Source organism: Apium graveolens, chromosome 1, assembly GCF_009905375.1.
Source record: "Apium graveolens cultivar Ventura chromosome 1, ASM990537v1, whole genome shotgun sequence".
Classification (NCBI taxonomy): domain Eukaryota; kingdom Viridiplantae; phylum Streptophyta; class Magnoliopsida; order Apiales; family Apiaceae; genus Apium; species Apium graveolens.
Genome location: NC_133647.1, coordinates 23,359,024 through 23,431,112, shown reverse-complemented (window position 1 = coordinate 23,431,112; position 72,089 = coordinate 23,359,024). Strand labels below are relative to the sequence as shown.

Genomic DNA, 72,089 nt, shown 5'->3' with positions numbered 1-72,089 from the left:
TTGGAAACCTCCGTTTACTTGGTTTACAACTAACTCGGAGTCACTCCGAGCAATCAAGTTTACAACCCCCACTTCCAGAGCTATTTTCAAACCATTGATCAAGGCTTCATACTTAGCATCATTGTTAGTGACATAAAATTTGAAGTGGATGGCACTCATCAAATGATGCCCTTCCGGGGTGATTAAGACAATCTCGACACCTGCTCCATTATTATTCACAGCCCCATCAACATGTAAGATCCACCAAGGGCGTGGGAACTCTTCTCTCACATAAACAGAATGATTTCCTTGTGAGGAAGGTTCTGTCAATACTATAGCCTTATTTTCTACTTCAGAGTCAAACTCAAGTACGAAATCAGCCAACGCCTGTCCCTTGATTGCTGTACGAGAGCAATATTCCAAATCAAATTGTCCTACATCTAGCGCCCACTTTAACATTATTTCCGATGATTTAGGTTTATGTAGAATATGCCGGAGTGGATAACGGTGTGAATCTCTATTCGGTGAGCTTAGAAATACGGTCTTAACTTTCGTGCCGCAAGGATAAGGGCGTACACCAATTTCTCCATACTGGTATATCTAGTCTCTGCATCTAGAAATCTTTTGATCATATAGTACACGGGCGATTGGTGGCTCGCTTTCTCCTTCACCAACACCGCACTGACGGAGTATTCTAATACTGCCAGGAAAAGCTTCAACGTTTCCCCCTCTTCTGGCTTGGCCAACATAGGAGGATTTCCCAACTACTCTTTGATTTTCAGAAAAGCCTCTTCACAATCTAAGGTCCACATGAAATCCTTCCCCATCCCTTTGATTGCCTTGAAGAATTTTTTGCACCTATCCGACGACTTTGAGACAAATCGATTTAAAGCCGCAATCCTTCCCGTTAGGCTCTACACTTGCTTAACGCTGCGGGGAGATTTCATGTCCAACAAAGCTTTGATTTTCGCCAGGTTCGCCTCAATCCCTCGGTGGTTAACTATGAATCCCAAGAATTTTCCTGATTCCATGCCAAATACACACTTCTGAGAATTTAGCTTCATCCTATATTTTCTCAAAATGTGGAACATATCAGCTAAGTCTGCTATATGGTCTTCCGCCCTCTTAGATTTTACAAGCATATCGTCCATGTATACCTCCATAGTCTTCCCAATCTGCTTCTTAAACATTTTGTTTACCAATCTTTGATAAGTGGCCCCAGCGTTAATCAGACCAAATGGCATTCCAACGTAGCAATAAAACCCTCTATCGGTAATAAAAGAGGTGTGCTCTTGGTCAGGCTTATACATGGGAATTTGATTATACCCGGAGTATGCATCCATGAAAATTAGCAAGGCATGTCCTGCTGTGGCATCGACCAACTCGTCAATTCTTGGAAAAGGGAAGAAATCCTTTGGGCACGCTTTGTTCAGATATGTGAAATCCACACATGTTCCCCACTAGTCGTTAGGTTTTTTCACTAACACCGGATTCGCGAGCTAATCTGGGTAGAAAGATTCCCTGATTAGCCCGAGATCCAAGAGTCTATCCACTTCTTCTGCCAAGGCTACTGCCCTTTATCCACTTACGGCCCTCCGCTTTTGCCTGATCCCCTTATGCTTGGGATCAATGTTCAAACGATGGCACATAACTTTCGGGTCAATTCCTACCATATCAGAATGGTTCCACGCAAATACATCAAGGTTTGCCAAGAGAAATATCGAAAGCCCTTCTCTTAAACTTGGTGATAACTAAGACCGAATTTTCAGAACTTTACATGAATCTTTTTCATCAGCTGGGATTTCAATTGTGTCTTCCGTTGGCCCAATTTTTTCCATTGGCATTGGTTTCGTGGATCTAAGTCGAGCTGATTACGATCCTCATCATTTTACAAAGAAGGCATATCCTCTTGGAGAGGAGCATCAACTTCTTTAGAAGGCACGCCCTGTATCACAGGGGCATCAACTTCCTTCAAATTTTCCGAAGATAAGGGCGAGCCCTCAGGGAGAGGGGCATCAACCTTATGCATATCTTGCACAAGACTCTGTAAAACATCAAATCTTCCTTCGAGCCGTTCCCCGTTGAAGTCTTCTCGGACTATGTCATTTGGGAGATCTTCTTCCTCCAATATTTCAATCTTGGTTGTGTCTTCTAAAAATAACATCACTGGAGGTAATTCAGTGGGGTTCTGGTTTTCTTGCTCGACATAGTAATGGACTCAAATTTCCTCAATTTGCTTTTCGATGCTCTTCTCTCGCTCATCATCCGATGCATCTTCGCTATGGGCATCCTTTCTCCTAAAGCTCCTCATAGCTTTCCTGTAGCAATCCCGAGAGTCATATTAAGAGCCCTTTATACTGCCCACACCATTTGGGGTTGGAAACTTGATGATAAGGTGGTGGATTGAAGTGATGACCCTCATTTCCCTAAGAAAAGGTCATCCTAGCAGCACGTTATGAGATGACTCTTGATTTAGAACCTTGAACTCGAGCATCTTCATGACGGACAGTGGACTTTCCCCTAAGGTACCCAAAAATCGGTTTGATCCCATCACTATAACTCCTACATCAGAGAAACCATAGACCCAAGAATCTTCTCCCGACATGTCCCGATCCGGTAGCCCCATTTTTTTTAAGGGTGTTGTAGTAGAGGATGTTTTCCGAGCTTCCATTATCTACGAAGGCTCAATGAATATTCTTGGTCCTGATCTAGATGGAAATGACTAGTGCATCATTATGGGGGTAATGTACTCACTGGATGTCTGCTTCTCCAAAGGTGATGTCCATAAACTCGCCCTTAAATACTTTGGGTGACCGAGTTTCCACCCTATGGATATTGGTTAGAGGTCTGAACCGGGCTTCCCTTGCGTACCTTGCCAATGCTCTATTACTACATTCCTTCCCAGGATCTCCTCCATAGATTGCTCGGATGCTGCCATCCCCGACGAACTTATTTTCCTCCAGAGCTTCGTTGCTCGACCTCCCTCTTCCTTGGCCCTGACGGCGCCATCCTTATGCCTCCGTACTTCTTTAACTACCGATTCGCCAAGATATCTTTTCTTGAAAAGAGCATTGATCTCTTCCTTTAGTTGTCGACATTCATGTGTGTTGTGTCCAGATGACTCATGATATTCATAATATTTCTTCTTATCTGTGCTTTTCCATGATGACTGAGCCTCAGGCTTTCTAAAAAGCCCTCTATTCTTGTTTACCTCAAAGATATGTTCAATAGACGTGGCCAAAACCGTATACCTGCTTGCTTTGTGGTCATAGCTCGAGGGAGGGCTCCATTCCCTCCCCGTGGTCGTGGCATCTACCCGGTTTGGGCGTTGACTATTCCTTCTATATCTTGGGCTTGGAGACCTGTCTCTCTTCCTTGCTTTGCTTCTCTGACTTGCTTGCGAAGTCGGTTGCACTTCTGCCAGAGACTGCTCTATGGCTTTAAATGATTCTTCCAAAGCAAAGACATCCGCCAGAGTGGCCGGGTCTTTTCCCCGTAAATGCTTCCAAAAATCTGAGCCGACCCTTAGCCCTGCTATCAAAAAGCTTTTCAAAGCTTCGTCTGAAGCCCCTCTTACGCTGGTGGACTCAGCGTTGAATCTTTTAAAGTAGAACGTTAAGCTTTCATTTTCCCTTTGCTTAACGTTGGCAAGAGTTGTAACAGAGGAAGCATACCTCACGGTGACTTGGAACTTGGTCAGGAACAGGGTCTTCATTTGGTCCCAGGAAGTGATCACTCCCGGTCCGAGCTTCTGAAACCATTTTTGGGCGCTCTCTCTAAAATTTGCCTCCAAGAGCCGATATCGAGCCAAGTATGGGACTTGATACATGTTCATCTCTATATTGAATCGGCCCAAGAATTCTACAGGATCTAAGCTTTCATGGAAATGGAGATCGCTAGTAGTGTTGCGATATCCGGCCAGCAACTGCGCCTCTCTTACTGCCATAGAGAATAGAGAAGGAATTTCGGCCGTGGTCGTTAGTCTGCCTTCCAAGTGGTTAAACAGCCTTTTCAGATCATCCACATTGAAGGTTCCCACACCTGGGATAGTTTGCAAGTTTGGCTGTGGACCTTGGGGCTGAGGCGGAGGTACCTGCCTGATTTCCACCTATAGGAGCTTGTTGTTGGTTGATGTTCTAGGCATCTTCAGGTATCACAATCACTTCTGGGTTTCGACCTTGATCTTCCCCAAGATTTTCTCCTTGACCTCGGCCCCAAGCCATCTCATGATCATAATTTTCCACATCCCTGTGATCATTATATTCGGCATAGTTATCACTTTCTGGTCGGTTATACCAGCGACGATGTTCATCTAAGTATCTACCTCGACCTCCGCCTCTTCCCCTCTATTGGGGTCACCTCCAACGGTCACTTTCATATCCTCGACCATACCGGTCCACCGATCCGCGAGGAGGAGCTCTCTCATGATCACGGTACCGCTCCTGGTTCTCATGGGAATTCAGGGGCACACGCGTCGAACCATGGGGTGTCACATCTCCGCGATCAGCCTCTTTTTGCCATTCTAGCAGCAACATCCTTAGATCATCATCACCTAAGCGGATCCTAAAGCGATTCTTTAAAGCCATGAAGCATCGCTGCTCATTGTTCAGCATTGACTCAGCTTGCCAACAGTCCTTAAGACTACGCCCGGATCGGTGCGGGTGAGTAACCCCCCGATTATCTGCCCGCAGTATTGCTCGACGATCAGGGATGCATCGTTGGAACAGTTCAGACATCGCGGGGTTATTGACACATGTCCACCTTCAGTTCTACCATGACCGGCCAAGGCATCTCTATCAGTCATGGGATCCTTCCCAGGTACATGAGCATTATGGTTATGGAGAAGGCCCCTTTTGGTCTTACGTCGCTCCATGGTGCTTAGCCTTTAGTTGAAACCGTTCAGAGCATCTCCCATGCGATACAGTTGTTCCAATAAGTCAGCGTTGCTGATCACCATAGGCTGCTGACCCCCAACATCTGGAAGGGGGCGATCAGTCATGGGTGGAACGTAGGGTTCATGGTGGTCATAGCCATGATCAGATTCTTTTTCAAAGCTTCCATCATAAAAACTTCCATCACTGTATTGAGACATCTTTCCTCCTAGATGCAGATCTTGATTAGCCCCTCCTTTTAGCGACAGTTTGTTGATGGAGGAATTTGGTAGCAACAAAGTTTGAGATTTGTAGTCGGAAACAAGATCTGTGATGGTGGTTCTTCGACAGAAAACGTGAATAGTAACCCGCGGATCCGATGAACAGTGTTTGTCGGGAAGTATGAACAGTGTGTGGTGGTGATGATTATTGGTGGTTGAGATTGCTTAGGGTTAGTGGTGGCTCCTTTACGCTCTCGCTTCTGACCCCTTGCAATTTTCCTACGTATCCCTATTTATAGGGAATTAAGCCAACATAGTTCTTGGGGAACAAGAAACCTAATGGGCTTAGATCTCTTGCCCCGAGGCCCAATGGGAAACCCACCAGAAACCATTTTCTACTAGCTTTAGGAATGTCCGCTGATAAGGCCCAACCACAAAGGCCCAAGGCTCGTCCGCGGCTTCGAGACTTCACAGATAAGGCATCACCCTGACCAAGGATCACCCTCCGCTACCAGCTGTTTCTCTAGTCCGTGGACGCAGGTATAGCCGTGGTTCACCCCAAATGTTTGACGCATCATTGTCCCCCGATAAGGAGCCCCTAACAGATTACAGGACAAGTGATCTCAAGCTTTTGAGTGCAAAGTGCAGGATACTCCGAAGTCTCCCAACAAGGACACCCGTTGACTATAGAGACAGAGCTCCCAAAGTACACACCAGAATTTACATCACATCCCCAATAAGGACACTCATGGACTACAGGAGGAGGCCTTCCGTCCAGGCATACCCCTGGAGGTCTCTGACCACGGACACCGCCTTCCAGTTCATACACTACAGGAAGAAGTTCTTCAATAGGGTACCTGCATTAAATAGGTTAGTAATAATGATCTCCATCTTCCTTGAATCTCCCAAAGAACTCATCCACGTAACCCTGTCAAGACTCTTCTCTAGCCATTATCCAATTTAGGGCGCGCCTTAAGCTTCTCCAAGGGAAGAAGAGTTAATTCCTTAACATCCTTCTTTCAATCAATAAGGTGCGCCTCCCTCATCCTAGTGAGGGATGAGGGCGCGCCCTCTATATCTACAGGGACACTTTTCCATCAGTCATTCAAAATTCAGGGCACATCCTTCACTTCCTATAGGGCGCGCCTACTTTCTTTTCATAAGGAAGGTAGTCTTATCTATTCCTTAATTTTAGGCATTTATACCTCAATTTTGACTATTCTATCTGATTTTCACCTGAATAACGTCTATACCAATTTTTGGGTATAACAGCTTCCACAAAAGATTTCTAGAATGTTGTAATAAATAAAACTGTAATTCTATATTTTAGACACATTATACTAATTAAATTTAAAATTCTTATTTTCATCAAATTTTAATTTATTTTTTCTTTTATTTTAATTATAAATATTATTTTAAAAATTACGGGATATTATAGTTACAATATTTATATATCTTATAAATTATTATTATTTGTTAATTTATTTATGTTTTTCACTTTTTTAAAGATGTATGTTTTGATAGGTTAGGTTTATTTTTTTTGATAGTGTTTTAGTTTTTCATATATGGTTATAAGATTAATTATAATTAAAATTAGGGTTTAAAATATATTACATAGTTTATTATGTTATAAATATAATTATGATGATTTTAATTGTATTCTTTGTATAAATATGTTATATAAAAGTTTAGTCGAAGGTTTGACTATTGCCGAACATTTCTTAATTTGGAAATTCTATATTTTATGATTTTGTGGTATGTATGAATGTTGGTAATGATATATAACTTTGTAGATAGGAATTTTGTTAAAGAATAGTTGGAGTTTGATTATATTATATAAAGTAACTATTTTATCATATTTATTTTATTATTTTAGGATTTTAATTATTAAGGGTTATTTATTTTTTGAGGTACCTGGGTCAAAACCCTTTATCTTCTATTTATTTCTTCTCAAAGAGCCTAGGAAACTTGGCCTTCAATCTTTCAGCAACATCCTTTTTGAACTGACCAATTTCAGTGTTCAGTGTAGTTACCTCTTGATTATGTTGGAGAGATTGGATTTGGTAGAGTTGAAGAGAGTCTAAATGTGCTTGATGAAGTCTCTTGGTGTTGGCATTTGTAGTGGCTTGAAGACCTGTCTGAGTTTATTGAATTATGTGAAAGAGAGTAGTCTTGAAACGATGCTTGTCATATTCTTTGGAAAACACCCAAGATGGAATGTTTGATCTTGAGATGGGGCTTGCTTTTCCCCCTATGTCCATGAACTCTCCTTCATCATCCTCTTCATCCCCAAAAATATCCTCAGAACCACCAGTTCCATAGTCAACATCATCCAAGCTGTGGGTTGCATGGTTGAGATGGCATCTTTGGCCCTTTGCATAGAAGCAGTAGTGTGTACCAAGTTGGGCATTCTTTCAGCAGCCACATTGTCATGTTCAGCTAGAACTTGATAAGCTAAAATAGGGTGAGTAAATGCCTCAGTTTCATAAGAAACAAAATCTAAGATAGCTTGATATTCTTTCCGAATTAGTTATTTCTTTTTAGCCTCATTGACATCCATTAACTCACTTACAATTGGTTCTTTCCATACTTCTATACTTGCTTTTCTCTCATTATCTCTCTTTTCTTGCATCAAGGGCTCCCCTTGGCTTCCTACCCTCACACCCTCACACCCTCACCTTCACCTACTAAGGTGGAACTCCCCTCACTCACTTTTGCCAAGCTGGAAGAAATAGCTTGCATGTGTTCACTCTTTTCCTCTCCTTTTGCCTGAGAGAAACTCAGCCTCTCATTTAATTCACTTACTTCCCTCAGTCTTAAGAGTGATTGTACAACTACTAGATAACCTGTACTTGTAATATTTGTTGAAGTTTGAAGTGGTGCAGTGATATTCACCGGATGAGGAACATCCGTCAAAATAGTAGTTGAGAGTTTCAACGGATGAATGCTGTTAAGCACATCCGTCGAGATATAATCACTAGTCGACGGATGAACAAATCCATCGAGATTGAAGAAATGATAGAGTTTGGAGTAGAGACTACTGTTGAATCTGTGGTGATTGATTTGAGATTTTGCACAGATGTTTCAGTACACTCAGAAAGAAATGGCAAGTGAGCCAACAAATCATCTAAAAGATGATGCTCACTTGCTTGGATTTTTGGCTCCTCCATTATAGTTAAAGATGGAGAATCAGGAATTGATGTATGAATCATCTCTATATCCAGTGAATGTGTGGTTGAGTTTGGTGTGTTTGGTGCTTCTATTGTTAAAGATTTTGGATGTGACTCCATATTTATTGGATCCACATCAAACTGACTTTGAGAAAGTGCAGGTACTGAGTCTTTGACTACAGTAGGAACTGTGTGTACACCTTGTGTATCCCCAATGTGTTTATATTTCTTCTTTCTAGCATAGGTTTGGGGTGAGCGTGTGTCCCTTACCCTTTTTTCCTGTGCTCTTGGCTGAGAGCTTTGTTCAATAGTCACATCCTTTTGGGAGGATGCAACTAGCAATGAGCTTTTGTCCTTATTAATAACTACAGTTTATTGGGAAACTGCAGTGTGGCTACGATGGGATTAAGCTTAAATTGGTGTTTTGGACTCAAGTTATTGGTATTTTGATGTGTTTTAGTGTTATAGCATTTCAGGTATCAATTATATGAAGAAATGAGCTTTTAAAGAAAATATAATGAAAATTAATCATAATTGGAAGCCTAGGCCATTGTCAAGTTGTAGAGAATCTCGTTAACTTCGCGTGGATAGTTGAATCGCCTAATTCTGACGAGTCGAACTCAAGTTATGGGCAAAAAAAGATTCATCAGAATTTTCCAGAAAGGCTGCAGGCGCCCACCTGCTGGTGCCAGGCGACCTCGTGCTAGCAGGCGCCCGCCTGCTGGAGGCGCCCGCGTGCTGATGCGCGGCTGACTTCGCTAATTTCATTGAAAAAGCCTTTTTGAGTGGAATTTGACGATTTTAAGGGTCCAGGTCCAATATGGGCTTATATATTCTTAAAAAAAAGGGTTTCATCATCCGGGAAGATTGGAAGATCAAGGAAAAGACCTAGAAGCACAAAACAACTACGAAAAAGAAGATCTTGTTTTCAACTTGTGATTCTTTGAATTAGTGATAACTTTGGATGCTCATTTTGGTTCTTTTTGAACCTAGATCTCGTTTATTCGTACTTTAATTATTATTCAGTTTATTAAGACCTTGTTTTATACCATGCTTTTATTGGAACCTATGGTGACGATGAGTTCAATTATGGGCTAATCGTTATCATGGGATTCTAGCGGATTTACTTATGGATTTCAATAATTAATTTATTTCGATATCTTAATGTGTGGTGATTGATTGATATCCTAGTATTGGTTGTGCTTATTCGTCTTATGTGTGTAGCTAACATATAAGATAGCGTGTTAATCTCTATTGAAGCGACAGTGAATATAGAGGTTTAGAACTTGCCATGCTAGCATAGGTTCATGTATTTGTTATGCATGATTCGTAGTTAATTTTAACCATCTTACTTACCCTATGTAATCACGATTGAATAACTTGCGCATTAAACCGTTATGTTTTCAATTCTTATAGACATATAAGGACTAAGTGTAATTGGTGTCTATTCAACTTCTATCTCTTTTGTGGATGCTTGGTAGTAGGGTATTCGTACAACGAAAGTTGGCGTTTACTTGTTTCGTGTTATCTGATTAGTGTCATCACCATTACATGCTAAGGTTAAGAACAATAAGGCTATTGAATGAAGTAGTAATGAAGTTAGAATCCCATGTTTGGCATATATAGTAATTCAACCTCAATTCTCTTAGTTAATATTATTTAGTATAATCTCTTAGTTTAATAAAAACCCAATTTGTTATTTGTCTGCATTGAGCGATAACCATACATTGTTACATAGGTGCATAAATTAAACTTTACCTAAACCAGTCTCTGTGGGAACAAATCTGATTTATATCTTATACTACTTGTGAACGCGTATACTTGCGTGAATATTAGCACCTATTTTCGCCCTAACAAGTTTTTGATGCCGCTGTCGGGGACTCGGTGTTAATTTTTAGTTTATGTGCTTGTCATCAGTGGTCGTTAAAGTTCACTGACACGGACTCTTTGACTCTCATGGTTTATTTGTTTGTGTTTCAGGTACTCATTACAATGGGAGATCCAGTAGCACGAATGAAAGCCTTGATGGAATTTTCTCAACCCAAGATCAATGACATTCAATCTAGCATTATCCGGCCAGCTATCACAGCTAATACCTTTGAGATCAAACCTGGCATAATTCTATGGGTACATAATTCAATCTAGTTTGGGGGTTCTCCAACGGAAGATCCCAATATGCACATTAGGGATTTCATTGAGATCTGCGACACCTTCAAGTTCAGCAGTGTTTCTGAAGATGCTATAAAGCTGAGACTATTCCTATTCTCTCTGAGGGACAAGGCTAAGAGCTAGTTACACTCTCTACCAGCTGGTTCGATTACTACTTGGGAAGATCTTGCTCAAAAGTTTCTTACTAAATTCTTCCCTATAGCAAAGACAGCTGCAATCAGGAATGCTATTACTCAATTTGTGCAGCAAATGGGAGAATCGCTTTGTGAAGCTTGGGAGCGCTACAAGGAGATGCTTAGGAAGTGTCCTCATCATGGAATGCCTGATTGGATGATCATCAATTATTTTTACAATGGGTTGGGAGCACAGTCCAGACCCATGCTCGATGCAGCATCAGGTGGAGCATTATGGGCAAAGAGCTATAAGGAAGCCTATGATCTAATTGAATTGATGGCTGCTGATGCATATCAGTATCCAACCCAGAGATGTCCACAGGGCAAGGTAGCAGGAGTTCTTGAAGTGGATAAAGCTACGGCTATCACTGCTCAACTAAAGGCGTTGTCCATGAAGATCGATTCTTTGGCTAACTATGGTGTTAAGCAGATAATTAGTGTTTGTGAGCTGTGTGCAGGTCCGTATGTGATGGAGCAATGCACTATATCTAGTGACTCAGCTCAGTTTGTGAGCAACTTTCAGAGATCGCAGCAACCAGTTCCAAACACTTTTCATCCTAACAACTGGAATCATCCTAACTTCAGCTGGAGCAACAATCAGAATGCGATACAACAGCCATTCCAGCAGTTTGGAAATAAGCTATTCAATCCTCCTGGTTTTCAGCAACAAATTACACCAAAACAACAAATTCATGACGCATGTCTATCTTCGAATGAAAAATCTGAATTGGAGGAGTTGCGGCTTATGTGCAAAAACCAGGCTCTTATATGCCAAGCCAAGTTATTTCTATCAAGACTCTGGAGAACCAAATAGGGAAAATTGCTAATGCCTTATTGAATCGACCACCAGGAATGCTTCCTAGTGATACAGAAACAAATCCAGGCAAGAGAGAAGTTGAAGAACAGGTGATACATGATGCATGTCTATCTTCGAAAATAACAAACTTATGATGCATGTCTATCTTCGAATGAAAAATATGAATTGGAGGAGTTGCGGCTTATGTGCAAAACCCAGGCTCTTATATGCCAAAGCCAAGCTGTTTCTATCAAGACTCTGGAGAACCAAATAGGGCAAATTGCTAATGCCTTATTGAATCGACCACTAGGAACGCTTCTTAGTGATACAAAAACAAATCCAGGCAAGAGGGAAGTTGAAAAACAGGTGAACGTCATCACCTTAAGGTCTGGAAAGGTCGCAAGCCCCCAAATTCAGTAAGACGAAGAGCCTGAAAAATCTTAAGTTTCAGAAAATGCAGTTGTGGCTGAAGAAGAAGTGCAGAAGGAAGCAGAGGTGGAACCAAGGAAGACTACTATGGAACACACTCCTCCTGAGGTTAATACAGGGGAGAAACAGATCTATCCTCCACCTCCTTTTCCTAAGAGGTTATAGAAGAAAAAGTCGGATAAGCAGTTTGAGAAGTTTTTGGAGGTTTTCAAGAAACTTCATATCAACATACCTTTCGCTGAAGCTCTTGAACAGATTCCTAGCTATGCGAGGTTTATGAAAGGTATTCTCTCTCGAAAATTAAAGCTCGATGACTTAGAGGCCGTTGCTCTAACGGAGGAATGCAGTGTTGTACTGCAATAGAAGTTGCCTCCGAAGCTTAAAGATCCTGGAAGCTTCCCTATTCCTTGCACCATCAGAAACTTATCGTTCGACAAGTGTTTATGTGATTTAGGAGCTAGCATCAATCTGATGCCCTTATTTATCTTCAAGAAGCTTGGTTTTCCTGATCCGAAACCAACATACATGTCACTGCAACTAGCTGACTGTTCCATCTCTTATCCACGAGGTATAGTGGATGATATTTTGGTCAATGTGGATAAACTCATCTTTCCTACTGACTTTGTAATTCTTGATTTTGAGGAAGATAAGAAGATTCCCATTATCTTGGGAAGACCATTCTTGGCTACAGGCCGAACTATGATTGATGTGCAAAAAGGAGAGTTTTCGATGAAGGTTTACGATCAAAAGGTCACTTTTAATGTGTTCAAGGCAATAAAGTTACTCACAGCTAAAGAGGAGTGCTTTAAAGTAGAGTGGGTAGACTCTGTCATGAATTCGAAACTTGAGCAATTGCGAAAGTCAGATACCTTAGAGAGATCCTTAATAGGGGAACTAGTTATTGAAGATAAAGAAGGAGCAGAGCAATTACAGGATTTGAATGCACCTCCGTGGATGAGAAAGTTGGATATGCCATTTGATTCTCTTGGGTTAGCAGAGCTAAAAATTTCTCAGGAGTGTTTTGAACCATTTATTCAAGAAGCTCCCACACTTGAGCTCAAACAAATACCAGATCACTTGAGTTATTCATTCTTAGGTGCACCCCATGATAAGGGGTTGGGATATATTTTTGATGATGAAGAGAGTGGCCGGACGGATATTCCCGTGCCTACAGAGGGTTCTTCTCATGTGCAACAAGTAGTTGATAGGACTGGTATTGGTGATGCCCAGTATAGAAGATTGACTAGGCGTATGGAGGCCATGTATGTCATCCACCGATATTTTGCTGAAGATTTGACACACGTTTTCGGTACTGTTGTTCAAGACACTGGTGGCGAGGTTGATTGGCCACCTGATCCTCCACCTGATGAGGGTGACTCTCCCGCTAATTAGGTATGCCTAAAATCCTTATTATTTCCTTCAATGAGGATATTGAAAATTTTAAGTTTGGGGGTGATAATGTAAGGATTAGTAGTGTGTATGTACATATAGATTCGTATAGATTCATATTGCATATTTAGTTGTAGTTCATTCATATTTTTGCATGATTGTTCATTTAGGACATATTTGTTTCTTTTTATGTGATTTCATATAGTTGCATTTGCATGCATATTTAGCTTGATCCCTTAAGATGAACTATGATATTTGATAAGTTGATGTTGATTTGAGTGTGGTGATAACGAATAGAGGGATGTTTAAGTCCTAATAAATTGATTTGCATGCCAGAAACAAATATTTTCACAAAGTCTTATAGGGTTGCTTTTGATCTAGATCATGTTCATACTTATTTGTTGTTGAGATTTAATCACTTGGTTATATTTAGAATTTGTGATATTCTCGTAGTGACGTAAAAATACTGATTTTTTTTATCTGGAAAAAAACTTGGATTTGATTGCTAGTTGTCGTAAGGCTAGGCGTCAAATGGCTAGTAGCCGGCTCATATTTTTATGAGAAGTCTAGGGTTGAATGAGATTGAGCAAAATGCACTCATTCAGAAATTATTGAAAAAAAAGAAAAAAGAGAAAAGAGAAAAAAAAAGAAAAAAAAGTATGTGTTTATGCATAATCGATCAAGAGTGAGCTCTTTAATACTCGAGTTATTAAGTTCTAGGGGACTTTGTGCCTAGTGACTTAAGGCTTTTATAGTCTGGGATCCGCTAACCTAACGCTCACTAAATTGGTATTATTGCATAATTCTTTTGGGACCTCAATCATTGCACGGTCAAATAAGCATCTTTGTTATATGTTCAATAATAGTGTGAATCCTTGTATAACTCTAGTAGAAAGGAGGTGTTGTGAATCATAATGCATTTATTTTCTATTCTTTTTATAAACTTTTGATTGTTTCGATGATAGATAAGTTATGGTTATTGATCTAGTATCGAGAGATATCTGTTAAGCATATTCACACACGCACGTTTCTGGTTTGTGAGTTGGTTTGTGGGATTTATTTGAACTCTGTTTTAAGTCATTGCATTTTTAGAGGCATTGGCTTATTCATTTGGTTATGGTTATTCTGAGGGGATCGATTGCATTATCATTTAGTTGCATTCACGTAGTTGCATTCATGCATTAGGTTTGTTTTGTAGTTTTGAGTCTGTTTATGCTTGAGGACAAGCATCGATTCAAGTTTGGGGGTGTGATAAGTGGATTTTATATCCACTTGGAACGCTTTATTACAAGCTTAAATTGGTGTTTTGGACTCAAGTTGTTGGTATTTTGATGTATTTTTATGTTATTGCATTTCAGGTATTAGTTATATGAAGAAATGAGCTTGTAAAGGAACTTTGATGAAAAGTGATCAGAATTGGAAGCCTAGGCCATTGTCAAGTTGTAGATAATCTCGTTAGCTTCGCGTGGACAGTTGAATCGCCTAATTCTGACGAGTAGAACTCAAGTTATGGGCAAAATAAGATTCATCAGAATTTTCCAAAAAGGCTGCAGGCGCCCGGCTGCTAGTGCCAGGCGACCGCGTGCTAGCAGGAGCCCGCCTGCTGGTGTCAGGCGCCCGCGTGCTGATGCCCGGATGACTTCGCTGATTTCGCTGAAAAAGCCTTTTTTGAGTGAAATTTGAAGATTTTAACGGTCCAGGTCCAATATGGCTTATATATATTTAAAAAAAGGGTTTTCATCATCCAAGAAGATTGGGAGATCAAGGAGAAGACCTAGAAGCACAAAACAACTCTGAAAAAGAAGATCTTCTTTTCAACTTGTGTTCTTTGAATTAGTTATAACTTTGTATGCTCGTTTTCATTCTTGTTGAACCTAGATCTGGTTTTTTGTACTTTAATTATTATTCAGTTTATTAAGACCTTGTCTTATACCATGCTTTCATTGGAACCCATGGCGACGATGAGTTCAATTATGGGCTAATCGTTATCATGGGATTCTAGCGAATTTACTTATTGATTTCAATAATTAATTTATTTCGATATCTTGTCGTGTGGTGATTGATTGATATCCTAGTATTGGTTGTGCTTATTCGTCTTATGACCGTAGCTAACATATAAGATAGCATGTTAATCTCTATTGAAGCGACAGTGAATATAGAGGTTTAGAACTTGCCATGCTAGCATAGGTTCATGTATTTGTTATGCATGATTCGTAGGTAATTTTAACCATCTTACTTTCCCTATATAATCACGATAGATAACTTGCGCATTAAACCATTATGTTTTCAATTCTTATAGACATATAATGACTAAGCATAATTGGTGTCTATTCAACTTCTATCTCTTTTGTGGATGCTTGGTAGTAGGGTATTCGTACAACAAAAGTTGGCGTTTACTAGTTTCATGTTATCTGATTAGTGTCATCACCATTATATGTTAAGGTTAAGAACAATAAGGCTATTTAATGAAGTAGTAATGAAGTTAGAATCCCATATTTGTCATATATAGTAATTCAACTACAATTCTCTTAGTTAATGTTATTTAGTATAATCTCTTAGTTTAATAAAAACCCAATTTGTTAATTGTCTTAGCATTGAGCGATAACCATACATTGTTGCATAGGTGCATAAATTGAACTTAACCTAAACCAGTCTTTGTGGGAACGAATCTGATTTATATCGTATACTACTTGTGAACGCGTATATTTGCGTGAATATTAACGCGTGTTTTTGCCCTAACAAAGATACAACATCAAAATTTCTTATTTTGCCAGAAAATAATTTAATAAAAGAATCACACAAGAAACTCCATTCTTTTTTAAGGCCTAATCTTCTAACTTCACCTAACTTAGTGGCAGTTAGAGCATAATCCATAGTGACTAGCATGTTGCTCACATCAGTGTCTGTGTTTGGAGATAATGTGTTTTTTAGGCAATTTAAAGCACTTTTCTATTGTATCAGAGTTAACACAGTGTTCAGTACCTTTGAGAGTGAAGGTAATAGTTTTGTCTCTTAAATTTAACAAGCTGTAGTCCAGATTTCCTCGACAACTTCACAATAGATGGTTGGGGACTCAAGCATGACATAACTCAATTTAGAGTTCAGTATGAAGTCCATCATCTTTTGATAATCTTCAGAAGCCGGAATTTGCTTGTTCACCAAAGCCACAAAGTTGTTCTTTTCATACACGAACCCAGTTGAGGACATAATCTTGACTACTAGTGCCATTTCTGTGATTGAGATTAGTTGCAGAGAGAGGTTTTTCTTTGGAGAAGAAGAGAGTTAGAGAATTTGCTTGAGAAAGATAAAAGTAAAGAATAGAAATGAAATTAGCTATTATACTATCTCATAAATTAACTGTAAAAAATAAAAAGTAAAATAAAGTGACCAATCAAAATAACCCAAAATAGCCGTTTTAAATAAAGAAAACTGTCAAAATTCTAAGATTATTCGTTGAATTATACATAGAGACTATAAGAAAATTCGACGAATGAGGCTTAAAATTAACGACTAAGATTGAGTACAATCCGACAGATGATGATAAAATTACCCAGAGTAATAATTGATATTTCGACGGATGATATAAATCAACGGATATTCATTTTCAACGGATAATGAACATCCGTCGAGATACAAATTCTGACTTAGTCAAAAATTTTCTAAGAAAGAAAAATATCAACTTTTACTCTGGCTGCATTTCAATTTGCTTAGACATCAAGATGGATTAGGAGTAATTAAGCATACCTAACTCACTTACCAACCTAGAGAAGGTGGATTCATTAAGGGGTTTGGTAAAGATGTTTGCAAGTTGTTTTTTAATTGGAACAAAATGAAGTTCCAAAGTACCATTCATAACATGCTCTCTGATGAAGTGGTACTTGATGTCAATGTGCTTGGTCCTTGAATTCTGTACTGGATTCTCAGTGATGGTAATAACACTTGTGTTATCACAGAAAATAGGAATCCTATTCACTTGTAGACTATAGTCCAACAATTGATTTTTCATCCATAAAATCTGTGCACAACAACTACCAGCAGCAAAATATTCAGCTTCAACTATAGAGGTAGAAACTGAATTTTGCTTTTTATTGAACCAGGATACTAGCTTGTTTCCTAGAAATTGACAGGTTCCTATTGTACTTTTTCTATCAATTTTACAACCTGCATAATATGCATCTGAATAAGCAGTTATATGAAAGCCAAAATCTCCAGGGTACCAAATCCCAAGTTTTGGTTTTCCCTTGAGATATCTGAAAATTCTCTTAATAGCTACTGAATGAAATTCTATAGGATTATCCTGAAATCTAGCACAAAGACAAGTAGCAAATATTATACTTGGCCTACTAGCTGTTAAATATAAAAGTGAGCCAACCATGCCTCTATAGCTTGAAATATCCACAGACTTTTCAGTAGTGTTTAATTCAAGTTTAGTTGCAGTGGCCATGGGAGTTTTTGCAGATGTGCAATCTATTAGATCAAACTTCTTCAAAAGATCATAGATATATTTGGTTTGAGTAATGAATATTCCATCACTAACTTGCTTAACTTGTAAACCAAGAAAGTAAGTTAGTTCCCTAATCTTGCTCATTTCATATTTACTTTGCATCAATTTGGCAAATTTTTTGCAGAGTTTTTCATCTTTAGAGCCATATATATTATCATCTAAATAAATTTGAACAAGTATACTAGAGCCATTAACATTTCTAAAGAATAAGATTTTGTCAACAGTACCTCCAGTGAAGTGATTTTCTAAGAGAAACTTTGACAAAGTATCATAACAGGCTCTAGGTGCTTGCTTCAGTCCATAAAGTGCTTTCAAAAGATAGTAGACATATTCTGGAAAATTTGGATCTTCAAAACTAGGAGGCTGACTGACATAGACTTCCTCCTCCAAATCTCTATTTAGAAAGACACTTTTAACATCCATTTGATAGAGTTCCCATGCCGATCAGTTTGATTCCTTAAGATATAGCATTTACAACCAAAGAAATGAAGAAAGTTCAGTGTTGGATTCCTGTTCTTGAACAATTGGTAAGGTTTCATGCATTTTGCTTGATTAACCAAAGAAATATTTTGAGTGTATCATGCAATATTTACAGCTTCAGCCCAAAAATATGTTGGTAACTTTGATTCTTCTAGCATTGTCATTGAAGCTTCAATAAGAAATCTGTTCTTTCTTTCCACCACTCCATTTTGTTGTGGAGTTCTTGCTGCTGAAAACTCATGCATAATCCCTTTCTCTTCACAAAATGATCTTATCATAGAATGTTAGTGTTTGTGACCTAGAGATAACACTATGATATTTTAGTTAAAGACATTTGGATTATTAATATTTATGTTCTATCAATTATTCCCTTTATAATTTATAAATGATGCTCTTCTCTCTCTCATCATTCGATGCATCTTCGTTGTGGGAATCCTTTCTCCTAAAGCCCCTCATAGCTTGCCTGTAGCATTCCCGAGAGTCATATTGAGAGCTCTTTATGCTGCCCACACCATTAGGGGTTGGAAACTTGATGGTAAGGTGGTGGACTGAAGTGATGACCCTCATTTCCCTGAGAAAAGGTCATCCTAGCAGCACGTTATGGGATGACTCTTGATTTAGAACCTTGAACTCGAGCATCTTCGTGACTGACAGTGGACTTTCCCCTAAGGTACCCGACAATCGGTTTGATCCCATCACTCTAACTCCTGCACCAGAGAAACCATAGACCCAAGAGTCTTCTCCCGACATGTCCCGATCCGGTAGCCCCATTTTCTTAAAGGTGCTGTAGTAGAAGATGTTTCCCGAGCTTCCGTTGTCTACGAAGGCTCTATGAATATTCTTGGTCCCGATCTGGATGGAAATGACCAGTGCATCATTGTGGGGGTGATGTACCCACCGGGCGTCTGCTACTCCGAAGGTGATGTCCATGAACTCGCCCTTAAATACTTTGGGTGGCCGAGTTTCCACCCTATGGATATTGGTTAGAGGTCTGAACCGGGCTTCCCTTGCGTACCTTGCCAACACTCTGTTACTACATTCCATCCTAGGATCTCCTCCATAGATGTCTCGGATGCTTCCATCCCTGACGAACTTATTTTCCTCCAGAGCTTCGTTGCTCGACCTCCCTCTTGCTTGGCCCTGTCGGCGCCATCCTTATGCCTCCTTACTTCTTTAACTACCCATTTGCCAAGATATCTTTTCTTGAGAAGAGCTTTGATCTCTTCCTTTAGTTGCCGACACTCATGTGTATTGTGTCCAGATGACTCATGGTATTCATAATATTTTTTCTTATCTGTGCTTTTCCATGATGACAGAGCCTCAGGCTTTCTAAAAAGCCCTCTATTCTTGTTTACCTCAAAGATATGTTCAATAGACGTGGCCAAAAGTGTATACCTACTTGCTTTATGGTCATAGCTCGAGGGAGGGCTCCATTCCCTCCTCGTGGTCATGGCATTTACCCGATTTGGGCATTGACTATTCCTTCTATATCTCGGGCTTGGAGACCTGTCTCTCTTCCTTGCTTTGCTTATCTGACTTGCTTGTGAAGTCGGTTGCACTTCTGCCAGAGACTGCTTTATGGCTTTAAATGATTCTGCCAAAGCAAAGACATCCGCTTGAGTTGCCGGGTCCCTGTAAATTCTTCCAGAAATCCGAGCCGACCCTTAGCCCTGCTATCAAAAAGCTTTTCAAAGCTTCATCTGAAGCCCCTCTTACGCTGGTTGACTCAGTATTGAATCTTTTAAAGTAAGACGTCAAACTTTCATTTTCCCTTTGCTTAACGTTGGCAAGAGTTGTAACAGAGGGAGCATACCTCACCGCGGCTTGGAACTTGGTCAGGAATAGGATCTTCATTTGGTCCCAGGAAGTGATCACTCCCGGTCCGAGCTTCTGAAACCATTGTTGGGCGCTCTCCCTACAAGTCGCCGCCAAGAGCCGACATTGAGCCAAGTATGGGACTTGATACACGTTCATCTTTATATTGAATCGGCCCAAGAATTCCACAGGATCTGAGCTTCCATGGAAATGGAGATCGCTAGTAGTGTTGCGACATCCGGCCGGCAATTGTGCCTCTTTTACTGCCATAGAGAATAGAGAAGGAATTTCGGCCGTGGCCGTTAATCTGCCTTCCAAGTGGTTAAACAGCCTTTTCAGATCATCCACATTGAAGGTTCCCACACCAGGGATAGTTTGCATGTGAGGCTGTGGTCCTTGGGGCTGAGGCGGAGGTACCTTCCTGATTTCCAGTTGGAGGAGCTTGTTGTTGGTTGATGTTCTAGGCATCTTAGGTATCACAATCACTTCTGGGTTTCACCTTGATCTCCCCCAAGATTTTCTCCTTGACCTCGGCCCCAAGCCATCTCATGATCATAATTTGCCACATCCCTGTGATCATCATATTCGGCATAGTTATCGCTTTCTGCTCGGTTATACCAACGGCGATGTCCATCTAATTATCTACCTCGACCTTCGCCTCTTCCCCTCTATTGGGGTCTCCTCCAAAGGTCACTTTCATATCCTCGATCATACCGGTCCACCGATCCGCGAGGTGGAGCCCTCTCATGATCCCGGTGCCACTCCTTGTTCTTATGGGAATTCAGGGGCACACGCGTCGAACCATGGGGTGTCACATCTCCGCGATCAGCCTCTTTTTGCCATTCTAGCAGCAACATCCTTAGATCTTTATCGCCTAAACGGATCCCCAAGCGATTCTTTAAAGCCGTGAAGCCTCGCTGCTCATTGTCCAACATGGACTCAGCTTGCTAACATTCCTTAAGACTACGCCCGGATCGGTGCGGGTGAGTAGCCCCCCGGTTATATGCCCGTAGTATTTCTCGACGATCGGGGATGCATCGTTGGAACAATTTAGACATCGCGGGGTTATTGACACACGTCCACCTTCATTTCGACCGCGACCGGCCAAGACATCTCTATCAGTCATGGGAGCCTTCCCAGGTGCAGGAGCAGTATGGTTATGGAGATGGTCCCTTTTGGTCTTGCGTCGCTCCACGGTGCTCAGCCTTTAGTTGAAACTGTTCAGAGCATCTCCCATGTGATACAATTATTCCAATAAATCAGCGTTGCTGATCATCATAGGCGGCTGACCCCCAACATCTGGAAGGGGGCGATCAGTCATGGGTGGAACGTAGGGTTCATGGTGGTCATAACCATGATCAGATTCTTCTTCAGAGCTTTCATCATAAAAACTTCCATCACGGTATTGAGACATCTTTCCTCCTAGATGCAGATCTTGATTAGCCGCTCCTTCTAGCGCCAATTTATTGATGAAGGAATTTGGTAGCAACAAAGTTAGAGGTTTGTAGCCGGAAACAAAATCTGTGATGGTGGTTTTTCGTCAGAAACGTGAACAGTAACCGGTGGATCCGATGAACAGTGTTCGTCGGGAAGTATGAACAGTGTGTGGTGGTGATGATTTTTGGTGGCTGAGATTGCTTAGGATTAGTGGTGGCTTCTTTACGCTCTCGCTTCTGACCCCTGGCAATTTTCTTACGTATCCCTATTTATAGGGAATTAAGCCACCATAGTTCTTGGGGAACAAGAAACCTAATGGGCTTACATCTCTTGCCCCGAGGCCCAATGGGAAACCCACTGGAAACCGTCTTCTACTAGCTTTAGGAATGTCCGCTGATAAGGCCCAACCACAAAGGCCCAAGGCTCATCCGTGACTTCGAGACTTCACGGATAAGGCATCTCCCTGACCAAAGATAACCCTCCGCTACCAGCTATTTCTCTAGTCCGTGGACGCAGGTATAGCCGTGGTTCACCCCAAATGTTGGACGCATCCTTGTCCCTCGATAAGTAGCCCCTAATATATTACAGGACAAGTGATCCCAATCTTTTAGGTGAAAAGTGCAGGATACTCCGAATTCTCCCAACGAGGACACCCATTGACTATAGAGGCAGAGCTCCCAAAGCATACACCAGAATTTACACCACATCTCCAATGAGGATACTCATTGACTACAGGAGGAGGCCTTCCGTCCAGGCATACCCCTGGAGGTCTTTGACCATGGACACCGCCTTCTTGTAGATGCACTACAGGAAGGAGTTCTTCAATAGGGTACCTGCATCAAATATGTTAGTAATAATGATCTCCATCTTCCTTGAATCTCCCAAAGAACTCGTCCACATAACCTTGTCAAGACTCTTCTCTAGCCATTATCCAACTTAGGGCGCACCCTAAACTTCTCCAAGGGAAGAATAGTTAATTCCTTAATATCCTTCTTTCAATCAATAAGGTGTCATTCAAAATTCAGGGCACATCCTTCACTTTCTATAGGGCGCGCCAACTTTCTTTCCTTATAAGAAAGGTAGTCTTATCTATTCCTTAATTTTATGCATTTATACCTCAATTTTGACTATTCTATCTGATTTTCACCTGAATAACGTTTATACCAAATTTTGGGTATAACAGCTTCCAAAAAAGATTTCTAGAATGTTGTAATAAATAAAACTGTAATTCTATATTTTAGACACATTATACTAACTAAATTTAAAATTCTAATTTTCATCAAATTTTAATTTATTTTTTCTATTATTTTAATTATAAATATTATTTTAAAAATTATGGGATATTATAGTTACAATGTTTATATATCTTATAAATTATTATTATTTGTTAATTTATTTATATTTTTCACTTTTTTAAAGATGTATCTTTTGATAGGTTAGGTTTATTTTTTTGATAGTTTTTAGTTTTTCATATATGGTTATAAGATTAATTATAATTAAAATTATTTAAAATATATTACATAGTTTATTATGTTATAAATATAATTATGATGATTTTAATTGTATTCTTTGTATAAATATGTTATATAAAAGTTTAGTTGAAGGTTTGACTATTGCCGAATATTTCTTAATTTGAAAATTCTATATTTTAGGATTTTTGTGGTATGTATAAATGTTGGTAATGATATATAACTTTGTAGATAGGAATTTTGTTAAATATTAGTTGGAGTTTGATTATATTATATAAAGTAATTATTTTATCATAATTATTTTATTATTTTAGGATTTTAATTATTAAGGGTTATTTATTTTTTAAGGTACCTGGGTCAAAAACCCTTTATCTTCTATTTATTTCTTTCAAAGAATTTTATAAATCAAAAATAAAATAAATGTATTTTTATAATAATCAAACCAAATAAAAAAAATATTATGTAAAACTACATTTTTTTAATCCGTAAAAATGGGTATTCACCAAAAAATGCACATTTTACTTCCATGTTATCATTTTTATAATTATGAAAATCATATATGTATAAGGGATAGATTTACAACATTTGTCTACCTAAAAAAATTATAAAAAATATTAATTTTCAAATTTATAAAAATGTTTAAAAACACACCTTAAAAATCTTTCAAAAGATAGTACGTAATATGCAAATCCAAACAACTTTTCAATTTTTGATCAAACCACAAAATTTTGAGTAAAAAAATAAAGAAAAGTAAAGTGATCATGTAAACATTATGTGAAAATATTAAAAAAAATTACAAAATTATAGTGTAAACAAAATTCATACAACTAAAAAGTTAATATTGACCCATATGTCATAACAAGGCACGTCAAACATCTAAATAGAATATGTATAATTATATGAAAATAAAAAAATTAAAAAATATATCCAAAAAATCACAAAATTTAATTAAGGAATCAAATGGTCTATTAAAATTTAGTACAATAAAGAACATATATATAAAAACACCGATAGATATTTTGTAAAATATATTATATTATAACAAAATTGGCAAGGTTAAATAAAATATATAATAATAACTTAATGTATAAGTACAAAAATATAAAAACTAGGAAGAAATAGAATAACTTTAAAATTCAGAACTCTATTACAAAAATTATGGTGAAATCTCTCGAACCAAACAAATAAATAAATTTAATATTCAATTGAATCAATTCCCTCTCAAATGGGTCATTCTTAAACTTATATTCGTATTCTTTCGAGTTGCCATTTTCCGTGTGAAAAATCATTTATCATCTATTAAATTTTTTTCATTTATTTTTGAATGAAAGTATTGTAATTTGTTTTTTATGAAATAAACAACAATAGAAATATTATGTAAATTACATTTTTAAAATCCATAAAAAGTACATTTCACCAATAAATTGACACTAGACTCCCATGATAAAAAATTTAGAGCTGCGAATATCATATACGTTTAATATTTGAATTAAAATAAAAATATGTGCTTCAAATTTATTTACATAACTTATCAAGTAAAAAGTTTCGGAAAAATATTAATTTTTCGAATTTAATAAGAATGTTTAAAAATTGCACCTTGAAATTCTTGTTAACACAACATAATGAAAGGTTCTATCATTAAAAAATTAATATATATATATGGAGATGATCAAATATAAACCAATTTTAAACTAGAAACTAGAAACTAATATCAATCATGGGTTGAGTTCTATGGAGTCCACATTTTTGTCGGAGTCCTCGGAGTCCATCTACGTTCTGCAAATAAAATATCTTGTAAAACGTGTTATTTTGCAAAATATGTCACACAAATAGCATAACTTTAACAAAATCATGCAAATCTCATATATTTACAGTACAATATATATGTTCTGCAATATGTTCTGCAACATGAACATTTATGTTCTGCAAACTAAACATGTTTTGTAGAATAATATATTTTTGTAATGTTCTGCTTGTAAAATGTATGCAATCTACAAGATTTTTAATAGAATAGTGATGTTTGTCGAAAAATAATATGTTTTGCAATATTTTAAGCTATATTTTACTTGTTTAACATATATGGACTCCGAGGACTCCAATTAAAAGTGGACTCCATAGAACTTTACTCTATCAATCATTAGTATTTTTAACTTAAATAAATCTGAACCACATATTATATTTATATCCCGTAGTCTATATTTCACTCATCAGTCTCTCTCCAGTAACATTATCCACCCATACTTAGATATTACATACATATACATACATCTGGCACATTGATCTTCACTTTCATCTCCGTTAACCACCGCCTCCATCTGCGTCGACAACCATCAATAATAGCTCACATCTCCATCACTATCTTTAAAGCAACCTAATCTACCTCCAATTTCTTGAGACCCCTATTTCTCATCACCAACATTGCTTGCTCAATATTTACACACCACCACCACCGACAACTACAAATTTTATACTAGATACCAACAATTATAACGAGTAATTTATCATCATTTTTATAAATACAATTATGAATATTGATTAAAAAGCATAAATCACTAAATTACAGTAATGTAAATTAGTGATTTATTCAATATATATTATTGATATTTGTAGTACGAATTAGTGATTTTTTGTAGTATATAATAGTAATTGTTATTCCCAAACAATCTAAACAAGAACTACAGAAGGGAGTTGAATGTAATTCTGGTTTCTTTTCTGATTTTAAGAATGATTCTTCTACTAATAATAACTGTGTTTAATTTATAATAGTGCGAAATAAGAATATAACAGAAATCAAATCACAAAGCAATTAAATACAAATATTTAAAAACTTTCTGGTGGATTGAATTTTTCCACCAGAGAGATATATATTAAGTAGAGAACCCTGTGTAACAGAATTGTTCACAGCTGCTTACAAGTTGAAGTACAAGAACTACAGAGAAATTCTTTACAAATTTTGCATTATCTATTTGTTAGGAAATGAATAACACACAGGGGGTGAATGTTTTTTTTACTGTTTTTGAGCTTTTCTTGAATGTTTATTGTTGAACAAAGTAAATTAATTCTTGTAATGAAATGTGTTCATGCAGAATTTAAGCTTGCAGAAAAATAAAGAACACGGATTTTCAAAACTCACTTAATTTTATATTAAAATTAAGACTGTTTTGCTACAGAATTTTTAGGCTCTTTGTTGATAAAGAGCTTAGCTTCTTCTTGAGAGTGTTATAAGAGATTTGATCTAAATTGTTACAACTGACTAAGGACCAGTATTAACTTTATAACTTAGTTAACTTCTGGTTTACACAGTGTGTAATAAGACATGCTATTAGCTTTTCTAAACTGTCACTTGTCATTTCTATTTATAGAAAAGTAGATCTTCCATTTCTGGCTTAGCATATCTTTAGCATCCCGTGTTCACTTTGATCTTCCTTTATCAGTTAATCTATAACATTGATCTTGCACATTCTTCAAGCTGCTTTTTGTAGACTTGTCAATCCAACTGTTAGATTATTTGTTGATTGTTTATCTTGGATATTAAACTGATCTGCAACTTTGTACTTTGAGATTGTACCTTGAGATCTCCAGTTTAGGTCTATAGAACACTTGACATCTCGATAAGTATATTGGCTTATCGAGATCTCTAGTACTCTATATTTAGTTTGGCTTGTAGAGGTCTTCAGTTCTCTATAATAGAATTTTGGCTTGTCGAGATCTCTAGTCTTCACATCTTCACTTTGACTTATCGATAACTCTTAGTTCTCTAGTAGCTTCTTGACTTGTCGATATCTCAGAGTTCTCTAGTCAAATTTAACTTGTCGATGTCTCCGAGTTCTCTAGTCAAAATATAACTTGTCGATGTTTCTGAGTTCTCTAGTGAATTTTGACTTATCGACATCTCTGAGTTCTCTAGCGGAACTTGACTTATCGATAACTTAGAGTTCTTTAATGAATGTAGACTTGTCGATAACTCTGAGTTCTCTAGTGAAGAAATGACTTGTCGATATCTCCAACCTTCATGTCTTCAATTTGGCCTGTTGATATCTTTCTGAGTTCTCTAATAGCTTTCCTGACTTCTCGATAAGCCATTCTGGAGTTCTCGAATGACTTCTCTATAACATAAAATCTGTGACTTGTAGAGATCTTGACTTAGAGTATTTTTCCTAAAACAGATTTATTCAACTCCAAGCTTCTTCATAATTCTTCTGAGGCATGATCTTCTTGATCTTCTTCTAGATAGAATTCTTAGGCTTGACACTGTTTATAGAAAAAGGCTCCAATATGCTCATTTGACATTTTTACAGACTTTAAGTGTTACAAGTACAAAATACAAACTAAGATAACAACACAACTTACTTAGGGTTGTCCCCAAGCTTAGCTGATTATCAAAAATAATAGTTCATTAATCTCCTCCTTAGATCATATGTCCATTTGGCTTGCTTCATACTTTGATCAAGGACACTAATGATATTGTTATCTCCAGTGATTTTTGACATCATCACTTATATTTTTCACTATCTGGTTTTTCTTGCTAACTTCGATTTTTCTCAATGCATTTCAACTTGCTACTTTTGGTTTATATATCACCAAGATACATGATAATAAGACAAGATAATAAGACAAACTATATCTAGTCTAACTTTATGCTTCTACAATTCTCTTTCCAGCATCTTTAAATATCATCTGTTTAAGATGGAAATGGAAAAGCTTCTTTGTTCTTTAAAACCTTCAAACAAGCTGCCACATTCCATTTGCATACAATCAATGCATGAGACTGTCAAGTCACTATCAACTGCCCTTTTGAATTTGAACATCCGTTGGAACTTAGATTGATCATCCGTTGGAACTTTATATGATCATCCGTTGAAACTCAGGTTGATCATCCGTCGAGACTTATGTTGATCATCCATTGAAGTTTTGTAAATCATCCGTTGAGACTTTCTTCTTGATAGTTAAGTCTACTTCATTTACATAAAATTACAAGGCATCTAATATTTATAATTAACCATCCTATCTTGCATATCAATATAGTAGTTAACATAACTTGGACAATCTACAATATCTAGTTCACTAAGCTATCCAAGTATGCAGAAATGTGCTACTAGTCTTATTGTTACATAAGCTACTCTTTCAACGGATATTGAAAATTATCATCCGTTGAAAGCTACAATTTCACTTATCTAAACTCTACTAAGTGTTTTGTTCAAGTTATCATCAAGCACACAATATATTCCTAACCATCTCCCCCAATTTATGTCTACTAGAATTGTAGCCATAAATTAAGAGAAACTTGATGGTAAAAAAACACTCTATGAATACAGAATGAAATGTAGTAGATTAAAATTTACAAGTGCTACAGTTTATTGAAAATTCTCATAAAGAAAGATTTGTAAAGTGTCTTACAGATTATTTTCAAGGTGCTCCTCTAGACTGAGCAAATTAAGATCATTTCCTTGATTGTCTTGGCTTATTTCCCAGCTTCACATCATTCTCTTTAATCTGGTTTTGGAGTTGTCTGCAAACTTATGATTCTTCATTATCTGTTAGATCCATCTTTTCTTGCATTTCTTTTAGAGTTTCATTGCTTGCAATCTTTAAATGATCTTCCAGTCTGAAGAATCTTCTAATATTCTTTTCATCCTTGAACTCCATGATCCAGTATGGCCTCAAATGCACCCTATATCTAGTGAAAGGAATATATAATACTCTTGGGAGTGCATTTGGTCCTCTATAGCTATTTATTATCTCCTCAATCTTGTTTAGTACCATTTTCTTGGCTAATATGTTGAATCCAAAGTTTTTCTTGATTAAGGAGAAGATAGTCACTAGAGTTGAATAGCCTTCATTGAGAATTCTGTGAAGTGGCCATGTAAATTCTTTACCACCCTTGTACCTGAAGACTAGTCTTTCTGGAAGGTGCTTATAGGTATCAATAGACATGACTTCTCCAAGCTTATCCATATAGAAATTAATGTCTGAAAACTCTTTGATGTCACATATGAAGAGTTGATCTCCTTTGTTGATAGTAGGTTTGGGTTTGATCACTTGCTTAGATTTGAGCTTGGTAGGCTTGACTATTTTGACCACTCTTTCTTTTGTCTTCCTTTGTTTAGAAAATATGGGGAGGTTTAGAAGAGGCAAGTTGTCCCAATCTATACGTTCATTCTTTGGAACAATAGGATCACCATGAAAGGTGATGTTAGAATCAACCTTGAATTCAACCTCCTTCACTGTAGGAATAGCTGGTTAACTTGAAGTTTTAGATTGGGCTGGCATGTAGTCTTTCTTGTCTTCATCAAAATTTATCTTTCTCTTCGCATGCATCTTGTATCTAAACTTCCTTTTTGTCTGCTTTGGTTCATCTTTCTTTCCTTCACCCAAGTTCTCAGTTGGCAAAATAGTTTCTGTGACTGCAGGCTTTGTTAGCTTGGTTCTTGGATTCTAAAGCAGCTTGATTTTGTTATTGTTTAAGCCTCACATTTTCCTATTTCTTAGCTTCTGCACATTATGGATATGCAACCACTACACAGATCAGTTTACCATTTCTGTAAATTTTAGCAATCTTTTTCTTTAGCACTGAGTCTCTAGGTTCTTTGAAGAAAGCTATGGACCTTCCAAGCAGCTTCTTTTCATCTGGCCTAGGGGTTTCATATGATATATCCAGTGGAGTTTTGGCTGAATTCTTTGGATAATTCCTTTTTGGCTTGAAAATCATACTGTCCTTTGAAGACTTGATTGTTGAGGGTTGACCCCTTTCTAAGTTTCCTAGGCTCATTTCATTGATTGAAATTTGTCTCAACTGAGAGAAGTGAGAAAATAACTTGTCTTTCTTCTCAATTGGACCAAACTTCTTTTGAATTGCTTCATCAATTTTCTTTCATTTGTCATCCAGTTCTTTGTCAACTATTACAACATGAAGCTGTTTAGATTTCTCATTCGATTCCAACTTAGCAGCTACATCCTTTTTGATCTGACCAATTTCCTGTTGATGTCTAGCATGGTTCTGTTAGGAAACTTGGCCTTCAATCTTTCAGCAACATCCTTTTTGATCTGACCAATTTCAGTTTTTAGTGTAGTTACCTCTTGATTATGTTGGAGAGATTGGATTTGGTGGAGTTGAAGATAGTCTAAATGAGCTTGAAGAAGTCTCTTGGTGTTGGCATTTGTAGTGGCTTGAAGACTTGTCTGAGTTTATTGAATTATGTGAAAGAGAGTAGTCTTGAAATGATGCTCGTCACATTCTTTGGAAAACACCCAAGATGGAATGTTTGATCTTGAGCTGGGGCCTACTTTTCTCCCTATGTCCATGAACTCTCCTTCATAATACTCTTTATCCCCAAAAATATCCTCAGAACTACAAGTTCCATAGTCAACATCATCCAAGCTGTGGGTGGCATGGTTGAGATGGCATCTTTGGCCCTTTACATAGAAGTAGTAGTGTGCACCAAGTTGGGCATTCTTTCAGCAACCACATTGTCTTGTTCAGCTAGAACTTGATAAGCTGAAATAGGGTGAGTAAATGCCTCAGCTTCATAAGAAACAAAATCTAAGACAGCTTGATATTCTTTCCGAATTAGTTATTTCTTTTCAGCTTCATTGACATCCATTAACTCACTTACAATTGGCTCTTCCCATACTTCTGTACTTGCTTTTCTCACATTATCTCTCTTTTCTTGCATCAAGGGCTCCCCTTGGCTTCCCACCCTCACACCCTCACCTTCACCTACTAAGGTGGAACTCCCCTCACTCACTTTTGACAAGCTGGAAGAAATAGCTTGCATGTGTTCACTCTTTTCCTCTCCTTTTGCCTGAGAGCAACTCAGCCTCTCACTCAATTCACTCCCTTCCCTCAGTCTTAAAAGTGATTGTACAACTACTAGATAATCTGCACTTGTAATATTTGTTGAAGTTTGAAGTGGTGCAGTGATATTCAACGGATGAGGAACATCCGTCAAAATAGTAGTTGAGAGTTTCAACGGATGAATGCTGTTAAGCACATCCGTCGAGATATAATCACTAGTCGACGGATAAACAATATCCGTCGAGATTGAAAAAATGATAGAGTTTGGAGTAGAGACTACTGTTGAATCTGTGGTGATTGATTTGAGATTTTGCACAGATGTTTCAGTAGACTCAGAAAGAAATGGAAAGTGAGCCAACAAATCATCTAAAAGATGATGCTCACTTGCTTGGATTTTTGGCTCCTCCATGAGAGTTAAAAATGGAGAATCAGGAATTGATGTATGAATCATCTCTATATCCAATGAATCTGTGGTTGAGTTTGGTGAGTTTGGTGTTTCTATTGTTAAAGATTTTGGATGTGACTCCATATTTATTGGATCCACATCAAACTGACTTTGAGAAGGTGCAGGTACTGAGTCTTTGACTACAGTAGGAACTGTGTGTGCACCTTGTGTATCCCCAATGTGTTTAGATTTCTTCTTTCTAGCATGGGTTTGGGGTGAGCGTGTGTCCCTTACCCTTTTGTCCTGTGCTCTTGGCTGAGAGCTTTGTTTAATAGTCATATCCTTTTGGGAGGATGCAACTAGCAATGAGCTTTTGTCCTTATTAATCACTACAGTTTGTTGGAAAACTGCAGTGTGGCCAGGATGGGATTCACTCACCTCTCCAACCTTATTCTTAGGGCTTCTTTGATGTTCACCCTGTCCCTCACCAGCCTCACTTCCCTTCATACTCCCCTCTTGGTTTTTCGTGGATTTTACAACTAGCTTCTGTTGAGAGAAACTAGTGGGGGCTTTCTTTGACTTGGGTCTTGAAACTTTTGGTTTGTGGCTTGGGTAGGCATCTATTGGTCATAGTCACAGATGCCATTGTCACAGTTTTTTGCAAAGAAATAGGTTGAGAAGCAGTGGAGATAGAAGTGTTTACCTCACTTACCTGAAGATGTTCCATGATGGGCATGTATACAAGTGGAACATCCTTCTGATGATTTGACCTGTTAAGATCAGCAATAACTCTTCTCTCTTGGACCCAACAATCTAGCTTGTTTGTTGGGTTCTCAATTGAGAGATTCTCAGAAACAAAATTAGCTAGAATCATGAAAAATCTAGCATAATAGATATTTTTAGATCTCTTTTAAATATCCCCTAATTTACTTCCTATCTCATACATGACAAATGTGCTGAAATTGAAGTACTTATCACTAAGAAGCATATAAAGCATATGAACAAGTGAGTAAGATTGATAAGTGGATTTTATATCCACTTGGAACGCTTTATTACAAGCTTAAATTGGTGTTTTGGACTCAAGTTGTTGGTATTTTGATGTGTTTTTGTGTTATTGCATTTCAGGTATCAGTTATATGAATTAATGAGCTTTTAAAGGAAATATGATGAAAAGTGATCAGAATTGGAAGCCTAGGCCATTTTCAAGTTGTATAAAATCTCGTTAGCTTCGTGTGGATAGTTGAATCGCCTAATTCTGACTAGTAGAACTCAAGTTATGGGCAAAATAAGATTCATCAGAATTTTCCAGAAAGGCTACAGGCGCCCGCCTGCTGGTGCCAGGAGACCGCGTGCTAGCAGGCGAACGCATGCTAGAAGGCGCCCGCTTGCTGGTGTCAGGCACCCGCGTGCTGATACGTGGCTGACTTCGTTGATTTCGCTAAAAAAGCCTTTTTTGAGTGGAATTTGACGATTTTAAGGGTCCAGGTCCAATATGGGTTTATATATACTTAAAAAAAGGGTTTTCATCATCCAGGAAGATTGGGAGATCCAGGAGAAGACCTAGAAGCATAAAACAACTCCGAAAAAGTAGATCTTGTTTTCAACTTGTGATTCTTTGAATTAGTTGTAACTTTGGATGCTCGTTTTCGTTCTTGTTGAACCTAGATCTCGTTTATTCGTACTTTAATTATTATTCAGTGTATTAAGACCTTGTTGTATACCATGCTTTCATTGGAACCCATGGTGAATATGAGTTCAATTATGGGCTAATCGTTATCATGGGATTCTGGCGGATTTACTTATGGATTTCAATAATTAATTTGTTTCGATATCTTGGTGTGTGGTGATTGATTGATATCCTAGTATTGGTTGTGCTTATTCGTCTTATGTGCATAGCTAAGATATAAGATAGCGTGTTAATCTCTTTTGAAGCGACAGTGAATATAGAGGTTTTGAACTTGCCATGCTAGCATAGGTTCATGTATTTGTTATGCATGATTCGTAGGTAATTTTAACCATCTTACTTACCCTATGTAATCACGATAGATAACTTGCGCATTAAACCGTTATGTTTTCAATTCTTATAGACATATAAGGACTAAGCATAATTGGTGTCTATTCAACTTCTATCTCTTTTGTGAATGCTTGGTAGTAGGGTATTCGTACAATGAAAGTTGGCGTTTAATAGTTTCGTGTTATTTGATTAGTGTCATCACCATTACATGCTAAGGTTTAGAATAATAAGGCTATTGAATGAAGTAGTAATGAAGTTAGAATCCCATGTTTGTCATATATAGTAATTTGACCTCAATTGTCTTAGTTAATGTTATTTAGTATAATCTCTTAGTTTAATAAAAACCCAATTTTTTATTTGTCTTAGCATTGAGCGATAACCATACATTGTTGCATAGGTGCATAAATTGAACTTAACCTAAACCAGTCTCTATGGGAACGAATCTGATTTATATCTTATACTACTTGTGAACGCATATACTTGCGTGAATATTAGCGCGTGTTTTCGCCCTAACAAGTTTTTGGCGCCGCTGCCAGGGAATTGATGTTAATTTTTAGTTTATGTGCTTGTCATCAGTGGTCGTTAAAGTTCATAGACTCGGACTCTTTTACTCTCACGGTTTATTTGTTTGTGTTTCAGGTACTCATTATAATGGGAGATCCAGCAGCATGAACGAAACTTTGATGGAATTTTCTCAACCCAAGATCAATAACATTCAATCTAGCATTGTCCGGCCAACTATCACAGCTAATACCTTTGAGATCAAACCTGACAAAATTCAATGGGTGAAGAATTCAATCCAGATTGGGGGTTCTCCAACGGAAGATCCCAATATGAATATTAGGGATTTCATTGAGATCTGCGACACCTTCAAGTTCAGTGGTGTTTCTGAAGATGTTGTGAAGCTGAGACTTTTCCCATTCTCTCTGAGGGACAAGGCTAAGAGCTGGTTACACTCTCTACCAGTTGGTTCAATTACTACTTGGGAAGATCTTGCTCAAAAGGTTCTCATTAAATTCTTCCCTATGGCAAAGACATCTGCAATCAGGAATGCTCTTACTCAATTTGCGCAGCAAACGGGAGAATCGCTATGTGAAGCTTGGGAGCGCTACAAGGAGATGCTTAGGAAGTGTCCTCATCATGGAATGCCTGATTGGATGATCATCAATTGTTTTTACAATGGGTTGGGAGCACAGTTCAGACCCATACTCGATGCAGCATCAGGTGGAGCATTACGGGCAAAGAGCTATAAGGAAGCCTATGATCTAATTGAACTGATGGCTACTGATGTATATCAGTATCCAACCCAAAGATGTCCACAGGGCAAGGTAGTCGGAGTTCCATAAGTGGATACAGCTATGGCTATCACTGCTCAACTAAAGGCGTTGTCCATGAAGATCGATTCTCTGGCTAACTATGGTGTTAAGCAGATAATTAATGTGTGTGAGCTGTGTGCAGGTCCGTATGTGACGGAGCAATATGCTATATCTAGTGACTCATATCAGTTTGTGAGCAACTTTCAGAGATCGCAGCAACCAGTTCCAGACACTTTTCATCCTGACAACTAGAATCATCCTAACTTCAGCTGGAGTAACAATCAGAATACGATGCAGCAGCCGTTCCAGCAGTTTGGAAATAAGCTATTCAACCCTCCTGGTTTTCAGCAATAAATTACGCCAAAACAACAAACTCATGGTGCATGTGTATCTTCGAATGAAAAATATGAATTGGAGGAGTTGCGGCTTATGTGCAAAAACCAGGCTCTTATATGCTAAAGCCAAGCTATTTCTATCAAGACTCTGGAGAACCAAATAGGGCAAATTACTAATGCCTTACTGAATCGACCACCAGGAACGCTGTTAGGAACCACGGACTTAGGGTGTTACTACGTTTTACGATAAAGATTACGAAAAGAGGATTACCTTGTTAATGGTTGATTCCACGCTCTTCTATTGTATTCCCAAATTCCCTTGAGCGAAGTGTGGCCTCCGTCTTCTCAAGTTATCCTCTCTTCTTGCTCCTTGGTGGCTACAATATGTTTTCACACAATTCCAAGCAAGAAGAGAATAAGAATATATATAGGCTACAATAGGGACCATGGATAATTAGGTTGGGCCTTCTAATTACATCTTGAGCCTAGCCCAATGTAATTAAATATTAATTCAATCCACTAAAGAATTAATATTTGCACTACCTTTCCTAATACCGTAATTTAATTAATTCGGTTCCAATATTATTTGCTTATTAAATTCCCCATGTTTAAAATATCATATGTCCATTAATTAAATAAATTACTGATAATTTATTTAATTAATATCTTTTATCCTTGATCATCCACTCAACCTTTATTTAATTATGCCAGAATAAATTCCACCTGCAGGGTTTCACATAATTAAATCTTTTTGAGCTTTCAAGGGGGCATCATTAACCCGAATATTATCAGGACATAGATTCCTTCAATAAATAATATCCACCATGTATATAATTCCATCACCCAAAATATAATGATATAATTCAAAAGAATTATTTCATATATAAATCAAAGCATGTGAATAATATACACGTGTCAATTACTATTTCCGGATTAAGAACCTAAGCATTAATAATAACATAGAATCTTAGTTCTCCTTCTTAATCAGTATTAAGGGAACAATTCTAAATTTGATCCTGTTCAATATACACAAAGTATACTAGTATTATTTATTAGTCAATATAAACTAATCTAAATAATACTACAGCCATACCAGTGGATTTTCCAACACCACCTGTGCTGTGAACCTTATTATATTATATAACCGTATTTAACAATCTAATATTCTGTATCCCATTTGATACTAGATTATTCACAATATATAATATTAGACAACATGTAAACATTCAAATTATTCTCAAATAAACTGGCCAGAAATAAATGTACATACTTCAAATAAATATTTTCAGTATACACTAACAATCTCCCACTTATACTCAAAATATTCTATGTGTACATCAGTGTTTATTTAATCCACTATTACATAAAAATCTATGTGTCCATCCATCTGACTCCTATCGCTTCCACATGCTTGTCAAAAACCTTGGTTGGCAAGCTCTTTGTGAAAGGATCTGCTCGGTTGTCTTCTGATGATATGTGAGCCACAACTATATCCCCTCGCTTTACGATTCCTCGTATGAGATGATACTTACGTTCAATATGTTTAGCTGCTTTGTGGTCTCGCGGTTCCTTTGAATTTGCCACAGCACCAGTGTTATCACAATACACCGTCAAGCTCCTAGGCAAATTAGGTACCACATCTAAGTCCAAAAGGAAGTTCCTGAACCATACAGCCTCCTTGGCAGTCTCAGAGGCCGCCACGTACTCGGCCTTCATGGTGGAGTCTGCAATGCATTTCTGCTTTACACTTCTCCATATAACGGCTCTACCTCCCAAAGTAAAAATATATCCCGAGGTTGATTTCCTCTTATCCCTATCTGATTGGAAATCTGAATCAGTATATCCTAAAGGAAATAGATCCGAGGCCTTGTAAATTAACATATACTCCTTAGTCCTTCTCAGGTACTTGAGTATAGTTTTTACTGCACTCCAATGTTCCTTACCTGGGTTCGACTAATATCTACTAACCATGCCTACAGCAAAGCAGATGTCAGGCCTCGTACATAACATAACATACATTAAGCTTCCACATGCTGAAGCATAAGGAACTGCTTTCATGCTCTCTATATCCTTAGGTGTCGAAGGACACTGCTTCTTAGATAGAGCAACTTTATGCTTAAAAGGTAGAAAACCTTTCTTGGAGTTCTGCATGTTAAAACGAGCTAATACTTCATCAATGTAGGGCTCTTGAGATAAAGCCAACATCCTTTTCTTGCGATCCCTTATAACTTTAATCCCAAGGATGTATGCCGCTTCACCTAAGTCCTTCATGTCAAATTGTTTGAACAACCATGCCTTTACTGATGACAACATCTCAACATTGGTGAGTAAAATATCATCTACATATAGTACTAGAAAAACCACTGTATTACCTTCACTTTTCTTATACACGCACGATTCGCTTGGACTTTGATCAAATCCATATGACTGGACTGCCTGATCAAAACGAATATTCCAGTCTCTAGAAGCTTGTTTAAGTCCATAAATAAACCTCTTAAGCTTACATACCAGATGCTCTTGGCCTTCCTTAATGAATCATTTTGGTTGCTGCATATAGATAGTTTCTTCAAGACTTCCATTAAGAAAAGCTGTCTTGACATCCATTTGCCAAATCTCATAATCGAGATGAGCTGCTATAGATAAAAGAATACGGATTGACTTAAGCATGACTACCGGTGAAAAGGTTTTCTCACAATCGATACCTTCTTTCTGAGTATACCCTTTCGCAACAAGTCTTGCTTTCCAGGCTTTCACCTTTTTATCTAATCCCCTCTTTTTCTTATAGATCCACTTACATCCAATAGGTTTTATACGTTTGGGTGGTTCCACGAGCTCCCAGACCTGATTAGAATACATTGATTCTATCTCAGATTCCATCGCCTTTTACCAAAGATCTGCATCTTTGTCTTGTGCTGCCTCTTCGTATGTACGAGGATCATCATCATGTTCACCAGAGACCAAGTCTGAAGACTCACCCAAAAACATGAATCTATCAGGCTGTTGAACAACCCTCCCACTACGACGAGGCACTGGTGTGGTATTAGTGACAGGTTGTACATTGTGTTGTGGTTGTTCTACTTGTACTACAACTTCATGGGTTTTATTTGTCCCTCCCACTAGTTCCTCTAAAACGACACTACTCATGGGTTTGTGATTCATTATATATTCCTCCTCTAAGAATCTTGAATTGGTGCTAACAATGACATCCCGATTCTTCGGACTATAAAATAAATATCCTTTCATTCCCATGGGGTAGCCTACAAAAACCTTTATTTCCGTACGAGATTCTAACTTAGTCGCGTTCTTGTTCAGCACATGTGCTGGACAACCCCATATTCGAATATGTCTTAGACTCGGTTTATCCCCGGTCCACAATTCTAAGGGGGTTTTAGGAACCGACTTAGAAGGTACTAAGTTCAGAAGATAAGCTGTTGTCTCTAAGGCATGTCCCCAAAATGACTTGGGTAAATCCGAATAACTCATCATCGATCTAACACTCTCTAAAAGAGTCTGGTTCCTTCTCTCTGCTACACCGTTCTGCTGGGGTGTGCCTGGTGCAGTTAACTGGGATTCTATCCCATTTTCTGATAAATATTCCCTAAATTCTCCAAGCAAGTATTCACCACCACAATCTGATCGTAGTGACTTGATACTTTTATTAAGTCGCTTCTCCGTTTTAGCTTTGTACTCTTTGAACTTATCAAAGCACTCAGACTTACGGTGCAACAAATAAACGTACCCATATCTAGAATAATCATCAATGAAAGTGACGAAATATTCATAACCACCTCTTGCTTGGATATTCATGGGTCCACATAAATCAGAGTGAACCAATTCTAACAGTTGTTTGGCTCTATTCCCTTTTACCTTGAAAGGCCTACTAGTCATTTTACCTTCCAAGCAGGATTCACAAACTGGAAATGGCTCCACTGCCAATGAGCTTAAAGGCCCGTCTACTACCAGTCTTTGAATCCTCCTCAAGTTAATATGACCTAATCTCAAGTTCCAAAGATATGTTTGGTTCAAACTAGAAGGTTCCTTTCTTTTAGTAGAGTTAGAAGATGTGTTGTTCAATTCCCTAAATTGCAGTTGCAGTGCAGGTTGACTAGGATTAATTATATACAAATTGTCTTGCAATGTACCAGAACATATAATTCGTTTATTCATCATAATAGAAACATTACGATCCAAACAAACATTATAACCATCCAAAGCAAGTTTGGAAACCGAAATTAAATTCCTTCTAAAAGAAGGTACATAAAGACAATTGTTCAAAACCAAAAATCCTATCAGAACCAAAAGATAAATGAATAACTCCTACTGCAACTACTGCTACTTTCGTAGCATCTCCCATGAACACGTATATCTCACCATCTCTAAGCATTCTGGATAGTTGGAACCCCTGCATAGAATTACAAACATGATCAGTGGCTCCTGTATCTACACACCAAGTGCTCGTAGATATAGCCGCTAAAAATGTTTCTGTAACTAGAGAAAGAGACATACCAGTATTGTTTGTCTTCTTAGGAAGAGGACAATCCTGTTTCCAGTGACCTGACTGTTTGCATCTGAAGCACTTTCCCATAGGTTTTTTCACACCACCCTGAACTCCCACTGCCTTCACAGCTTTCTGTGTCTGAGCCTTTTTCTTCTTCTTAATACCTTTCGGCTTAGAGGAAGAACCTTTCTCAGCCACATTCACTTGAACACTCTGCCGAAATAATCCTTCAGCTGCCTGAAGTTCTGTCAGCAGTTCCGCGAGACTATACTACCTCTTGTTCATGTTGTAATTCAAGCGGAACTGCTCAAAACTCTTGGACAAGCTCATAAGGATAATGTCAATCTGGGTTTCCCCGTCAAGTTCAGTACCAAGGATCTCTATCTCATTCAGATGCGACATCATCTTGAGAACATGATCCCTTACAGGTGTGCCTTCAGCCATCTGAGTGTTCATTAAAGCCTTCATGGCTACTTGCCTAGCAGCCCTATTCTGATCTCCAAAAAGTTCCTTGAGATTAAAGAGCATATCCGAAGCAGTGGCATAGACTGATGCTGATGCTGCAAAACACCCGACATTGCTGCCAGAATGTAAGATCGCGACATCTCATCAGCCTTAATCCACCATTTATAATACTCTTTCTCATCTTCAGGAGCATCAGCAGCAGGCTGTTCAGGCTTGGGTTCATAAGTGCAAAACTTGTACTCCTCAACAGTCAACACAATGTCCAAATTTCGTTTCCATTCAATATAGTTAGGTCCGGTAAGTTTGTTATCCTTAAGTATGGTGAATAGTGGATTAAAGCCCATTTTATCCTGAGAATCATTCATAAATAAGGGTGTATTAATTATTAAGATCTAAATTATTAAAATTTAATGCACTAACATCTAAACACCATAAGCTTCTGGTACGCCACGATGTGTGACATGTATACCACCTAATTTTGTTTAAATGTTACTTCGGTCCTATTACTAAACAATATGCCACGCTGGGGTGGACTATATTATTTTTCGTAGCTAAGTGTATACCATCATCAAATCTTAAATTATTCGAAATCTATGGAACTTGGTACGCCACGATGGGTGGCGTGTATACCTTCCAATATTTGTAATTTTGCCTTGAATAGAAAACTTCAATTCAATATTCATCAATGGTTTGATTTCCAGGTAGTGGAGGAGTCACATCGGTCTCGCTTAAAACCCACAGCCTTACAAGTTCGATGAACCCGTTTTTGACAAAATCGCCCCAAATCAGAAATAAAGAAAATCCGTATTTATTCCTTTCAAAATTTATTAATTTAAGAAGTTTGTTCTAGTAATTTCTATAACATTCTAGACACCACAAATTACATGCCACGATGGGTGACGTATATATAATTTATATTCGTCTTTATGTTAAATTACCTACAACCAATAATGGAGACCATGGGATTTAATTTCATATTAATTCCCTCTCCCACTTAGAATTTTTTTTTTATTAAAATTGAGGAATTTTAAAATTAAATGGGGCCCTATGTTGTTATAATTATGTCTAATCATGCATTCAAAATACACACATAATTTTAGCAACATATAACATTTAATTAAAGCAATAAATAAATTTTACGTCCATGTCATCCTAATTAAGTTAAACATGCAATTTTAAAAGAATTACACACATAATTAACGACACACATAATCAATAAATTAAAGTAATAATTAAAATTTAATGGAAAAAATTAAAATAAATTTTCCACTATTATGGCCCTTGAAAAAAAATCCTGCTCTCAAAAAAAAATCTGCCCCAAGCGCGCCCCGATGCCCCCAGCAGCCCCAGCAGCCCCAGCAGTCCCAGCTGCCGCAGCAGCCCCAGCAGCCTCAGCAGCCCCAGCAGCCCCCGCAGTCCCAGCTGCCACAGCAGCCCCAGCAGCCCCTTGTAATCGCACAGCAGAACAAAAAACTACGGGAATTGATTTCCGACCGCACATAACAATTACAAAATACCCGGAACAATTACAAAAAAATAGATTTAATACAAAACTAATTTTGTAAAATCTATTCTAACACGATCAACCCTCGTGTAAATTACAACCACGATTAAACCACGTGGAAACCAAAACAAAAATTAACCACGATTAAACTACGTGGGATCCAAACACATAATTAAAATATACATGGCCATAATAGTGGATTAACAACCTGCATCAAAACCAATACAAGCAAAACACTATATACACGCATATATAATTACGACATGGACATTATACCATAAAATGTAGAACCCATTACCAGGCTCTTGATACCAATTGTTGGGAACCACGGACTTAGGGTGTTACTACGTTTTACGATAAAAATTACGAAAAGAGGATTACCTTGTTAATGGTTGATTCCACGCTCTTCTATTGTATTCCCAAATTCCCTTGAGCGAAGTGTGACCTCCGTCTTCTCAAGTTATCCTCCCTTCTTGCTCCTTGGTGGCTACAATATGTTTTCACACAATTCCAAGCAAGAAGAGAATAAGAATATATATAGGCTACAATAGGGACCATGGATAATTAGGTTGGGCCTTCTAATTACATCTTGAGCCTAGCCCAATGTAATTAAATATTAATTCAATCCACTAAAGAATTAATATTTGCACTACCTTTCCTAATACCGTAATTTAATTAATTCGGTTCCAATATTATTTGCTTATTAAATTCCCCATGTTTAAAATATCATATGTCCACTAATTAAATAAATTACTGATAATTTATTTAATTAATATCTTTTATCCTTGATCATCCACTCAACCTTTATTTAATTATGCCAGAATAAATTCCACCTGCAGGGTTTCACATAATTAAATCTTTTTGAGCTTTCAAGGGGACATCATTAACCCGAATATTATCAGGACATGGATTCCTTCAATAAATAATATCCACCATGTATATAATTCCATCACCCAAAATATAATGATATAATTCAAAATAATTATTTCATATATAAATCAAAGCATGTGAATAATATACACGTGTCAATTACTATTTCCGGATTAAGAACCTAAGCATTAATAATAACATAGAATCTTAGTTCTCCTTCTTAATCAGTATTAAGGGAACAATTCTAAATTTGATCCTGTTCAATATACACAAAGTATACTAGTATTATTTATTAGTCAATATAAACTAATCTAAATAATACTACAGCCATACCAGTGGATTGTCCAACACCACCTGTGCTGTGAACCTTATTATATTATATAACCGTATTTAACAATCTAATATTCTGTATCCCATTTGATACTAGATTGTTCACAATATATAATATTAGACAACATGTAAACATTCAAATGATTCTCAAATAAACTGGCCAGAAATAAATGTACATACTTCAAATAAATATTTTCAGTATACACTAAAAAACGCTTCCTAGTGATACAGAAACAAATCCAGGCAAGAGGGAAGTTGAAGAACAGGTGAACGCCATCACCTTAAGGTCTGGAAAGGTCGCAAACCCCCAAATTCAGCAAGATGAAGAGCCTAAAAAATCTCAAGTTTCAGAAAATACAGTTGTGGCTGAAGAAGAAGTGTAGAAGGAAGAAAAGGTGGAACCAAGGAAGACTACTGTGGAACACACTCCTCCTTAGGGTAATATAGGGGAGAAACAGATCTATCCTCCACCTCCTTTTCCTAAGAGGCTGCAGAAGAAAAAGCTGGATAAGCAGTTTGAGAAGTTTTTGGAGGTGTTCAAGAAACTTCATATCAACATACCTTTCGCTGAAACTCTTGAACAGATGCCTAGTTATACGAGGTTTATGAAAGGTATTCTCTCTCGGAAAGTGAAGCTCGATGACTTAGAGAATGTTGCTCTAACGGAGGAATGTTGTGCTGTGCTGCAACAAAAGTTGCCTCCGAAGCTTAAAGATCCCGGAAGCTTCATTATTCCTTGCACCATCGGAAACTTGTCGTTCGACAAGTGTTTATGTGATTTAGGAGCTAGCATCAATCTGATGCCCTTATCCATCTTCAAGAAGCTTGGTTTGCCTGATCCGAAACCAACATACATGTCATTGCAACTAGCTGACCGTTCCATCGCTTATCTACGAGGTATAGTGGAGGATATTTTGGTCAAGGTGGATAAACTCATCTTTTCTGCTGACTTTGTAATTCTTGATTTTGAGGAAGATAAGAAGATTCCCATTATCTTGGGAAGACCATTCTTGGCTACAGGCCGAACTATGATTTATGTGCAAAAAGGAGTTTTTTCGATGAAGGTTTACGATCAAAAGGTCACTTTTAATGTGTTCAAGGCAATAAAGTTACCCACAGCTAAAGAGGAGTGCTTTAAAGTAGAGTGAGTAGACTCTGTTGTGAATTCGAAACTTGAGCAATTGCCAAAGTCAGATACCTTAGAGAGATCCTTAATAGGGGAATCAATTATTAAAGATAAAGAAGGTTCAGAGAAATTGCAGGATTTGAATGCACCTCCGTGGATGAGGAAGTTGGATATGCCATTTGATTCTATTGGGTTAGCAGAGCTGAAAATTTCTCAGTAGTGTTTTAAACAATTTATTCAAGAAGCTCCCACACTTGAGCTCAACCGAATTCCAGATCACTTGAGTTATTCATTCTTAGGTGCACCCCATGATAAGGGGTTGGGATATATTTTTGATGATGAAGAGAGTGGCTGGACGGATATTCCCGTGCCTACAGAGGGTTCTTCTCATATACAACAGGTAATTGATAGGACTGGTGTTGGTGATGCCCAGTATAGAAGATTGACTAGGCGTATGGAGGCCATGCATGTCATCCACCGATATTTTGCTGAAGATTTAACACACGCTTTCGGTACTGTTGTTCGAGACACTGGTGGCGAGGTTGATTGGCCACCTGATCCTCCACCTGACGAGGGTGACTCTCCCGCTAATTAGGTATGCCTGAAATCCTTATTATTGCCTTCAATGAGGATATTGAAAATTTTAAGTTTGGGGGTGATAATGTAAGGATTAGTAGTGTGTGTGTGTCCATATAGATTCATATAGATTCATATTGCATGTTTAGTTGTAGTTCATTCATATTTTTGCATAATTGTTCATTTAGGACATATTTGTTTGTTTTTATGTGATTTCATATAGTTGCATTTTCATGCATATTTAGCTTGATCCCTTAAGATGAACTATGATATTTGATAAGTTGATATTGATTTGAGTGTGGTGATGATGAATAGAGGGATGTTTAAGTCCTAATAAATTGATTTGCATGCCAGAAACAAATATTTTCACAAAGTCTTATAGGGTTGCTTTTGATCTAGATCATGATCATACTTGTTTGTTGTTGAGATTTAATCACTTGGTTATATTTAGAATTTGTGATATTCTCGTAGTGACGTAAAAACACTAATTTTTTTTATCTGGAGAAAAACTTAGATTTCATTGCTAGTTGTTGTAAGGCTAGGCGTCAAATGGCTAGTAGCTGACTCATATTTTTATGAGAAGTCTAGGGTTGAATGAGATAAAGCAAAACGCACTCATTCAGAAATTATTGAAAAAAATGAGAAAAGAGAAAAGAGAAAAAAAAAGAAAAAAAAGTATGTGTTTATGCATAATTGATCAAGAGTGAGCTCTTTAATACTCGAGTTATTAAGTTCTAGGAGACTTTGTACCTTGTGACCTAAGGCTTTTATAGTCTGGGATCCGCTAACCTGACGCTCGCTACATGGCTATTATTGCATAAGTCTTTTGGGACCTCATTCATTGCACGGTCAAATAAACATCTTTGTTATGTGTTCAATAATAGTGTGAATCCTTGTATAACTCTAGTAGAAAGGAGGTGTTGTGAGTCATAATGCGTTTATTGTCTATTCTAATTATAAACTTTTGATTGTTTCGATGATAGATAAGTTATGGTTATTGATCTAGTATCAAGAGATATCTGTTAAGCATTTCACACACGCAAGTTTCTGGTTTGTGAGTTGGTTTGTAGGATTTATTCGAACTCTGTTTTAAGTCATTGTATTTTTAGAGGCATTGGCTTATTCATTTGGTTATGGTTATTCTGAGGGGATCGATTGCATTATCATTTAGTTGCATTCACGTAGTTGCATTTATGCATTAGGTTTGTTTTGTAGTTTTAAGTCTCTTTTTGCTTGAGGACAAGCATCGATTCAAGTTTGGGGGTATGATAAGTGGATTTTATATCCACTTGGAATGCTTTATTACAAACTTAAATTGGTGTTTTGGACTCAAGTTATTGGTATTTTGATGTGTTTTTGTGTTATTGCATTTCAGGTATCAGTTATATGAAGAAATGAGCTTTTAAAGGAAATATGATGAAAAGTGATCAAAATTGGAAGCCTAGGCCATTGTCAAGTTGTAGAGAATCTCGTTATGTGGGGCCCCAAAACCCGGGGTCAGGAGTCTCGGAAGCCATGCCATCTAAGCTCACACAACTCATACTATAATATGTAAATACTCACACTTCACGACCCCACACTTATCACACACACACTTACAGGTTATTGTCTTGGAAACGAACCATAATTTCTCTGGTCTGCTAGACTAACTCTGGTCCTAATATCTTGTGTTCTCCAACTTCATCCCAACACAGGGGAGAGCAACATCTTCTTCCGTAAAAAGCTTCATACGGGGGCATTCCTAAGCTGGCGTGATAGCTATTGTTGTAAGCAAATTCGATCAGGGGTAAGTGGTCATCCCAACTTCCTTTGAAATCAATGGCACATACTCGTAGCATATCTTCTAGGGTCTGAATAGTCCTTTCGCATTGTCCATCAGTCTGGGGGTGGTAAGCGGTACTCATGTTTAGTCTGGTGCTTACGCATTCCTGGAAGCTTCTCCAAAATCGGGAATTAAACCTTAGGTCTCTATCTGACACTATGGCTACAGGAACGCCGTATCTTACTACAATTTCCTTCAAGTAAATATCTACCAACTTGTCTACGATGTATCCTTCCTTGATTGGTAGGAAGTGTGCGGACTTGGTCAATCTATCTGATAATCCATGTGGCATCGTGATTGGTCTTTGCTCTTGGTAAACCTGTCACAAAATCCATGGCTATATGCTCCCATTTCCATTCCGGAATTTATAGGGGTCGTAATAGTCCACTAGGTCGCTGATGTTCAGCCTTCACTCTCTGGCATATCAAGCACTTGCTAACCCACTCTGCTACTTCTCTCTTCATGTTAGGCCACCAATAATATTCCTTAAGGTCGCCTTCCTGGGTGGATTGAATATCTAGAGTTGTGCCCTTCCTGCAGCAACTCATCCTTTAACTCTTGCACATTTGGAGTCCAAATTCAGGACACATACCTCATGATCCCTTTCTCGTCCTTCTCGTATCTTACTTCTTCACCGGTCAAGGTTCCTCTTTCATCATTCATCTTATTTTCCTGACATATTCGTATCTTTTCAATCAGCTCTGGCACTAGCTTAATCTCAAATAACCCTTTCATTCCCCTACCGGTCATTCTCACGTTAATTTCCATCTTCTCAAATTCCTTAATCAACTTCTCCGATGTCATTATCATCTTGAGTCTTTCCTTCCTACTAAGGGTGTCAGCCACCACATTGGCTTTACCCGGGTGATACAAAATTTCACAGTCGTAGTCTTTTATCAACTCTAACCATCTCCTCTGTCTCATGTTTAGTTCCTTTTGAGTGAAAATATATTTGAGGCTCTTATGGTCAGTGTAGATCTCGCATTTCTCACCGTATAGGTAGTGTCTCCAAATTTTTAGGGCAAACACTATGGCTGCTAATTCTAGATCATGCGTAGGGTAGCTGCTCTCATATTCCTTCAATTGCCGAGAGGCATACACTATAACTTTGCCGTGCTGCATTAGTAAACATCCTAATCCTTTATGCGATGCGTCACTATATATCACAAACTCTCCCTTTCCATCGGGAAGAGCGAGCACTGGTGCTAACACCAGCCTTCTTTTCAGTTCTTGAAAACTCTCCTCACATTTCTCTGTCCATACAAACTTTTCTATCTTCCGAGTAAGTCTAGTCAGTGGACCGGCTATCTTAGAAAAATCTGCACGAATCTTCGGTAATATCCTGCTAAACCTACAAAACTCCTAACCTCCGTTGGAGTAGTTGGTCTTTCCCAATTGGATACCGCCTCTATCTTGGCAGAGTCAACTAAAACTCCTTTTCTACTCACCACATGTCCTAAAAACTGAACTTCTCTCAACCAAAACTCACATTTTGAGAACTTGGCATACAATTTCTCATTCCTCAAAATTTCTAAGACTGTCCTCAAATGTTCTGCGTGTTCTTGCTCTGTCTTTGAGTAGATCAGAATATCATCGATAAAAACTATCACACATATATCCAGGTACTTTTTGAACACTCAGTTCATCAAATCCATAAAAGCTGCGGGTGTATCGGTTAACCCAAACGACATAACTAAGAACTCATAATGTCCATACCTAGTATGAAAAGCAGTCTTCGGTATATCTTCCGGTTTGATTTTCAACTGGTGATATCCTGTTCTTAAATCTATTTTGGAAAAATGTATAGCTCCTTTGAGTTGATCGAATAGGTCATCAATTCTGGGAAGAGGGTACCTATTCTTAATAGTCAGCTTATTTAGCTCTCGATAGTCTATGCATAATGTCATGCTGTCATCCATTTCTTTACGAACAGTACTGGCGCTCCCCATGGTGACACATTGGGCAAGGCGACCGCGTGCTAGTAGGCGCCCACCTACTGGTGTCAGGCGCCCGCGTGCTGATGCGCGGCTGACTTCGCTGATTTCGCTGAAAAAGACTTTTTTGAGTGGAATTTGACGATTTTAAGGGACCAGGTCCAATATGGGCTTATATATACTTAAGAAAAAGGTTTTCATCATCCGGGAAGATTGGGAGATCAAGGAGAAGACCTAGAAGCACAAAATAACTCCGAAAAAGAAGATCTTATTTTCAACTTGTGATTCTTTGAATTAGTTATAACTTTGGATGCTCGTTTTTGTTCTTGTTGAACCTAGATCTCGTTTATTCATACTTTAATTATTATTCAGTTTATTAAGACCTTGTTTTATACCATGCTTTCATTGGAACCCATGATGACGATGACTTTAATTATGGGCTAATCGTTATCATGGGATTCTAGTGGATTTACTTATGGATTTAATAATTAATTTGTTTCGATATCTTGGTGTGTGGTGATTGATTGATATCCTAGTATTGGTTGTGCTTATTCGTCTTATGTGCATAGCTAAGATATAAGATAGCGTGTTAATCTCTATTGAAGTGACAGTGAATATAGAGGTTTAGAACTTGCCATGCTAGCATAGGTTCATGTATTTGTTATGCATGATTCGTAGGTAATTTTAACCATCTTACTTACCCTATGTAATCACGATAGATAACTTGTGCATTAAACCATTATATTTTCAATTCTTATAGACATATAAGGACTAAGCATAATTGGTGTCTATTCAACTTCTATCTTTTTTGTGGATGCTTGGTGGTAGTAGGGTATTCGTACAACGAAAGTTGGCGTTTACTAATTTCGTGTTATCTGATTAGTGTCATCACCATTACATGCTAAGGTTAAGAATAATAAGGCTATTGAATGAAGTAGTAATGAAGTTAGAATCCCATGTTTGTCATATATAGTAATTCAACCATAATTCTCTTAGTTATTGTTATTTAGTACAATCTCTTAGTTTAATAAAAATCCAATTTGTTAATCGTCTTAACATTGAGCGATAACCATACATTGTTGCATAGGTGCATAAATTGAACTTAACCTAAACCAGTTTCTGTGGGAACGAATCTGATTTATATCTTATACTACTTGTGAGCGTGTATACTTGCGTGAATATTAGCGCATGTTTTCAACCTAACAAAGATACAACATCAAAATTACTGATTTTGCCAGAAAATACTTTAATAAAAGAATCACACAAGAAACCCCATTCTTTTCTAAGGCCTAATCTTTTAACTTCACCTAACTTAGTGGCAGTTAGAGTATAATCCATGGTGACTAGCATGTTGCTCACATCAGTGTCTGTGTGTGGAGATAATGTGTTATTTTTTGGCAATTTAAAGCACTTTTCTATCGTATCACAGTTAACACAGTGTTCAATACCTTTGAGAGTGAAAGTAATAGTTTTGTCTCTTAAATTTAACATAACTGTAATCCAGATTTCCTCGACAACTTCACAATAGATGGTTGGGGACTCAAGCATGACATAACTTAATTTAGAGTTCAGTATGAAGTCCATTATCTTATGATAATCTTCAGAAGCCGAAATTTTCTTGTTCACCAGAGCCACAAAGTTGTTCTTTTCATACACGAACCCAGTTGAGGACATAATCTTGACTACTTGTGCCATTTCTGTGATTGAGATTAGTTGCAGAGAGAGGTTTTTCTTTGGAGAAGAAGAGAGTTAGAGAATTTGCTTGAGAAAGATAAAAGTAAAGAATAGAAATAAAATTAGCTATTATACTACCTCATAAATTAACTGTAAAAAGTAAAAAGTAAAATAAGTGACCAATCAAAATAACCCAAAATAGCCGTTTTAAATAAAGAAAACTGTCAAAATTCTAAGATTATTCGTTGAATTAGACATACAGACTATAAGTAAATTCGACGAATAAGGCTTAAAATTAACGGCTAAGATTGAGTACAATTTGACGGATGATGATAAAATTATCCAGAGTAATAATTGATATTTCGACGGATGATATAATTCAACGAATATTCATTTTCAACGGATAATGAACATCCGTCGAGATACAAATTCTGACTTAGTCAAATTTTTTTCTAAGAAAGAAAAATATCAACTTTTACTCTGGCTGCATTTCAATTTGCTTAGACATCAAGATGGATTAGGAGTAATTAAGCATACCTAACTCACTTACCAACCTAGAGAAGGTGGATTCATTAAAGGGTTTGGTAAAGATGTTTGCAAGTTGTTTTTTAATTGGAATAAAATGAAGTTCCACAGTACCATTCATAACATGCTCTCTGATGAAGTGGTACTTGATGTCAATGTGCTTGGTCCTTGAATGCTGTACTGGATTCTCAGTGATGGTAATAACACTTGTGTTATCACAGAAAATAGGAATCCTATTCACTTGTAGACTATAGTCCAACAATTGATTTTTCATCCATAAAATCTGTGCACAATAACTACCAGCAGCAATATATTCAACTTCAACTGTAGAGGTAGAAACTGAATTTTACTTTTTATTAAACCAGGATACTAGCTTGTTTCCTAGAAATTGACAGGTTCCTGTTGTACTTTTTCTATCAATTTTACAACCTGCATAATCTGCATCTGAATAACCAGTTATATGAAAGCCAAAATCTCTAGGGTTCCAAATGCCAAGTTTTGGTGTTCCCTTGAGATATCTGAAAATTCTCTTAATAGCTACTAAAAGAGATTCTATAGGATCAGCCTGAAATCTAGCACAAAGACAAGTAGCAAAAATTATACCTGGCCTACTGGCTGTTAAATATAAAAGTGAGCCAACCATATCTCTATAGCTTGAAATATCCACAGACTTTTCAGTAACGTTTAATTAAAGTTTAGTTGTAGTGGCCATGGGAGTTTTTGCAGATGTGCAATCCATTAGATCAAACTTCTTCAAAAGATCATAGATATATTTGGTTTGAGTAATGAATATTCCATCACTAACTTGCTTAACTTGTAAACCAAGAAAGTAAGTTAGTTCCCTAATCATGCTCATTTCATATTTACTTTGCATCAATTTGGCAAACTTTTTACAGAGTTTTTCATCTTTAGAGCCATATATATTATCATCTAAATAAATTTGAACAAGTATACTAGAGCCATTAACATTTCTAAAGAATAAGATTTTGTCAACAGTACCTCTAGTGTAGTGATTTTCTAAGAGAAACTTTGACAAAGTATCATACCAGGCTCTAGGTGCTTGCTACAGTCCATAAAGTGCTTTCAAAAGATAGTAGACATATTCTGGAAAATTTGGATCTTCAAAACCAGGAGGCTGACTGACATAGACTTCCTCCTCCAAATTTCTATTTAGAAAGGCACTTTTAACATCCATTTGATAGACTTTGAAATTGGCATGGGCTGTATAGGATAAGAAAATTCTGATGGCTTCAAGTCTTGCAACAAGAGCAAAGGTTCCATCAAAACCAATTCCTTCTTATTGACAATAGCCCTTACCAACCAATCTAGCTTTGTTCCTGACAACTATTTAAATGCATATGTCGTAGCCTATTTATTTATTCGAGGATTTAACTCAACTCAAATAAGGATGTAACAAGTAAATAGTGGTTCTATCGTCAAAGAGATCTCACTAAGTAACATATGTCAAAGGATTAAGTAACACTGTTCATCTACAGACTTGAGGACTTAATTCACTGGAAGAAGCTCAAGAAATTGATCAAGCCTCAGTGATATAAATCAAGATTGTGGATTTAATCAAGTGACAGAGATCTCGTCAGGGTATCAAATATTTACAGGGATTTAATCTGAAAAAAATCAAGTTATTAAAGTCAAGACATGAAGAAACGTCACGGAAGTTAGTCATTCATAAACAAGACAGTACATCGAGTGTCAACATTGAAGTGTGCAATTGATTCATAATTATCAGAAGATTTTCAGAAGAATGGTTATTGTTCAAGAGTAGTATTAATTCTCTATTAACTAATTAAGTCGTATAATTTAATTAAGAAAATAAATTATATTTGCAAAGATTAATTTATTGATTAATTGGATTAATTGATTAATTAATTCTGAATTAATATTATACATTTTCAGAATTAATTTTGAATTTAAATTCAAAATTAATTCAGCGAGACAATCTTTTGTATTAGTATGACAATCGGTATGACAATCAATAGTCATACCGAAAGTCATGCTAGTTCATTTAATTGTCTTACTGGAAGTTCTACCAGCTGTTGGAATTGTCTTGCTAGTTCATTCATTTGTCATACTGATATTCTACCAGCTGTTGGGATTGTCTTGCTAGCTCAACGGATTGTCTTGCCAATTCAGTGAATTTCTGTTGAATGAATATAAAAGAAAAACTCAGACAGAAGCTCATTCATTACAGAACAACAACCTGAAGAAAAAAACAGCAAAAGCATTTCATCTCTCTCAACTGCATTTCGAGCCTATTAATTTCTAGTCATTAATGTTAAATTTAAACCACTAGAAATCATGATCTTGTTGTTGTGTAACTATCTAGCGGATCAAAATCCCTAGAACTTAATCTCAAATTCATTTTAACATTTGATCTTTTTATTTCAAAAATAGAAAAATTTCATGTCGAATTTATTCTAGATTTGGAATAATTTATTTGAGATTAATCCCTTGTAAACGATACCGTTGTTGTAACACCTTTCAAGTTTAATAATAGTTTTATTTAACTTAAATTTTGTTTCACTTTTTTATTCCCCATTTTATTCGATTAAACGGTATAGTTTGTATTCAACCCCCTTCTACAAACATATTGGGACCTAACAATTGGTATCAGAGCCTTCTGATTAACGAACAAATCAAGATCCTAGACTTTTGTGATTCTTCCACTCCTTGAATTTTTATTTACTCAAAAATTCATAATGACAACACAAAAAGTTGGAACCGTTAAAATTCCACTGTTCGATAAAGAAAATTATATTATGTGGAAGAAGAAGATGCTCTTGTTTTTACAAGTTGCAAATCCCAAATATCTGGACGTGTTAAAGAAGGGTCCAAAAATTCCGATGGTTATTGAACCAGAGGTTATAGAAGATGATGTTGTAATTACCAAAGCTAGAACCTATGTAAAAGATCCTGAGGATTTTTCTCCTGCTGAAAAAGAAGAAGCCTCCTTGGATGCCAGCCTTCAATTAATTTTAGTTGATTCCCTTGATCCCTTGATGAACAGACATGTGATGAACTGTAAAAATTCCAAACACATCTGGGAAACTATTGAGGTGATTAATGAAGGCACAGAGGAAGTTCGGGAGAACAAGTTAGAGATCCTAACCTCTGAGTATGAACATTTTAAATCCAATCCAGGAGAAGGAATCACTGAAGTGTTTGAGAGGTACAATGCATTGATCAACAAGCTGAACATAAATGGAAAATATTATTCAATCAGGGAGGTCAACAAAAAGTTCCTTTTAACACTGCCAACTCATCTTAAACATAGAATCACTTCCATAAGAGAAGTGAGAGATCTGAATGAGATTTCTTTGGAAAGGCTCCATGGTGTGCTAAAAACCTATGCGTTGGAGCAGATTCAGCAGAAGGAAGTCTACGGGAAAGGAAGAGTAGTCAGCACGTCTACTGCTCTAGTAGCTGAAGAACAACAACAACAACCACAACAATCTCAACAGTCAGAGAGAATGGTACAGTCTTCCAAGGCTGAAGAAAATGTGATAGTAGCAGAATTTGATCCTCCTACTACAAATCAATCAGGAGATGATTTTTACTCCTTGGAAGAACTGGAGCAATTGGAAGATGAGTCAATGGCACTGATTGTCAAGAGATTCTCCAATGTCAGATTCAAGAGGAATCCTAAGTTCAAGTACAAGTCCAACTACAACAGATTCCAGAAAGGTGGATCTTCATCCTCTAACACCAGCAGTGGTGGATACAAAACAGGGATGGTTGATCGGAGCACTATTCGATGCTTTAACTGCAATGAGTTGGGACACTTTGCCACAGAATGCAGGAAGCCAAAGCAAGTAAGGAAGAACTCTTATGATTCTAATGAGAAGAGTAAATCTGAAAGGGATTACCTAACAAAGGGAAGGAGTTGGTATGATACTGACAGTGAAGATGAAGAAGTTGGGAATCTTGCTCTTATGGCTATTGATGCAAACACCTCATCGTCAAGAAAAGAGGTAAAATTTACTGATGCTGAATTAGTTTATCATCTAGGAGGCTCCTTAGATTGTGCTCGTCGTGATAATGAAATGTTAACTCAACAAATCAAAGACCTTGAGAAAGAGGTCAATGAATTAAGACTCGTGCACATTAATCAAGACAAATTAAAAGAACAAGTATCTTTTCTAGAGAATAGAGTTGACTGTTATAGACAACTCGAAACTATTCTCAAAGACAAGATCACCGTTTTTGAGACCAAGGTCAAAGCTTACTTTAATTCTTGCTCTAAGGCTAATGAGTTCTACAATAAGCAAGCTATTAATCAAACATCTGGAGTAGGTTATGATTACAATGTTGCTATTGGAGAATTAGGCATAAACTCCCCTCCTCATGTTTGTGCTAAAGGTAGGGAATTACCACATGTGCTTAACGGTGTTGATAAACCCCTCTATAAAGAATCAATTGTTGAACCATTTGATGAGACCTCCTTTATTATTCAAGAAGAAATACGTGCTGAAGATCTTGCTAATGAGAAGGTTGTTTCCAAGTCAAGTGTGTCGAAAGTTCCAGTAAAAGTTGTGAAAGCAACTAAGACTAACTCAGACACACCTGAGTTGGATAACAAAAATGCCATGCCTACCATTCATAATTTTCCTGTTGCTAATTCCTCTCATAAAGTATGTGGTGTTCCTAATTGCATGTCTTGTGCTTTTAATTTGATGGTTGCTTATTTTAATTGTAAGCACGTTTCTAGTGATAAGACTACCCCTCGTCAGCATGTGAATAATAAGAAGCATAATAGGTCTAAGACTGCTAGTCCTCCTAAAGCTAGAAAGGAGACATTTGTGCCTAAGCCTAAACAGAAATTTGCCAAGGCTGTTTACAAGGTCAAATGTCCAGTCGTTGAGAAAGTTGAGAACATAAAAGTTAAGAATGTTGTTTTGCCTGATAAAGGCCAATTCTACAAGTATGCCGGACCCAACCAAGTTTGGGTTCCGAAGAAGGTCTAATCCATTTGTATTGTAGGGCATTAAACAGGTGGAACCGGTAGTGTGGATTCTTGATAGCGGATCGTCGAGACATATGACCGGAGATAGAGCCCTGCTATCAAATGTGGTTGAGAAAGCTGGCCAAGTGGTTACCTTTGGAGATAACAACAAAGGTCTAACGGAGGGATATGGCTGTTTGCAAGCTGGTAATGTTATCATTGAAAATGTGTATGTTGTGCAAGGACTTGAACACAATCTTCTTAGTATTAGTCAATTCTGTGACAACGGCTACAATATTTTATTCGACAAGCTGAAGTGTCAGATCCCGCACAAGAAAAGTGAAAAACCCTCCTTGATGGGAATCCGGAAAGGAAATCTGTTCGTAGATGACATGATCTCTGGAAGCAATCCTGAAGTCAATTGTTTCCATGCAAAGGCATCTTCAGATGAGAGTTGGCTATGACACAAGAGACTTTCCCATCTCAATTTTAAATCAATGAATTCTCTTGTCAAGAGAGAACTGGTCAGAGGTCTGCCTCAGCTGGAATTCTCTCCAGAAGGACTGTGTGAGGCTTGCCAGAAAGGAAAGTCAAAGAAAGCAAGTCACAAAGACACTGACACATCCCCCATAACTGATGTTCTTTAATTATTGCACATGGATTTTTTTGGACCAGTTAATGTTCTTTCGATGTCAAAGAAGTGTTACTGTCTTGTGATAGTTGATGACTATTCCAAGTATACGTGGGTTTTATTCCTTCACTCTAAGGATGAAACACCACAAGTTGTTATTGATCATATTAAGTTGATCGAGTTAGATTCTAATGTCCCTGTTAGAGCAATAAGGTCAGATAATGGAACAGAATTCAATAATTCACTTTTCAATGGATTCTGTACAGACAAAGGGATTACCATACAATTTTCAGCTCCTAGAACCCCTCAGCAAAATGGAGTGGTAGAAAGGAAGAATCGTACATTGATTGAAGCTGCAAGAACTATGTTAAGTGAATCAGGTCTTCCAATGTACTTTTGGGTTGAAGCTGTCAATACTGCATGTTATACTTAGAATCGAACTCTAATCAACAAAGACTTCATGAAAACTCCTTATGAGATTAGGAATGAACAGAAACCTTCTATCAAATACTTTCATGTATTTGGTGCCAGATGCTTCGTGCTCAAGGATGGAGATGATCGTCATGGTAAATTTGAGGCAAAGGCATATGAGGGTATTTTTGTTGGATATGGAAGAAGATCATACAGGGTGTATATCATTGATCAACACAAAGTAAATGAAAGTGTCAATGTTACATTTGATGACACTAAACTCCCTAGTATCCAAACTGAAGATCCTTCTGAGAAACTGAAGTTTGATGATATGTCAGATTCAGAATCAGAACATGATCAAGAACCTGAGGTTGTTGCTGGTGAAGAACCTGTTAATCATGATGATACTCAAGGTAATGGTGATGGAAACATTGGCAACAATGGAGATACCACTGCTACTGACGAAGAATCATCAAGTCAACCTGACAACAACTCAGGGGGATATGCTAAGGATCAACTAGTAGGACACAACATCCCAATGAATTTCAAGGTGAATCATCAAGATCAAATCTTCCAAGACAGACTGTCTGGAATAAAGCTTATCCTTTTGAATTGATTATTGGAGATCCAGATGTTGGAGTCAGAACTAGACGTGCTACTCAAAATGAATGTCTGTTCTCAGGATTTCTTTCTGAGATGGAACCTAAGAAGATTGAAGAAGCACTGACTGATCCATATTGGGTGATTGCTATGCAAGATGAACTCAATCAGTTTGAACATCAACAAGTATGGAAACTGGTACTTAGACCTACACACAAGAAAGCTGTTGGTACTCGGTGGGTATTCAGGAATAAACTAGATGAAGATGGTATGGTTACAAGAAACAAAGCAAGACTGGTAGCTAAAGGGTATTCTCAAGCTGAAGGCATTGATTATGATGAAACCTATGCTCCAGCAGCTAGACTAGAGGCCATCAGGATATTTCTAGCATTTGCAGCATTCTCAAACTTTAAAGTTTATCAAATGGATGTCAAGAGTGCCTTTCTGAATGGAAAGCTGGATGAAGAGGTGTATGTAGAGCAACCTCCTGGTTTTGAAGATCCAGATCATTTGGATTTTGTCTACTTTCTTTTCAAGGCTATCTATGGTCTCAAACAGTCTCCGAGAAAATGGTATGACACTCTCTCTGAATTTCTTATTGAAAATAGCTTTATTAGAGGTGTCATAGACAAAACTCTCTTTTCTAAAAAGTATAAGAATGATATTATATTAGTCCAAGTCTATGTGGATGATATAATATTTGGGTCTACTAATGATAATCTCTGTAAGAGATTTACTAAGTTAATGCACAGGAAATTTAAAATGAGCATGATGGGAGAGCTGAAGTTCTTTCTTGGATTACAAGTAAATCAAAGGTTAGATGGAACTTTTATTTATCAATCCAAGTATCTCAAGGAACTCCTCAAAAAGTACAATCTAGAGGATTCTGCATCAGCAAGGACTCCGTCAACTACAGCTGTCAAGCTTGGACCATGTGAAAACTCCATTAAGGTAGATGTCACAAGCTACAGAGGTATGATTGGCTCGTTACTCTATCTTACTGCAAGTAGACCAGATATTATATATGCTACATGCTTATGTGCAAGGTTCCAAGCGGATCCTAGAGATATTCATCTCGTTGTTGTTAAACGAATCTTGAGATATCTTAAGGGAACACCAAATATAGGTATTTGGTACCCTAAAGAATCTGGTTTTAACCTTGTTGTATATACATATTCAGATTACGTAGGAAGTGTTATTGATAGGAAAATCACCTCAGGGAGTTGTCAATTCCTAGGTAGCAGACTAGTCTTATGGTATAGCAAGAAATAACAAACAGTTTCCAATTCAACGGTCGAGGCTGAATATATTGCTATTGGATGCTGCTGTGCTCAGATCTTTTGGATTAGGAATTAGCTACGGGACTATGGCTCTGTATTGAAGAAAATCCCTATTCTATGTGAAAATACAAGTACAATAGCCATCACCAACAACCCTGTGCAGCACACAAGGACCAAGCACATTGACATCAGGTATCATTTTATTAGAGAGCACGTCATGAATGGTACTGTTGAACTATTTTTTGTTCCAATAGAAGAACAAATAGCAGATATTTTTACTAAACCACTTGATGAATCCACATTTACCAGATTAGTTGGTAAATTGGGTATGTTGAATAGCTTTAGTGATTAAACTAATTAATATCTGAGATCTGTTCTTGAATGAATTTACAAATGAATTTTCATGAATGAAAAATTCATTTGAGAATTTATTTTATCATATTTACCATATTTCTTGCTTAATTCAATGTAATTGTTATTATCTTATCTTCTTTATTTATTCTACTTGTTAATTTTAATATCTCAGAATAGTTTATTTTCTCTAAAAATATTTTTCTATGAATTTTATTTGCTAAAATTCAACAGAAATCTGTTTTTGGAATAAAATATAATTATTTCTGAATATTTTAATTTTGTAAATATATTCTGTAAGTGTAAATTCTGTTTAATTTGTTTTATAACTGCAATGACAATCGGCAAGACTATTGAAATTGTATTGCTGAAAGTCATTCCATTGTATATGTGTTTAATTTAATTTTTCAGTTTAGTTTTATACTGGCAAGACAATCAGTATGACTATCAATAGTCTTGCCAGTTATAAAACTTATATTATATATATATTTTTGTTATTTTGTACTAGAATGACAATAGGTATGACTATCGATTGTCTTTCTAGTTTATTCTGTTATAATTCATGATATTTTATACTGGTATGATAATCGGTATGACTATCAGATTGTAATACCAATTATTTTTATTTTCCTTTTAAAATCCAACCGTTTTCCTGGTATGACAATCGGTATGACAATCCCGGATTGTCATACCAGTTGTAGTACTTAGGCTTTTGTATATAGTTTTAAAATCATTTCATCACTGTTTTTTTCTTCTTTCTTCTAACCGATGTTTCTTTCTCTCTCTCTTCGATCAAATCAACAATCACCATTGTTCTTGCTCGAGTTTTTACTCAGCACACTTAACTGTTATATATACATATACGTGTGTATACATACAGTGAGGAAGTGCTGCCCATTTTTTTTAACTATTTCACTTCATTTTTTTTCTTTTTCCAAAATCAGTTTTTTTTGGTATTTCAATTTGGTTTTGTGTCTTGTGAGTTTACAGATCTGCTTTTGTGAGTTAAGAACATTAACGGGATACATTTCTTTCTAAATTTTTCGGATATAATTGAATTAATTCGAATTATTATTTTTTTTTAAAAATTCGAATTTTCTTACTTTAATTCTTAAAATTCTGAAAGTGTGTGTTTTATTATATTTTTAATAGCTCTCAATTTCCAAATTGTCTCGCATAATCATGTTGGTTATTTTAATCCAGAAAAGTGTGATGTGGAAAAATTTAAGCGGTGGATTAGATTTTTAAATGACCATTCGATTGTTAGCTCTGCTATTAAATCAAATGTGCTATTAAATGTCGATCTGCTTATACTGATTTGCACAACCTCTACTGTGGCCGATGATTCTAAATCTTTTTCATTCACCGTGGCAAACACACAGTATGTAGTTGATGAAACAGTCATCAATCGAGCGTTAAATTTTCCAATGGACAATTTCTGTAATTTACCCTCTGAAAATGAGATTTCAAACTTTTTCCATGCCATTCACTATCAAGGGGTGATTAATTTAACCAAGCTGTCTAAATCCAATTTGATTTCTGAATGGGATATTTTCTTCGAGACACTTTCCAAAGTGTTTTCCAACTGCACTAAATCCAACTTTCACAACATCACTTCCACTCTGCAGTATATTGGTCTTGCGGTTATTTTCAATCAAAGGATCAATTTTGGCAAACTACTATTACCCATTCTTCTGAGACGTCTCACTACAACTTTGAGTGATCATTCTACGAATCGTAGGGTTTCGTGCTACTACGCTCGTTTTCTTATGCTTATAGCAGAACATCTTCTCACACCTGAGCATAAGGCTCTTTTTGCTAACTCATCAGTAGCTGAACCCCCTCCGGTAAGCAAAACGATCTACACACGCCAAGACACAACCTTCAAATTAATGCAAGTTCCAGTACTTGTATCTGCTTTTATGGCCACTTTTATTCCTTTACCAATTTTCAATCTTCCCGGTCATGAACAACAAGCTCAACCTCCAGTGGTTCAAGCCACCCAGGCACAAACATCTGATGCTCTTCCACTGCATGTAATAATTCCTCACTCTCAAACTATTCCTTCTTCTGTTGAAAGACCCCCAGTGGTTGATAGGGCTGACCATGAAGTTGTAGAACCGCAGCTTCAATCCCAGGTCATAGAGCCAAACACAGAGTCACAACCTGTCTCAAACTCTCCCCCGCTGTCTAAAATGTTACCGAGAAGGTTAGTAGGAAGTAGTGTGTTTCTGGAAGTGAATGAACCTTCAGCTCTGCCTCCTCCTAAGAAAAGAACAACACTTACCGAGGCATCTGAAAGCCCATCCTTGTCCTTCCACCAGGACATGGACTTTGAAATGGCCAATGAACAGTTACTAGAGACATTCTCTCAATATGATGAATCTATTGAAATTTGCCATAGGGCCATGGCATCTTGTACTGAGTCAATCACACTTCCATTACTCACAATGGAAGCATACATACCAATAGATGATACTCAGGATACAGAGAGAGGAGTGCATATTGAGTCGGTTATAGTGCCTACCATAGTTACGGCAGAAGAGCAGTCACATGCTTCAGAGGGAAAATATGACTCTCAGCCACCTCTAATAGAGTCATTTTCTCCTCTCCCAGATCCAACACCTCTGGCTCCCTCACGGGATTCTCCACTCGCAGATTTATCTGGAGAAAGTGGAGGGCAACTCGGTCAATCTATCCCTGAAGCAATTCAGACATCTATTTCACATGAAAAGATAGGTTTGACTGAGGATCGGGACTCGCGAATTCCCATTGCACCACCACTGACCTCTCTTACAGAGGCTAGGGTGATTTCAATTGCAGGTACAGAAGACCAGCTACAGGATGGCTCCTCACGAGCACTTATATTGAGAGAAACACAAACACGTGAGTTGAGTGAACCAAACAGGAGAGATATTCAGGTGAGCGCACACACAGACACAAACACTGAAAATCTGTTAGCTCAAATTGCTGCTCTGAAAGAACAACTTGCTAAAAGTCAGGCTGAGGCTCAAACATTCAAAGCACAAGTGGTTGAACGGTCTTCTTCTTCCACCTCTGTCAACAATCAACTGGCATTCATTAGAAATGATATCTCAGATTTCAAGACCACTGTGATACCAAATCTTAATTCCATTCAGGAATCTCCAACTCTATCAGCCGATGATATTACAAACTTCTGCTCTCTCCATACTAGAATGAACTCTCTTGAAGACCTAGTTGAAATGAATCATTCACTGGACTCTTCCAGATTCGTGAAGATAGAAAAGGGCATGAAACATCTCAATGAAGGGATGAAGCACTTGTATTTCATGATAAAAGATTCTCACTGCCCTAATGAAGAACAAAGGACTTTCTTTGAAGGGCCGTCTGGTGGAGGCTCAGGCTCTGGAGGTAATGGAGGTCAGGGAGGGTCTAAAGGAAAATCTGTAGAGGATTCCTCAACTAAGGGGGAGAAGCAAGGGATAAGTTGAAAGGGTAAAGAAAAAGATTCTTCTGCTGGAGACACAAGGAAGGCTGATGATGTCTACTATAGTGGAGAACAAGATGACTTCGATATTTTTGATGTTCCCATTGAACCAGTCTTGGAAGATAAAGCTGGTTTCTTTGAAGCTGAGGAGGACAATAATTTTGAAGAATGGGAGGAGGAAGCTCAAGTGGATCCTGTTTTTGAGAAAGAGTTCCAGCAGCACCAGTCAGAGATGAAGAGAAAAGAAGCTGAACTTAAAAAGATATCTCAGATCATTGACATAAGGAAAGACATCCAACGAATAGAAACTCTTGAAAAGCAACATTCTTATGACATTAAAGCTAAATAAAGAAGAAGAGATGTCAAACTGAAGATTGGTGAAAAATGGGATAAAGTAAGAAGAGTTATTGATATACCTCAACTGAGTACAAACAATGATAGGGAGTTTCTACATCTTCTAGACAGGCTGGAAATTTCTAATCCAAACAATGACGTGTACATGAGTGCTATCAAGACTGAAATCTCAAGGATCACAGCTGCTTTTGACAGATCTCTAAATGAAATGAGCATATTTGTATATTGTCAGAGTGAAGGATCTTTCAAGGTATCACTTCATCTGTTTGAGAATCGTTCTTTATCAGAGATTTGGGTTCTTCTCAACAAAGTCAAAAGAAGCTCAGAATTGAATGAAGTCCTTCGTGAACGGCTAAAAGAGTTTGCTAATAGGGCTAGTCCTCAAGTGGTCAACTTGCCCTTTCAAGTAAGATTCTTTAAGTCGAACTATCTTCAAATCTGCCAGCTCGATTCACAATCTCTTAAAGACTACTCTGCTAAGCATCTTGTCTGGATGGAACATCACTTAAGAACTGCTGGATACTCATCTGAGTTGAAAACTAAAGCTGCTGATCTGATTCAAGCTTATTGTGAAAAGAACATTAAAAGGTATAATCAGTTTAAGAATAAGCTGAAGTCAGGTTGAATTCAACCAGTTAGACCAGCCAGCTTCACTTCAGAAAAGGATCGTGTTTTTGACAAGGAGCTGCTTCAAGATTTGGAAGAAGGTGAATTTGGAAGGGAAGAAAACTGAATTCAATTAGCTCAACTTAATGTAATATGCTTAGAGCTTTATGAATCAAGATAGACAAATGTAGTCATATGTTCAGTCTAGAGGAACATCTATCTTGTATTCACATATAAATTTCTTTTGGAATTTGGAAAATGTTAAATATAATCCAGAACTTTTATGCTTTTTACTTTGCATTATTGTTTATATCTTTTTCTTATTTGTTAGTTGAGTTATCCTCTAGGTATTTGTTGTTATTGTCTAACAAACAAATAGGGGGAGATTGAAAGGCATATGTCATAGCCTATTTGTTTATTCGAGGATTTAACTCAACTCAAATAAGGATGTAACAAGTAAATAGTGGTTCTATCGTCAAAGAGATCTCACTAAGTAACATATGTCAAAGGATTAAGTAACACTGTTTATCTATAGACTTGAGGACTTAACTCACTAGAAGAAACTCAAGAAATTGATCAAGCCTCAGTGATATAAATCAAGATTGTGGATTTAATCAAGTGACAGAGATCTCGTCAGGGTATCAAATATTTACAGGGATATAATCTGAAGAAAATCAAGTTATTAAAGTCAAGACATGAAGAAACGTCACGGAAGTTAGTGACTCATGAACCAGACAGTACATCAAGTCTCAACATTGAAGTGTGGAATTGATTCATAATTATCAGAAGATTTTCAAAAGAATGGTTAATGTTCAAGAGTAGTATTAATTCTCTATTATTTAATTAAGTCGTATAATTTAATTAAGAAAATAAATTATATCTGCAAAGATTAATTTATTGATTAATTGGATTAATTGATTAATTAATTCTGAATTAATATTATGCATTTTCAGAATTAATTTTGAATTTAAATTTAAAATTAATTCATCGAGACAATCTTTTGTATTAGTATGACAATCGGTATAACAATCAATAGTCATGCCAGTTCATTTAATTGTCTTACTGGAAGTTCTACCAGCTGTTGGGATTGTCTTGCTAGTTCATTCATTTGTCATACCGATAGTTCTACCAGCTGTTGGGATTGTCTTGCTAGCTCAACGGATTGTCTTGCCAATTCAGTGAATTTCTGTTGAATGAATATAAAAGAAAAACTCAGACAGAAGCTCATTCATTACAGAACAACAACCTGAAGAAAAAAACAGCAGAAGCATTTCATCTCTCTCAACTGCATTTCGAGCCTATTAATTTCTAGTCATTAATGTTAAATTCAAACCACTAGAAATCATTTTCTTGTTGTTGTGTAACTATCTAGCGGATCAAAATCCCTAGAACTTAATCTCAAATTACTTTTAGCATTTGATCTTTTTATTTCAAAAATAGAAAAAGTTCATGTCGAATTTATTATAGATTTGGAATAATTTATTTGAGATTAATCTCTTGTAAATGATACCGTTGTTGTAACACCTTTCAAGTTTAATAATAGTTTTATTTAACTTGAATTTTGTTTCACTTTTTTATTCCGCATTTTATTCGATTAAACGGTATAGTTTGTATTCAACCCCCCTTCTACAAATATATTGGGACCTAACAACTATGCCATTTTTAGCCATCTTATTTCTGAATACCCACTTAGTATCAATAGGATTATTTCCTTTAGGTTTGGGTACCAGCTTCTATACTTTATTCCTTTCAAATTGGTTTAGCTCCTCTTGCATAGCTAAAACCCAATCAGGATCCAACAAAGCTTCTTCTACCTTTTTAAGCTCTTCCTAACATAGAAAGCTGATATATAGACATTCATCTTCAGTTTCTTTCCTTGTTTGCACTCTTGAAGATGCATCACCAATGATCAGTTCAAATGGGTCATCTCTAGTCCATTTTCGCTGTTGAGGTAGATTAGCTCTAGATGAAGAGGCCTCATTATTGTCTCGATGTGTGATATAGTTTTGATTAGATGAAACTCCCCCAGAGTTTGTGGATCTTTGACTTGTAGTTGTGGTCCTTTCTGATTGTGATCTGAATTGGCCCTCAATTTCTATTGATGATTCAAAGGATGTTGAGTTTTGCCTTCCAGCGGATGATGCAAATTGTCTTTCAACGGATGATGCACTTTGTCTCTTGATGGATGTTGAATTATGTGCTTCATTGGTTGTGGAATTTTCTACATTATCATTAGATTTTTCTTCTTGATCACTCTCATCATCACGGTCATCACAAACCATCTCAACATTATCAAATTTGAGGCTTTCATGGAAATCTCCATCTTGCAGTCCTTCAATCTTTTTATCATCAAACACAACATGTACGAATTCCATAATAATGTTGGTTCTTAGATTGTAGACTCTATATGCTTTTCCAACAGCATATCCAATAAAAATGCCTTCATCTGCTTTGGCATCAAACTTCCCATGCTGATCAGTTTGATTCCTTAAGATATAACATTTACAACCAAAGACATGAAGAAAGTTTAGTATTGGATTCCTGTTCTTGAACAATTGGTAAGGTGTCATGCATTTTGCTTGATTAACCAAAGAAATATTTTGAGTGTAGCATGCAGTATTTACAGCTTCAGCCCAAAAATATGTTGGTAACTTTGATTCTTCTAACATTGTCATTGAAGCTTCAATAAGAGATTTGTTCTTTCTGTCCACCACTCCATTTTATTATGGAGTTCTTGCTGCTGAAAAGTCATGCATAATCTCATTCTCTTCACAAAATGATCTCATCATAGAATGTTAGTGTTTGTGACCTAGAGACAACACTATGATGTTTTAGTTAAAGACATTTGGATTATTAATATTTATGTTCTATCGATTATTCCCTTTATAATTTGTTAATTCTTAATTTACTGTGATATAAATGTTAGATTAATAAATGTCCTTGGAATATGATATGCAATTCTATATCTCTAAGTACGTGACTTAGAAATGAGATTACGAGAATAGTATCAATATTCCTAAAGGTCCCTAGTCGAGTATTATTATTAAGGGACAATAATAATGTATTATGACTAGTGTGTTTGTTGACTGATGATCACATCTCATTGATCATAGGTATAGTGATACTAAAGTCAAATACACAGGCAGATGTACATGTACATGGTGCTGGACAGACCCGATGTGAGATTCTACATGTCTGTTGTGTCATAAGTAATTGTCATAGTGATAATGATGTAATGGTCCTTAGACCTGAAGTCATTATATTTCTATACGAGAATTAATATACATTGATCCATTAAAAGTTATCCTTGACCGGGTAATGATAAAAGTGGATATTGGGTATATTATGAATCATATGAGAAATATGAATGATCTAGAAGGGATTTAACCCTCATATTTTAGGAGTGATAATATTGGCCTCTTGTGTGAGCTAGACTACGAAATACGTGGCCACGCTCAAATGTTGATTTGATATGATAGTCTACTCATTGATCAAGGAAACCTGGATTAAACATTGATGAGGATGACACATTACATGCCTCTAGTTTAATCTATAATATGTGGTTAAAGGGATTATATTACATTATACATTATTCACAAAAGGTTTAATCGATCACCGATTCAATTATTATTACTTGGGTAGCAATGATGTATTACTAGATGTCGCTCATTATTTACATTTTTAAATTAGATTTAAAATTCGTTGCCAATGTAATAATAACCTATAGGGTCACACGCAAAGAATGGTTAAATGATTATTTAATTTAAATTGGATTTAAATTAAATTAAAGTAATTTGAATTATTTATAATAATTAATTAAGTTTGACTTAATTAATTAGATAAATAATGATATTCAAATTTACTAATATTAATTATGAAATTTATTTGTTAAATAATTAAGTGAGACTCAATTATAATACAAATAGGAATTTCGAATTAATAATAACTCCTAATTAGTTAAGAGTTATAATTCATTTTTCCACTCTCTATATAATATCTCTTGTGTGGCTGATTTTTGCGAGTGCAAGACTTTTACTAAAACCCTAGCCACCAAGACAGAAGATGGAGAGAGCAAGAAGAAACGGGTTTGTGCTAGTACACATCCAATCCTTGAGTTCAAGCATTCGTGTGTATACCGATAGAGCGTAGATCGCGAGAGAGGGATGCGTGATGATTGAACAAGCTTTGGATCTCCATTAGTCAACCAATTGGTAAAGCTTCTTAAAGTAAACAATCTGATCTATGAATTAAATATATATTTTTTGCATAGATCCTACGGTGGGTTTCTAAAATTCTGATTTTTTACATTTTTAATTACTATTTCTGTTGCGTTTATATGCTCAAAACCCAACATAGAATTCTTGAACACAGTTCCATTGTAACTCCTGTTTCTTTTTACCTTGAAATCAAGATGATTGTTGACTTATCTTATGTGATTGATGATGATTTCACTAGCTTCATCTTTGGACTTGAGAAAATATGTCCAAGAGAACTTTGAGAAATCATCCACAATTACTAGACAGTACCTTTTCTTTGAGATTGACAATATGTTCACTGGTCCAAATAGGTCCATGTGCAATAGTTGCAAAGGTTCTTCAATTATTGAATCAAGCTTCTTTCTGAATAATGCCTTGATTTGTTTCCCTTTCTGACAGGCATCACACAGTCCATCCTTTGAGAATTCCACTTGAGGAATACCTCTTACCAAATCTTTCCTAACCAGCTCATTCATGGTCTTGAAATTAAGGTGGGACAGCTTCTTGTGCCATAGCCAACTTTCATCTTGACTTGCCTTGCTGAATAGAAGTGACAGATTTTGCATTGGATGAGTTGAAATCAGATAAGTACACATTCCCTTTTCTTACTCTAGTAAGATCCACTTTGTTGCTTCTCTTATTGGTCACAACTGATTTATCCTTGTCACAAAGCTGGATGATACTCACAAATTGTGCTTGAGTCTATCCACTAGGGTAACCTCTTCAATGATGATATTATCTTTGAAATCAAGCCATATCGCACAGTATAACCCTTGCTGTCATCTCCAAAAGTGATACTGGGGCTAGCTCTTTCCTTGAACTCAGTGAGCAGGGTAGAATCTCCAGTCATGTGCCTTGAACATTCACTATCCAAATACCAAAGATTCTTTCTGTTTCCCTGCACACAAAAAAATCAAATCATGTTGATTTTGGTACCCCAAGTTTCCTTGGGTCCTATTTTGTTAGCTTTTTTCTTAGGTTTCTTGGGTTTGTCTTCATTTGACTTAGGTACTTGAAGTTCATCCTTAGTCAATTGAGTAGAACCCTTAAAACCATTCATCATTACAGAATTATCATGCACAACTTGATTAACATGGAAAGGCATATTCTGTGCAAACATGTTATTCCAGTAAGGTATACTAAATGGCATTTGTGGCATACTAAATGCAGCATAATATGGATTTTGTGCAAATGGCATGTTAGCATACTGTGCATTCAAATTTTGTGGAGGCATAACACTTAGAGGAATTATAGGCATGCTGGGAAATGAAGATGGTGCAGACATGGGAGCAGGCATAGCTAGTTTGTAATTATCAGATAAATGTTTAACACTACCACATATCTTTCTTGGTGCATATTTATCAGGTGTATAGTTGTTATGTTTGTTAATCCCTACTTTCCCGTTTCTATTATTTTTCCTTTTTGACTCTGCTTTCACTTCAATTTTCTCCAATATGTCATTCAATTGCTTGATAGACAGATGACCTATATTGACTCTTTTGTTCTGTTTCACTTGACTTATTTCTCCTGGAACAAAGTGCTTAGAAACTGAGCCATATTTTTCATTCAACTTAGCTAGCTTAACTTTGCTATCTGGCTTACTTACACTCAACGGATGTGGCTCATTGTCTTTCGATGGATAATCCTTTTGATTATTCGACAGATAATTTTCATCATCCGTCGAATCCACATCCATTGAAAGTCCTTCAACTAGATTAGAATCAAGTTTCTCCTTGTTCTTTTTCCAGGCTGCATCACAAAAAGATTCTATACCTTAAACTTTAGTAATTTGAGCATGGACATCTCTAGATGATTTCCATGCCTTAATTACTTCATATTCTCGTTCAAGTTGCTTTCTTAAAATCTCCTCTTTCTTTAAGGATTCAATTAGTTCATCCTTAGCAATCTTGCATTCTATTTTCAATTTTTCAAACACAAAAAATTGAGTCTCTAGCAAATTATTTCTTTCACTTAAAAACACATTGTTCTCTGTAATTTTATTGTTTTCTTTAGTGAGAGACTTGAGTGTAACACGCAGGTGATATAACTCAGTAGACATGTCATTTATGGCATCATTACACTCAGCTTTAGATAAATGAGCTAGGTTGGTAGTGATTACCTGATTGCTTGATGAACTTGTCTCTGTTTCATCTGATTTGGCCATAAGTGCTAGATTGACATAGCTTGTATCTTAATTCTCTTCCAATCAATCTGCAGTCCAGTCATTTTCTTGTGTAATGAAAACCCTTTCCTTTTGCTTGAGCAACTCAAAGTATTCCTGCTTATAATCAACAGGCTTAAACTTCTTTTTACCAGAATCAGGCTTTCTGCACTCACTAGCAAAATGACCTGCCAAGCCACACTTGAAACACTTGAATGTAGACTTATCAACCATGTTTTTGTTTGACTTAGTTGCTCCAAAATTCTTCTTGAATTTGAGCTTGGAAAATCTCCTGGATAGAAAAGCAAGATGCTCATCTATGTCATCCATGTCATCTTGACTAAGATGGTCTTCATGTTCAGCTACTAGCCCTTTTCCCTTGCCTTCACAAACTCTGGGGTTTGGTGCAGAATCAACAGCTTCAACCTTTATCTCCTTCTCCTTTTCTTGCTCAGCAACTAATACAATGGACCCTCCCTTCTTTGTTCATTTCTCCATCTTCTCATCTTGCTCTATTTCAAGCTCATAGGTTTTTAGGATACCATACAGCCTATCCAAGGTGAACTCCTTGTAATCTTGAGAATTTCTCAATGAGACTGTCATAGGCTTCCATTCCTTTGGCAGAGATCTAAGGAATTTGAGGTTTGAGCCTTTTGTTTGATAGACCCTTCCATGTAGTTTTAGAGCATTTAGTAGTTCTTGGAATCTACTGAAATTGTCAGTGAGTGACTCACCTTCTTCACTATGGAAATGCTCATATTGCTGAATCAAGAGTTGCATTTTGTTCTCCCTTACTTGCTCAGTTCCATCACATATAACTTGAATTATATCCCAGACATCCTTAGTAGTTTTACAATGTATGATGTTGTCAAACATGTCACTGTCAACACCATTAAACAGAATGTTCATGGCCTTTTTATCCTTTTGAACATATTCTTTATCTGGATTAGACCATTCTGCTTATGGCTTTGGGACTGATGCTTCATTTCCTGTAGCAGCTCTCATAGGGACATGTGGTCCTTTCTCAATACAGTCCACATATGCTTCATCATGAGATAGGAGATGCATGTGCATTTTCACCTTCCAATGGTGATAGTTGTCTTTGTCCAGAAATGGAATCTTTACTCCAACATCTTTTATGTTCATCTTGTTAGTTGTTGTGATCTTTAAACTCTTTGTTCTTCAAGAGCTTGCTCAGATACCAGTTGTTATTCCCAAACAATCTAAAAAGGGGGGTTGAATGTAATTCTGGCTTCTTTTCTGATTTTAAGAATGATTCTTCTACCAATAATAACTGTGTTTGATTTGCAATAGTATGGAATAAGAATATAACAAAAATCAAATCACAAAGCAATTAAATATAAGTATTTAAAAACTTTCTGGTGAATTGAACTTTTCCACCAGAGATAAATATATTAAGTAGAGAACCCTGTATAATAGAATTATTCACAGCTGCTTACAAGTTGAAGTACAAGAACTACATAATTTTTTTTTACAAATTTGCTTTATCTGTTTCTCTGGTTTTTCTTGCTAACTTTAATTTTTTTCAATGCATTACAAGTTGTTACTCTTGGTTTATATATCACCAAGATACATGATAATAAGACAAGATAATAAGACAAACTATATCTAGTCTAACTTCATGCTTCTACACTTCTCTTTCCAGCATCTTTGAATATCATCTGTTTAACATGGAAATGGATATGCTTCTTTGTTCTCTAAAACCTTCAAACAGGCTGCCACATTCCATTTGCATACAATCAACGCATGCGACTGTCAAGTCACTATCAACTGCTCTTTTCAATTTGAACATCCGTTGGAACTTAGATTGATCATCCGTTGGAACTTTGTCTGATCATCCGTTGAAACTCAGGTTGATCATCCGTCGAGTATTATGTTGATCATCCGTTGAAGCTTTGTAAATTATCCGTTGAGACTGTCTTCTTGGTAGTTAACTCTACTTCATTTACACAAGATTACAATGCATCTAATATTTACAATTAATCATCCTTTCTTGCATATCAATCTAGTAGTTAACATAACTTGGACAATCTACAACATCTAGTTCACTAAGCTATCCAAGTATGCAGAAATGTGCTACTAGTCCTATTGTTACATAAGCTACTCTTTCAACGGTTGTTGAAAATGATCATCCGTCGAAAGCTATAATTCCACTTAACTAAAATCTACTAAGTGTTTTGTTCTAGTTATCATCAAGTACACAACATATCCTTAACAGTAATTTTTGTTACAAAATTGGTAATTCATATATTTATGCAATTGTAGTGGCTGGTGTAGTTGGAGATCTTAACTTGATGCTATAACAACGACCCTGAGTTATTTTCGATGATTGGAAGTGATTGTAATGGTGAGACACGATATATTAGTTTGCTAATATGATGATGTTGATGGTTACTGAAGTTAGATCGGAGATGGAGTAGCCCTATATATATTATACATTAGTACGTCATTATTGAAAGAAATTGAATGTCTATACCATTTTATAACTGAATGTACATACATACCACACATTGCGGAGGAACCAATCGTCAACCTTATCTTATAACCCGCAAATTTTAATTTTACTTGTTGATTTAATTTACTTAGAGTTAAAGATTCATAATTTATTATTTATTTTCTTGCAAATTAATGTAATTTAATATATTTATACTTTGAACTTGTTTTGAGCTGATACGTTTTTGAAATCAAAATTTGAATTTAAACTTCCATTTTCGTTAATAAATGGGTCGTAAACTCCAATCCGATAATCGTGACTTGATGGCGTATGGATTCACCTAAAGTATTTGACATAAATCCAATCTGAATCTAAAAAATTAAATAAATTTATATATGAATTTAGGGTGATCCGATTCGAATATAACCCGTTGACGGACCTACATAGATCGCACCATACTGCATCACATTTATGTGATCATGCT

General features: G+C 36.9%; 1 protein-coding gene and 2 non-coding genes across 3 annotated transcripts in view; all 3 read right to left on the bottom strand.

Moving 5' to 3' along the window:
- LOC141724122 (uncharacterized) overlaps positions 1-438 on the bottom strand; it is a 651-nt gene extending 213 nt beyond the window's left edge. Inside the window, exon 1 of the mRNA XM_074526155.1 lies at positions 1-438. This exon is cut by the window's left edge and continues 213 nt beyond it. Coding sequence (XP_074382256.1) covers positions 1-438 — 438 coding nt within the window.
- A 10,185-nt stretch (positions 439-10,623) lies between these two features.
- LOC141681029 (small nucleolar RNA R71) lies at positions 10,624-10,730 on the bottom strand. Its single transcript, XR_012558483.1, has one exon. It is a non-coding gene; the product is annotated as a small nucleolar RNA R71 (small nucleolar RNA).
- A 23,406-nt stretch (positions 10,731-34,136) lies between these two features.
- On the bottom strand, positions 34,137-34,243 carry LOC141681406 (small nucleolar RNA R71). The gene has a single exon (XR_012558848.1). It is a non-coding gene; the product is annotated as a small nucleolar RNA R71 (small nucleolar RNA).
- Positions 34,244-72,089: the final 37,846 nt, after the last annotated feature.